This window comes from Maniola hyperantus, chromosome 5 (assembly GCF_902806685.2).
Source record: "Maniola hyperantus chromosome 5, iAphHyp1.2, whole genome shotgun sequence".
Lineage (NCBI taxonomy): Eukaryota > Metazoa > Arthropoda > Insecta > Lepidoptera > Nymphalidae > Maniola > Maniola hyperantus.
Window position 1 is genome coordinate 208262 of NC_048540.1, and position 72089 is coordinate 280350.

General features: G+C 42.7%; 2 protein-coding genes across 2 annotated transcripts; one reads left to right on the forward strand and one right to left on the reverse strand.

Annotated features, from left to right (window-relative positions):
- Window positions 1–5192: 5192 nt before the first annotated feature.
- LOC138402380 (uncharacterized) lies at window positions 5193–5540 on the reverse strand. The gene has a single exon (XM_069498666.1). It carries the CDS (start codon window positions 5538–5540, stop codon window positions 5193–5195), a length of 348 nt encoding a protein of 115 aa, XP_069354767.1.
- Window positions 5541–15822: 10282 nt separating this feature from the next.
- cnk (connector enhancer of ksr) lies at window positions 15823–36131 on the forward strand. The gene is made up of 23 exons (XM_034968816.2): window positions 15823–15988; window positions 16063–16226; window positions 16941–17116; window positions 17345–17513; window positions 17989–18174; window positions 18423–18634; window positions 19419–19580; window positions 21572–21668; window positions 21811–21894; window positions 22286–22806; window positions 25913–26114; window positions 27598–27774; window positions 28059–28329; window positions 28769–28923; window positions 29015–29209; window positions 29744–30013; window positions 30241–30453; window positions 30773–30985; window positions 31575–31714; window positions 33202–33331; window positions 33997–34064; window positions 34261–34360; window positions 35147–36131. The coding sequence occupies exons 1-23, from the start codon at window positions 15931–15933 to the stop codon at window positions 35303–35305; spliced, it is 4122 nt and encodes a 1373-aa protein (XP_034824707.2). The 5' UTR covers window positions 15823–15930; the 3' UTR covers window positions 35306–36131.
- Window positions 36132–72089: the final 35958 nt, after the last annotated feature.

Below are 72089 nucleotides of genomic sequence, written 5' to 3' on the forward strand. Positions count from 1 at the left end.
ATAAGTCTGAGGAAGGCTGCGTTCTTAGCGATTTTTTTTGCCGTTAACAGAGATTTAAAAAAACCGTGATAACCCAGTGGTTGACAAGTCCGCCTCCAATTCGGTGCAATCAAGGGCATGCACCTTTTTCTGAGTTATGTAAAATATCACTTTAACAGTGAAGGAAAACTGCATGCCTGAGTTCTCAATGAATAAAAATCTTAAAGGTGTGTACCTACTGCCAATCCATGTTAGCCCAGCGCAGCAGACTATGTCCTAAACCCTTCTCATTCTGAGAGGAGAGCTGTGCTCACTGCTCAGTACCGGGCCGGCGGCGATGTGTTGATCATGGTGATGACACAATGATATCGTGTGAAGCATTTCATAAAATAGTTTTTAGAGATTGAATTTCGGACACCCTACTCGAGACTCGTGGCCGAGCTATGCATAATGCATACCGTCCGCCGGCTGTCCGGCCGTCTGTCCGTCTGTCCGTCTGTCCGTCTGTCGCGACCGACATCCACATCGCAACTCCTCAATCATGCGTAACTGATAATATAAGTGGTCATCGTCCGTGAAGAAGAAACCATTTGCTAATAAGGTATCGCAATTTAGGCTATGTATCTACCTAATTATTTCCACGAAATACATTTGTTCAGAAGGAAATTAGGAAACTCCTAATTTCCTAAAAAAATCCTAGAAAATTTCTAATTTCAAAGTATCGTTTTAGATCGTTTTGCTCGTAAATTAGTTCAAGTTTCGTAGGTACCTATTCAGTGGGCCACAATCTCATACAAGTAAACCAATCGCGCGAGAGATATTGCGCGGGATCTATAGTGCACAAGTGTGTGCGTATCGGTTCACTCTCATAGCACGATGGGACGGATGTCCGACACGACCGGCGAGAGATCAGGCGCAGGACCGACGGCTGTACGTGCTCCCCGAGGCACGGGACTGACACACAGCCAACTTTCCAACTCCGGGCTAGTGCCGAGAATTTCTTAACAGAAAATCCAATAAGTAGATACTTTACTATTTTTCCGGGTAATCGAACCCAGCACCTCGTCACCCGCAGTCGACCTCATGTTCGGTGTTACCTCACCACTAGTCCCATGAAGCGTGTAATTGTACGATAAGTTTACCAGCTACACTAATAGCACATAGCTTTAACGTCCGGTCCTTATCTAGCACTTATCTAGGCATTCGGCCGCTAACTGTAACGTCGTAAACTAAGACTCGCCATAAAATATGATTAATTGTGGAGCACTTCCGAACTTTACGAGCATAGCTTTACGGCCTACTGCAGGGAGGCCAGGCATATAGTCCGCCACAGGTTGAGATGGCAAGCGGGGAGGGAACGCCCCGCACGCCCGCACAGTTCCCGCGCTAGCCCGATGCGAGCGAGCGCGAGTGACGTGCGCATGTGCGGGGCGTCCGCTCACCTCATGCTTCGATCGCCATCTCGAGCTGTCGCGCACTGTAGGTAGTATGTAGGCACATTCTTCGATAAGGGGCCCGGGCACCATTAATCTTGTACTTTTCGCTACAAAACTTCGGTCACGGTATGTTACGCGTCGGCACGCACTTTAACTTTTACTCCACCTACCTACTTTTGATTTCGCCTGTGTGTGTCCTGACTACTGCCAGGTCATCCAGGTCTCCTCTCCGAGCGAGGAGGGTTCGTCCATAGTCCACCATTGCCACCATGCTAACCAGGCGCAGATTGGCAGGCTTCCCAGCTAGCAGACTGACAAATCTGCCACGTCAGCGCCACATAACGTAGTCCTTTAGAGGCAAACAGGGAAGCGAATTTTCCTGCTCACATGGAAACTGGTTATAATAACCTAAAGACAAATTGGTCATTATGTTGCGCTCGGTATTCCAGTGACTAGTTAGGTAAATAGCTGCAGTCGTCGATCGGAGTTTGACGCAGAGACATCCGTTGTGGTTGTGACATGTCACACCCACTGTGCTTACTGCCTAGCAGCGGCGTGCAGGTCATAGAGGCATAAATGCACTGCTTACCCCAGTTGTAATGGCTCAATACATATTTTTCATTATGACCTGCCAGTAAATAGGTTCCTACCTAACTAATGCTTACTCTGGCTTCAAACACTGTGCACGCCACTGCTGCCTAGCTACTCACATGAGTACGCATACCAAAGTCTCTATCCGAGTAGGTATTATCTCTATAATACTAAGTAATACTTACAATAAAAGACCGGCCAAGTGCGAGTCAAACTCGCGCACCGAGGGTTCCGTAAAACTATAGTGAATAAAAATAAATACATGTTATTTTATTTTTTGTGATTTTTGTTACAAATATGATAAAAATGAGATAGGTAATATGTAAATAAATGAGAGAATAATACCGTAGTACTTACGGATACAAAAATAAAAATATTTTAATTTTATTATTAAAGCCGTACGTATTAGTTAAGTATTTGTGATCTTTTTGCCTTCATGCTTTGTTTTTTGTTGTGTTTTTTTGTTTTGTTTATGTACGTTTGTCTGGTGTTGTTCTGTTTTGTACTGTGCGCTATGGTCCCAAATAAAAGGTTATTTATTTATTTATTTATTTAATTTCACGGACAGGTTTAGACTCTACCACTGCTGAGTGCTGCTAGAGAACCTTACACTGCTGAGAGAAGCCGGCAACAAACTCAGGAAGTAGGTAGCTACTTAGGTAGTTGACATGTTTACTGGCGCCCCAAGCCAATGTCTACATAGGAGGAAGGATCTTTCTAAACGTCCATGTACATTATTTACTTACTGTCGCGTACTGTAGGTACTAGGTAGGTATATTTATATGAAGGAAGGGAAGTAAAATGAACTACATACCAGAGTAAAACGCCGCGGCTGACTTTTGTTTTTCAATTTATTTACCTAAGAAGGGATCCCGAACTCCGTCGGTGAACTGTCGTAAAGTAAGACACGCAAGATTTATTCCGAAAGGGTTCCGTACATAATTAACGGAAAGGACCCGGATTGCGGCAATTCGCCGCAGCCAGCAGCCAGCAGGGTGACCACACTTTACTGCGTACATCAGATGAATCGATATTATGTTTCTGCAAATAAGTAACTTGGAATTGCTATTTGGCAGACCATAAACAAGAACTTATCTACACAAGTAGGTAGGCACCTACTACCTACCTACATTATAGCATGGACTTTCGAAAACTCTTAGATTGGTTGCAGTCAACTTATATACATATAACTAGCTTATGCTCGCGACTTCGTCCGCATGGACTACGCACATTTGAACTCCCTATTTCACCCCGTTGAATTTCCAAAAAATCCGTTCTTAGCGGATGTCTATGTCGTAATAGCAAAAGACTGTCCACAGTCATAAGTTTCGCTAGGTAGGTACTCACAGTTGCTGTAGTATTTAGTGACTTGAGCTTACTTACATCTCACTTGGAACTTTTGTTATACACTCACTTTACTTGCTTTCAATACATAATATACATTAAAGTGTTAAATTGTTGTCACCCTAGCTAAGAAAAACAGTTGCGACTCTGTTAATTGAAAATTTTCATTAAAATAGAGGATCCTCTTCTCTTAGGAGTTCGAAGTGCTCGTAGAGTCAAGTTTCGGAATTGAGAAGGTTTATTTAATAGCTTGTGTAATAAGCTAGAATAAATCGAGGGCTTCTAGCTTCACAGATCAGAGTTCTAGCTGCTGGAATTTTTTTAATGACTTGTGATAAAGTTTGAATTTTTTTCATTTTTTCAATCGTTAATATGAGGAATTATAGAACTGAGCTGCATGCGTAGCTACAGAACTGTCTTTTTTATGCTTTGCTCGAAAATGATCTGCTACCGGAAGTTAGCAGAGCATTATTTTAACTGCGATTTATTTGGTTAAAACGCCAGAACTATCTTTAAAAAGTATCAGGAACTCTAGAACTCTTCTGCCTGCGAATAGAACTCCTTTTTATTTTTGATCTGCTGGCACATGCTCTGCTAAGTTCACGGACACCTCCTAAGCTCCTACATTGTTTATGTTTGGAGGTCCGATGTACAAACCTGCGACTCTATACCGAATGCATTGCTACTTGCAGCTCCTCGTACCTACCATGAACTAGATGATGCCCGGTAGGTACCTACTTCGTCCGCGTAAGTTCCTATTTTTGAAAAACCGGCCAAGTGCAAGTCAGACTCGCGCACCGAGGGTTCCGTACTACAATCGTATTTTTTCGACATTTTGGACAATACATTTTTGTGATAGTTCTAATAAGTTTAAGTGATTTTGTAAAGTGGTGATAATAAAAAGAATATCTACCCGGAATAAGAAGTACCCTATAGGTTTCTTGATAGACACGACAGACAGACAGACAGACAACGAAGTGATCCTATAATCCTTTTGAGGTATAGAACCCTAGAAATCCCATAGGAATATTTTGATTTTCCAGAATGAAAATGTCCTTCCTTGGGTTGCAAACTATCTCTAGGTACCTACCGTTAGGTCGATTGTTGATATAGTGTGTTGGATGAACTGTTACAAGTCCTGGACACGGCCTACCACCCTCTGACATTCGCGAGGAGTCTATGGTTTTGACTAGGCTCGTTCTACACTCGATGGTAAGGCTTGGACGATGATTAGTGTATTGGATTGACTTGTAAATTATTTAAATAAGAAACAGTGATTAAAATGTAGGAATGTTAAAGTATATCAAAGTGGTTTTCATTTTAACACTACCTACGCCAAATGGTGTCAAAATCTGTAAAACGGGAGAGCCGTGAAATACTAGAAAAGACAGACACACTCTCGTAAGTCGCATTTGTATACTTATTAGTTAGTATGGATTTGCCCAAGATGTTCATTTTATTTTACTTAACAATGTACCTAGGTAGGTACATTGTTAAGTAAAACTAGGTATCAAAAATCATTCATGTTAAGTTACTAAGTAGTCGGTGATGTTAAGGAACTACAGTTGAACAGATTACTGCCTTAGGAAGTATTTTCGAAGATAATAATTACAAGAAAAAGTTGCCGTGAAACTTCTGAAGCTTGAAAGTCTTAATTATTTTCTTACCTCGTGCAAAGTAAGTCGACAGCGCAGGGCGGGCGGCGCGTGGGGCGGGCGGTGGGTGGGGCGGGCGGCTTCTAATTATCATACGAGTGGAGTGGCAACACTCGCGGCGCAACTTGCTGAAACTTGATCTTGTGGAAAGTTCGTTAATGGAGCGCGGATTAGTGTAACACTCACTTCATATATCCGCGACGAGGCTTATGTTACATATATCCGCGACGAGGCTCATGTTACATATATCCGCGACGAGGCTTATGTTACATATATCCGCGACGAGGCTTATGTTACATATATCCGCGACGAGGCTCATGTTACATATATCCGCGACGAGGCTTATGTTACATATATCCGCGACGAGGCTCATGTTACATATATCCGCGACGAGGCTTATGTTACATATATCCGCGACGAGGCTCATGTTACATATATCCGCGACGAGGCTCATGTTACATATATCCGCGACGAGGCTCATGTTACATATATCCGCGACGAGGTTCATGTTACATATATCCGCGACGAGGCTCATGTTACATATATCCGCGGAGGCTCATGTTACAAGAAAGCCTATTTCTTAAGTCAATTAAGCTCCTATTGCTCGGCGAGTGTAAGAGCGGGATGAAATCTAAATGATCGAAGGTTGAGGTTCGAATCTCACTATCGTCGTCGTTTTACCCCAGATTTGAGTAACCACTAGCAACGTCAGACCTAACTCCCATAGGTAGTGAGAAACGTTACGTACCTTCAATAACTCTTTATTTCAATGATCTTTACCTAGGTACAGTACTTATAGCCAGGAAATATTGTAAGTAGGTACCTTTAGAAAGATATTTCAGCTTCGTAGAGCGTTGTCTCTGTTACTCATACCTATGTGACGTTTATCCGTTTGATATCAGTTTTGTAGAGGGTCTCTGTCGTTGAGACCGACAAAAAGTCACGTAAGTATGAGTGACAGAGACGACGCTCTACAAAGCCGAAATGTCATTCTAAAGGTCGATGTACATTATTTTCTGCCGCGTACTGTACTTAAGTAAGTTGGCCGAGCTGTGATAGCCTAGTGGTTAAGACGGTGCATCGTATTCCAGAGTTCGATCTCGGGCGCGCACCTCACTGTAAAGGAAAACTCCCTGAGTAAACCTGCGTTAGAGTTCTCTATATTGTTCTCAAAAGTGTGTGAAGTCTGCCAATTAGCACTTGGCCAGCGTGGTGGACTCGGTAGGTAGGAGACGAGCACGGAGCATCCACAAAATTGACAGAAAGAATAGAAGTACCTATAGCTACTCCCAAGTTGTTATGTAGATCTCTTCCAAAAGTACCTACTAGTAGATAGATAATATTGAGTATACCTACCTAGTAGCGTAGTAGCGACCCGCCCCGGTTTCGCACGGGTTGCTTATCGTAGGTAGGGATCTCTAATTTTCTTGAAATACAATATACTTAGCCTATGTTACTCAGGAATAATGTAGCTTTCTACTGGTGAAACAATTTTCCAAATCGGATCAGTAGTTCCAGAGATTATCCCTTACAAACAAACATACAAACTTTACCTCTTTATAATATTAGTATTATAGTTAGATAAACTACCTATACGGCCTATATGTTGCGGAAATAGGATAAGAAATTAAACGTATCTCAATCAATTAATCATCATTGGTGTCTGTTACTGAGATAAATCTACAGATATACTTCGAGTGGAAGCGATGCGATGTGAACAATCTCGAGGAATGCCAATCCAAGCCAAGTTCAGAAGTCATGGACCACAAAATTTATTGTAAAAACAAAATATTTATTGAATGTATTGTATCTACCTAAATAGATTATCATTATGAAGTTGGTATTTTAAATTTAAATAAATAGTTTTTTTACAAAAATAACTTAATTAATTTAATTTGCCGAGTTTAATTGGCAGACAGGTTTTGTTTTTGTACTTTGTTGGTGGCTGCTACAGGCTATAAGTTGTGCCTCCACGCTGACACATGCTCGGCGAGCAAGCTTCATACAGACACAGAGCATACCTACGCGTAGCTTGCGTTCATACATTTAAATTTGCATGATAGTAGGTTGTAGGTTGCTACATAGTTGCAGGCGGGCATCAACGAATACAGGACAAAAGCGCGAGCGAAGCGAGCGCGGAATTCTTCTATAAACAAAAAATTAGGTGAACTCTAGAACTAGTAGGTACCTACCTACCTATATTAGTCATTTCAAACATAATACCCTTTTGTCTGGGATTTCGGGTTGGTATAGAGAAAGCTTACAGCCCGGAGAAGAACATAGGGTGTTTTTTATCCCGAAAAATCAATGAGTTTCCACTTTCCACGGGATTCGTAATGTTCGGCGAGCAAGCTTCACATGCCATTCTTCTTAGTGATGCTTGACGGTGCGTCCACATGTTCCCAAATATTGAGCGAAGTTACATAAAACTTTGAGCATGTACGCATGTGTAGACATAGCTTTAGTTATACATAATTGAAATTATATTTTTATGTAAATACCTATCTACCTACATGAAGCGAGCAATACCCCGCGCTTTATACCTAAGGCTTTCCGGCTTCAGTTTTGTAAATAGGAAGGTGTTGGGAAAAGCAGATGTTTGCAAAATAAGCTACCTACCTAGCCTAGGTATGTTCATTCCATCATGTAGTCGTGTTTCCTAGTTAATACTTAGAAAATCGAGAGGGGGTTGAATTCCCAAAAATCCTGAAACACGTATTTCTTCATTTGTGCCTAAATACCATTTTTCGTCGATGTAACTTTAAAAATAACAGACTTTTATACAAACTTCCATACCCTATATACTCCCCTTAGGGGTGGATTTCGAAAAATCCTTTCTTAGTTGACACCTAGGTACTCTTTACAAAGATGAAAGAACACACCCTCCAAATTTCATGTCTCTGGTTTAGGCTGTGCGTTCATATACATATACCTACCTAGTCCTACTTAGTAGTACCTAAGTCAGTCAGTCAGTCAGGACTTTGAATTTTATATACTTATATAGATTATTAAATACACTATATTTAAAAAAAAGTCGCTATTCTAGTTCTCATGAACAAGATTTCGACAGATTAACGAATCATTAAGACAAAAGCTGAGATAAATGACGTTCTTACAAAAGTGGATGACGCGGCGTCTCCCGCGGTTTCTCCCGCACACGACACACGACACAATGGCGGCTCGCAGACAATGAGCACAAAGAAACAAACGCCATTGTCGCATTGCCGGTGTTGCCAGCGTCAAACGAAATAATTCACGAATTTCGCGACCTTTGGGGGAAACGCGGATACGAGCGGGAATTCGTTAAGGATTGTGAATTGTTATACCTACCTAATGTCATTAGGTTTGTGATTTCAATGATGAATGAGAAACTTTCAGACGAGGTAGGTTGGCAATTGGCATGTTTGTCGGGTAAGTAATTAACGCACCTACCTGCTTACCTTCTTAGCTAAAATAAACAACAATGCGGTAGATGGATAGAAATCACTTTGCAATTGTGCGTTGTGGAGTTCTACATCTCCTGAGGATGTGGTCCGGTGGCGACGTGATATACGTAGGTAGGTAGGTAGGTAGGTACGGTGAGTTTGTTCTAGTTTAGAACATTTTTGTGGTGTTGTGTGTTGCTAGTGGGGGGCGGCGGTGCATAACACACATAACACAAGACTCAAGAGGCACGTTGGGTAGACGTCTTTTTTAGCGGATTATATATAGCAAATTAAGCCTAGCTATATGCCTAGAGCTTTTTATAGTTTAGATGCGTTACCTACCTAAAGCTTTTTTACGTGCTAAGTAGGTATCGGTAGGTATAAGTACCTACCTATAGCATAGCTAGATAAGTAGATACGTCCTTTCCAAACGATATGAGTGAACGAATACCCTGTCCCGGAACTTATAGTTATTTGGCAACGAGCGTAACACACGAGTCACACGAGTAGTAAGTAGGCGCTGTAGGCCGCTCCTCTACGTCCTTGTTACCGCGAGCTGACAGGCCGTGACAACGCAATCATGATGAGTGAAATACCGACCTCCATCCAGGATCCAGAAGGTCTAAAGGTCTAAAGCGCGGGAAAAGCGCCGGATTTGTTATCTTTCATAAGTCAACTAAGGAAAACTAAAGTAGATATACACACCAACATGTAATGAGTGTAGAAGTAGGTAGGTATGCTTTGTTCGGGTTCGCGGGCGGGTCGCGGCGCGGCGCTGGCGGCCGGGAAGCTGGAACAATCGGAGCTGCGCGTGCGCAGGCGGGGCCTTTCATCTCGCCGCGGCCGCGCCACGCCCTCGCAGTGCACACACACGCACGCGACCTCTCTACACACACACCAGCTGTAAAGCCTTTCGTGATGTACCTACCTTATCTATACTACCTACTTATACCTACCGCAGTAGTTGCGGAGCTAAGGGCTCGTGTAACGAATTGTGAAGGTTTGATCTCTATGCAGCTACTTACCTAGTCAGTGGAAGTGTCTAGGCATATCTCCTGCTAGACACATTGGCACCTACGCTTAGGTAGGTATAACTAGACAGGTGCCCGTCTCTTGTATTTTTCAGACATCTAACAATTTTTCAGGTACTTACTTATCTAATAGCTATCTAATAGATATTGTAGAGGCAAGTAATTACCTAGCACCTTCATTCGCTTCTGACAGTTTTTGACTAAGAGCCAGCGCGTGCCAGACCGTCGTTATTTTATAAAAGCTGAAAGTTTCTCTGCGGTTGTCCCCAACACTGGGAGGAACGTTTGTTTGGAGTTTGGACCGTCTGCCAGACACCCTATGTCCGGTCTATATTTACACGTCCAGCATCACAACGAGCCAACCTTTCGTCTGATCACAGGCGTAGGTACCTAGTAGGTACCTTACGGAGTATTTATGGGTTTTCTTGCAGGCATCGGAAAGCGACAGGTTGCCACGTGCATGTACTGCGACGAAATTGACAATGCAGAACACACAGTATTTTACTGCGTAAAGTGGGTCAAAGAGAGGAAGGAACTTATCTCGAAAATAGGTGATATATGTGTCAAAAATTTAGTGAACAAAATGTTACAACATGAAGACACATGGATGCTTGTTGCAAGCTTTATGGAAAAAATAATAAACTCTAAAGAGGAAGAAGAAAGGCGAAGAGAAGAACAAGTTAAATAGGAATTATATTATAGACAATAATGTTACTGTGTTTAGGCTGAAAGGCGGGCACACGGCAAACAGTGCGACAGAAGGGGTTTTTAGCCGGTAAGAGTCCGGCTCTACCTTCGGGTGTCCATGAGGATTTTCCCCTTCTGTATAAAAAAAGAAAAAGGTAGTAGGTACCTATAGCATACCTACCTAGGTATATCCTAAGTCAAGTACCTACCTAAACCTACTTACCCTCTAAAGGTACTTACCTACTTATCTACCTAGACCTTAAGTCTTAGATCTGCCTATTACCTAACTGCGATATTAGATATAGGTAGTCATGTAGGTAATAGCCTTTAAACTGTAAGTAAGAATTGTTCCGCATCAACTAATCGAGACAATACCGTAGTCAGCCGCGCAATCCTAGCTGCCTCTAAGTACTTCCGTAGAACCTACTCACCTACAAAATAGTTAAATAGCTGTTAAGTACATCGTTTAAAAATAATAAAAGCGGCTTTAAATAGTTGCGTCCCATTCCACAGTTATCTGTACAACTTTACGAGCTAGTCGAAATATTGTCCCCGCGTGCCGCAACCCGACGCCGGCCGTAAAGTGCCGTAAATACGCGGCAATTAGGCCACGAGCGCATAAATATGACGGACGAGGCCGCGCGGGCCATAACTCAGTCAATTAGTGCGCGCGCGGCGCTAAATCACGCCGCCGCAGATAACGGCTGATAAGGAGGAGATACAGCCGCGTCGTGTGAATGACAGGCGACACCGGCCACATATGCCGACAAGTCGCCTGCCAAGTGCCGACACCTTGCAAAGATAGGCTGATAAGTTTTCAGTTTCAGCCTTCTCCAATTTCTGTACCGCATCCATCGCTCCTGAAAGGGTATTTTTGGGGATAATCATGATGTAGGGTCCAGCCCTGGTCGGCTCTTAGTTACAGTATGCGGCCAAAACTAATGTACATCGCCCTTTAGAGAGACATTTCGGCTTTGTAGAGCATAGTCTCTATCACTCCATACCTATATTATGACGTTTTGTCGGTCTCAACGACAGACACGGTGCTCTACAAATTTGCTATCTCCTTCTAAAGGTCGATGTACCTACAGCACTTTCGGCCGCGTCCTGTACAGTACAGGCCTGTCGAACCATCTCAACTATCCAGGGCCTGATTGTCATAAAGAGACCCCTAGCAATGCAAACCTTAGGGCTCTGAATGACGAGAGGCCATGTGCCCCCTTTTTAATTAAAGTAGAGACTTCTTCAAGTAGGTACTGTTTACCTATTTGGTAACTGTTTTTGTTTCAAATGGGGATGGCAGACTAAACCTAGGTACACACCTTTGAGAACATTATGGAGAACTCTCAGGCATACAGATTTCCTCACGATGTTTTCCTTCACCGTCAAATCCAAGCAAGAGATGTTAAGAACAATTAGCAAGAATTTTGGAATATTTAGCAAGTGTTGTTTAAAATGCACATAACTAATTCCGAAAAGTTGGAGGTCCAGGATCGAATCTCGGACCTCCGACTGAAAGGCCGGAACCACTAGGCTATATCTACGTATGCAATAAAGTGTTTAAAACAAACAAACCAACGCAACGGTTCATTTAATTAATTTTGAGGTTAGTTAGTTTCAGAGCAGAGTTTAACTTCACTTGAGGACGGCCTGCGGTGTTCCGGGCACAGGCCGGGGCCATAGACATTTGCCTACTATACCTATTTATATTATGGATAATATAGGTAAGCATGGCAAATATTTGAGTTGCCAACAGAAGTTCGAACTGAAAATTGGCATGTCTGTGGATGCGCCACGCCTTGTGAATGCGGCCCATGGATGTACCTACTATATAATAATTGTTGTCACACCATAACGTCTTTGATGCGGCCAGAACGACACAGCGCATGATTGATGTCGTCACCCTCGTGCTATATGTCACGCTTATGTCATAGCGAGTGTCAACTGTCAACGCACCCGGAGTGGGCTATGCCGGCGATGTGGGCGCGATGCTGACAATGGGCTGGACGAATGAATTAATGCAAGACAAATGGCCACTGAAATAGACGAGAGTCAGCTCTTGGTTCTGTTGTGTATGAATGATCCTACTTTGTCCGCTTGAATTGTGGTATCGCCGGCTCACTACCGAGCACGGGTCTCCTCTCTGAATGAGTGGGTTTTAGCCCTAGACTACCACGCTGGTAAACTGGTAGGTAACATTATGGAGAACTCTCAGGCATGCAGCAGGTTTGTTTCCTGACAAAGCAGATTGTACTGAGTCCTACTGAAAAGGAGCCGTAGGTATGCCAAGCTGGAGGCTGTAGCCTATCTCGTTATACAAAGTTAGTGTCATTACGTACCTACTACCTACTCATCATTATACTTTCCAGACGAGCCGTGAGACCGGAGTCAAACGTAACCTAGTCAGATATTAAAAAAACCGGCCAAGTGCGAATCAAACTTGCGCACTGAGGGTTCCGTAGTCCAATCGTATTTTATCGACATTTTGCAACGATAAATCAAAAACTACTTACTAGATCTCGTTTAAACCAATTTTTGGTGGTAGTTTGCATGGTAATGTACATCATATATTTTTTTAGTTTTATCATTCTCTTATTTTAGAAGTTAGAGGGGGCGGGGAGACACATTTTACCACTTTGGAAGTGTCTCTCGCGCAAACTATTCAGTTTAGAAAAAAATGATATTAGAAACCTCAATATCATTTTGAAAACCTATCCATAGAAACCTCACACATAATATGGGTTGATGAAAAAAAAAATTTAAGTTTCATTTCTATTTTTGTGTAAAAAAAATTAATGCGGTTCACAGAATACATCTACTTACCAAGTTCCTATAGCTCTTATAGTTTCGGAATAAAGTGGCTGTGACATACACACAGACAGACAGACAGACAGACATGACGAATCTATAAGGGTTCCTAAAAACCTATTAAGTAAAAAACAAACACAAAAGAAACACATTTAGTTTTAGACGCACAAATTAAAAACTAAAGACGTTTATAACATGACATCATCGAGACATCGAAGCTAAGTTACAGCCGTCGTTTGTCGTTTGCGGCGATCGGCCGAGATACCGATAATTTACAGTTCTGTCCCTTTATTGTACCTACCTACCTCTACCGCTACCTACCTACCTCGCTACCAGCCGCGAGTCGCGACAGGTAGCGCTGCGCCGATAGACCCGCACCCTTCTAATCATAAACACAATAAAAATACATGATTCAAACTCAAACTCTATAAAAACTTACTCACGTTGAAACAAAAATATTTTTTATTTTAGACGAGTAGATCTTTGGGTCTACGGCGCGGCGGGTGCTATAAAGGAAATTTTAAGAGATACTAGGTTCAATTCCTGGAACGATTAGTTTAGGAAAAACTTAACTTGGCAATCTGGCGAGGCAGCGGCATCTTGGTATGTACCTCTATATTTCCTAGCGAAGCAGCAGCATTTTGGACCTATAATATTTCCTGTAAATACCTAGGTAAATGCAAGTTTTTAGTGGTATGTCAATAATAAGCTAGACTTTTCAAAAATATTTATTACATGCAGATCAACTTGTGGCTCTTATAGACGACATAGCAATGACCTATTCCGAGTCTGTGGTAATGACTCTACTAGGTAGTGGTACCTACCGGTTCAGAAAGCTGATTTTACTGAAAATTGTGGCGGCGAACATTATGTAGTACTAATTACCTACCTATTTGTTCATAAGAATTTCGCTCTGATATCAATAATAAATAATCAATAGCAAGTACCTAGGTAGGTACTTATGATAAAAGTTAAATCATGACTACCTGAGTGAGTGAGTACCTATAAGTTAGGTATTCATTTACGTAGATTTTAGACAAATTAATTACCTACTAGATTTTTGGATCGCAGCGATTGAGGTTTTCGCGTGTTTATCGTCAATCACCCAAAACATTTGGCTCGTGAGAGCCGGTGGCGGAGGTGACAAATACCCGCATACCTAGATACTGATAATCTGTTCGTCTCGCGGACGATTTAGATAATCGAGTAAGAATCCGTGTCGAGTGTCGACGGCCCACGCGGACATCCATGCAGTAGTGTACCTACCCTAGCCACTAGCCAGTAGCCACATACCTGCCGCCTGCCGGCTGCTCGTGTGCCATAAAATACACATTTAATCGTAAGCACGGGAGAAGCCGTCACCTCTGTTATCGCGATACATTCTAGCGACGGGTAACGGGTTTACCGACAGACTCTCTTTACCTCCCCGAGTGCCAGCTCCCGGCTTCCTTATCAGACGATCTCCTATATTTATTGGAGCATCATATTATGTGCGGGGTAGCGCGGTAGCTTTGACGATTTAGTCGTCTCGTGAAGACGAGCGGCCCCCGACCGGCCGCGCGATAATTTCTCTTATTGTCTCGATAAATTAGCTTAATTAGGGTGTAAAAAACTAAAGGAATCTAGTGTGTGGTCGTGGGTGGGCGCTGACGTACGGACGGCAGATGATACGCGTCTAATTAGTGGTGGAAACAAGGGGCCTAATGTGTCCGCTGCGGGCTGTGGTCGATACCGTATGATGTACCTAGCTAGTAGCTATCTCGGCCATGATTCGATTTCCAGAATTCGTAATACTTAGGTAGACTGCAATCTGTGTTTTGAGCTCCTCAATCTTTTAAGTTTAAAACTAAAATGATCTTATAGCAGGCAGAGCCGTGGTAGTCTAGTGGTTAAGAGGTTCGACTCCTTATTCGAGAGATCAAAGGTCCGCGATGATCGATCGCGCGCACGCATCTCTAACTTTTCGGAGCTAGATTAGATATGAGTAGTTACCTAGGTAGGTAATGTGTTTTATGCAATTACCCACTCTATCACTTGCTAATCTTGTTATAACGGTGAAGGAAAACATCGTGAGGAAACCTGTAGCATTGCCTGCCTGAGAGTCCTCCATCATTATGGAGTTCACCCAAAGATGTGGGAAATTTGACAATCCGCTCTTGATCAGCGTGGCAGACTATGGCCTAAACTAAAAAGGCCTCGCTCTTCATCGTTAAAGAAGTATAGTCCGCGACAGATTGAGATGGCAATCGGGGTATGAGGCGGGGAGACGCCCCGCACACTCGCACGTTACCCGCGCTCGCCCGCACCGGTTTAGCGTGGGGGCTATGCGGGTGTACAGGCGTTCCTTCCCCGATTTCAACCTGTATGTATGTGGCGTACAGCGTAGGTACCTACTATAGGTAGGAAGGTAACTACATAATAGGTGAGTATAATTTTAAAATCAACTACTTTAAAACGCACATAACTCTAAAAAGTTAAAAGTTAGTGTCCGGGATCGAATCTCAGACACCCCGAATTTGTAGAAAAAATTACAAGAGTTCATTCTAATAGTCTGAGAGTTCATTATAGATTTTAGTACTCCTAGCGCCCTCTTGTATTCGTTCAAACATCAACTTACGGTATTGCAATGCACAAAAATATATGTGAGTAGGATTTTTGTCATAATCTCAATTTTTATTTTCATAATATATACTGGTTATATAAAGCCTTGAGCATATCAATTATTTCACTAATATAGTAGATAATCTATGCCCATTCACCAATCCCACTCTAAAGTTAGAACTCAGAGCCGTAAAAAATACAGTTAATAAAAAAAATTGAAGTTGTCAGTTGTGACTGTGACAGTGACAGTGGCATTTCATGACAATAAACAAAAACTGACAAAAATTGTTCGGCTTGCTGGAAAAAAAATATTTTGTTGACTAAAAAACAATGATTAGTGAAGTAATGAGAACAAGAAGTCTGAGATAGCATCATGGGCAGTTTAAATATTCCGGAGTGGTCTCCAGACCAAGTCGCCGAGTGGATGTTAGGTAGATCTGAATGTAGTGATGTCGGGATTGTATCGGCGGTGAGTCACAGGCTAAGCGGTGATGTTCTGTTCCAGGGTTGGGGCCCAAGGTGGCGCAGTACGTGCCTGAGCTACGAGACAAAGGATTGAATGGGGCGAAACTGCTGACCCTGCGGTGCGACGACCTTGAATACCTTGGAATAAACATTATAGGACACCAGGAACTGATATTGGAGGCAGTGGAACACTTGCGGAACTTCGTATGTATTACCTAACCTACCTACTTGTTATATGTAATTGCAACTTACTCATGGTTATACAACACATCTTAGATTGCATGTGCTAAGTACATTTGTTATTATATTATGACTGTTCCTTGAAGTAACATATTATACTTCTAAATAAGTAGTGTATTCTTGTAGTTAGTAGTTACATGATTACCTGTTACTGGTTTATTTACCACATTGTAGCTTGCGAATGTTGGTAACTCTTCAATAATTGAACTTAATCTATCTTAAGATGACACATACAGCAGGCGGCTACATCTAAGTGCAGAAAAGAAAGCCAGGGTAAAGAAGAATATGAATTTGCTTATATTAACACTAGCTTCGATAGCGAGCCTCGATAGCTCAACGGTTAAAGGACTGAAAACCGAAAGTTCGCCGGTTCAAATCCCACCCGTTGCACTATTGTCGTACCTACTCCTAGCACAAGATTTACACTTAATTGGATGGAAAAGGGAAATATTAGTCAGCAACTAACTTGGCTAATATTCTTTAAAAAAAAAAGCTTATGCTCGCAACTCCACGTGGACTACACAAATTTGAAACCCCTATTTCACCCCCTTAGGGGTTGAATTTTGAAAAATCCTTTCTTCTGTTAAGAAGGAGTCTCTCCATAAGTTTGCCATAACTATCCAGCAAACAATAGTTATGTTTGTGTCAACAAAGTAAGTATTAGCATGTTGGTTCCAGCACTACGAGCTGTCCAGGGAGTGCGTGCAGCAGCTGGCGGTGCGGGTGTCCACGGCGGCCGCGTCGCTGGCGCGAGCGCTGCGCTGCCATGCGGACGCGCGGCTGGAGACGCAGCTGCTGGCCGACGTGGCGCGGACTGTGCACGCCGTCAAGCCCCTTGTGTGCTGGCTAGATAGGTAGGAAAGAAATAAAAATGTTTATTTTTTAAAGCTGTGTGGTGTGCCACACATTACCCACATATTAGGTTATCCCAGTGCCTCTAATACTTGAGCAGTAAAGTCAAAAGACCGCAAGCAAAAGAAGCGCAGGGATAAACTGTGTCATGTGTGGCACAATCTGAAAAATACATGCATGATATTACAGTTTGTTTGTCAGCTCCTTAGTTACATGTTGGTGACCCACAGATGGCCGCTGTGCTCGGGCTCGCCGCTGGCGGAGCGCAAGGCGGCTCTGCTGAAGCTGTCGCTGGAGGCGGCCACGTGCGCGCAGCGGGACCGGTTCGCGGAGCAGCCCGCGCGCGCCGTGGCAGCCGCCGCGGCGGCCGTGGCGGCGGTCGCGGACTACATTATACAGGTGACTGAAATGAATATATGTACAAAGGTCATGCTTGTTTTCGTGTTGTGCATGAATCTGCAAGGCATTGTCAAAGCCTGCACCTGTACGCTGACAAATATGAAGCGATTTGCCTTCTTGTTTCTAGTTACAACCCCTGGCATATGAAACATCCTTCGAGCATTAGTTTTCCCTTTCTCTTCAAGTACTTCATACTCACCTCAGACGGCAACATCACTTGCTGACAGGTCTGATTGTAGCCAAGCAGTAGTCTTCTTCTTTCTTCGCTCTGGGCTGGTTTCCGCACTTAAACGTTTCCGTCTGTTGTGCGTAAGCAGTAGTCTATAAATTAAATTAAAAAATAAAACTCTGAAAGTGACTATAGATTTGCTCGATTTTTGATGTTCCATGCGTGCAATCAAATAAAATTAAGTGAGGCAACTAAGAAAGCTTTGTGAAATTGTGTCTTCTGAATGTTCTCTGTGTGTGTTCACAGGACGTGTCGGACCCGATGATCCTGCAGCCGGCCTCGCTGGACGCGGTGTCGCTGCGCCAAGGGACGCGGCCGCTGGGCTTCGAGGTGGTGCCGTCGTTCTGTGGGCACCACCAGCTCGCGGACATCCGGTTCGCGTCGCCGGCGCACGCGTCGGGGCTGGTGCACGAGGCGGACGAGATCGTACAGGTATGTGTACCCTGGAACCAAGTATCGGACGCGGCTGATACACGCGACTCAGGCGTGCGACAGATCTCGCAGGTCACCTCTCCTACCCTGTCTCACACACTCATCGTGGGCAACAAGGTGCGCTGTGCAGACTCCAGAGAGAGCTCTCTCACTATGTACTGTTATATTGCAACTGTATGGGAGCCGTGAGCTCGCCCGTGCCAATAGGAAGTTGATCATGTCAACACAACAGCGACTGTATGTTGCAGGCGGGCGCCAAGTGCGTGCTGGGCTGGAGCGGCGAGGCGGTGGAGCGCGCGTGCGTGCTGGCGGCGCGCGCCACGGGCGAGCTGCAGCTCAGGCTGCGGCGGCGCGGCGCCCGCGCCCTGCCCGCGCTGCCCACGCCGCCGCTCAGGGCGCCGCGCCCGCGCGCCGCCCGCCTGCGCCTGCCGCCGCTACACGCGCATCTCAGGCTGCACAGGTATACCACTTGTAATACATACTTACTAATAGGCTACTTGACAATTTTTTTAAGTTGGTCTTAAATGGTTAATATTTGTCCTATTATATCAAAAAAATTAACACTATATTTTTTTGCGCCCTAAAAACCGTAAAACTTTAATTTAAAAAAATATTTTTCTTAGACAGGTGAAAACACTGTCGGCCATGTTTGGCCGATAGATTATCTGTGCTCTGACGTCATGCATTTGTAAACAACAGTATAACCACAGGGTTATACTGTTGTTTACAAATGCATGACGTCAGAGCACAGATAATCTATCGGCCAAACATGGCCGTGGTTATACTGTTGTTTACAAATGCATGACGTCAGAGCACAGATAATCTATCGGCCAAACATGGCCGACAGTGTTTTCCAAACATGGCCGACAGTGTTTTCACCTGTCTAAGAAAAAAATTTTTTTAAATTAAAGTTTTACGGTTTTTAGGGCGCAAAAAAATATAGTGTTAATTTTTTTGATATAATAGGACAAATATTAACCATTTAAGACCAACTTAAAAAAATTGTCAAGTAGCCTATTATTATAAATGCGACAGTGTCTGCCTGTTGTCCCCCGGCGCCCATCCATTCAACATATTTAGCCCATCCCGGAGATGAACATAGGCTTATTTTATCCCGGGAAATCAAGAGTTCCTCTGGGAATATCCTCGTGGACAAAGTTGCGCGCGTCATGTTACAATTTAAAACTTAGAAAAGATCGTTTCCTAAATTACAATTAGTCAGTATTTATTGCTTATTATTTTAGATACGAGTTGGACTTCCCACGAAGTGAAACTCCACCCGAGAAGATAGTAGAAACCGAGACGACGGCGGAGGCCGCGAGGACCGAGAGCCCCGCCTCGTCGTCGGACGAGAGCGAGCCTCTGTCGCCGCCCGCCTCGCCCACGCTGCATCTCGACACTACCCGGTGAGTGATGTGACGAAACTCCACCCGAGAAGATAGTAGAAACCGAGACGACGGCGGAGGCCGCGAGGACCGAGAGCCCCGCCTCGTCGTCGGACGAGAGCGAGCCTCTGTCGCCGCCCGCCTCGCCCACGCTGCATCTCGACACTACCCGGTGAGTGATGTGACGAAACTCCACCCGAGAAGATAGTAGAAACCGAGACGACGGCGGAGGCCGCGAGGACCGAGAGCCCCGCCTCGTCGTCGGACGAGAGCGAGCCTCTGTCGCCGCCCGCCTCGCCCACGCTGCATCTCGACACTACCCGGTGAGTGATGTGACGAAACTCCACCCGAGAAGATAGTAGAAACCGAGACGACGGCGGAGGCCGCGAGGACCGAGAGCCCCGCCTCGTCGTCGGACGAGAGCGAGCCTCTGTCGCCGCCCGCCTCGCCCACGCTGCATCTCGACACTACCCGGTGAGTGATGTGACGAAACTCCACCCGAGAAGATAGTAGAAACCGAGACGACGGCGGAGGCCGCGAGGACCGAGAGCCCCGCCTCGTCGTCGGACGAGAGCGAGCCTCTGTCGCCGCCCGCCTCGCCCACGCTGCATCTCGACACTACCCGGTGAGTGATGTGACGAAACTCCACCCGAGAAGATAGTAGAAACCGAGACGACGGCGGAGGCCGCGAGGACCGAGAGCCCCGCCTCGTCGTCGGACGAGAGCGAGCCTCTGTCGCCGCCCGCCTCGCCCACGCTGCATCTCGACACTACCCGGTGAGTGATGTGACGAAACTCCACCCGAGAAGATAGTAGAAACCGAGACGACGGCGGAGGCCGCGAGGACCGAGAGCCCCGCCTCGTCGTCGGACGAGAGCGAGCCTCTGTCGCCGCCCGCCTCGCCCACGCTGCATCTCGACACTACCCGGTGAGTGATGTGACGAAACTCCACCCGAGAAGATAGTAGAAACCGAGACGACGGCGGAGGCCGCGAGGACCGAGAGCCCCGCCTCGTCGTCGGACGAGAGCGAGCCTCTGTCGCCGCCCGCCTCGCCCACGCTGCATCTCGACACTACCCGGTGAGTGATGTGACGAAACTCCACCCGAGAAGATAGTAGAAACCGAGACGACGGCGGAGGCCGCGAGGACCGAGAGCCCCGCCTCGTCGTCGGACGAGAGCGAGCCTCTGTCGCCGCCCGCCTCGCCCACGCTGCATCTCGACACTACCCGGTGAGTGATGTGACGAAACTCCACCCGAGAAGATAGTAGAAACCGAGACGACGGCGGAGGCCGCGAGGACCGAGAGCCCCGCCTCGTCGTCGGACGAGAGCGAGCCTCTGTCGCCGCCCGCCTCGCCCACGCTGCATCTCGACACTACCCGGTGAGTGATGTGACGAAACTCCACCCGAGAAGATAGTAGAAACCGAGACGACGGCGGAGGCCGCGAGGACCGAGAGCCCCGCCTCGTCGTCGGACGAGAGCGAGCCTCTGTCGCCGCCCGCCTCGCCCACGCTGCATCTCGACACTACCCGGTGAGTGATGTGACGAAACTCCACCCGAGAAGATAGTAGAAACCGAGACGACGGCGGAGGCCGCGAGGACCGAGAGCCCCGCCTCGTCGTCGGACGTGAGCGAGCCTCTGTCGCCGCCCGCCTCGCCCACGCTGCATCTCGACACTACCCGGTGAGTGATGTGACGAAACTCCACCCGAGAAGATAGTAGAAACCGAGACGACGGCGGAGGCCGCGAGGACCGAGAGCCCCGCCTCGTCGTCGGACGAGAGCGAGCCTCTGTCGCCGCCCGCCTCGCCCACGCTGCATCTCGACACTACCCGGTGAGTGATGTGACGAAACTCCACCCGAGAAGATAGTAGAAACCGAGACGACGGCGGAGGCCGCGAGGACCGAGAGCCCCGCCTCGTCGTTTTTGTTTCACTTTGTGTTGAGACGTTTCAGTTGGAGTGAAGGAAGTGGAATGAGACAGAGATGGTCACGTGTGCATGGTGTGTTACAGAATGTACCCGCCCAAGCCGGTGCGCGCGCGCGCCCGGCGCCACTCGGTGAGCGGCGGCAGTCCGCTCGCCAAGCGCGCGCCCATCACCGTGCAGCAGGTGAGCGAGGTGTTCGTCTATAGTTTGTGTACAAATTGGCATGTCGCTGATGCGACCTTGTAGTTTTTACCCAAAATCGCCGAACGCGCCTGAAGAACATTATTTCAAACAAGTTTTCACTTCAAAAACAACAACGTTTCAGTTCTGGCACGAGCTGCAGCAGCAGCGCTGGGTGCTGGGCGGCAGCCCCGAGCCCGACGACGCCGCGCTCTATCGGCGCGATAAGGTGAATGTTGCTGTTTCCTACCTACCTCATCATCAACCAATAGACGTCCACTGCAAGACATAGGTCTCTTGTAGGGACTTCCACACGCCACGGTCTTGCGCCGCCGCCATCCAGCGGCTACCTACCTACCTACGTATTATTAAATACTAGATAATGCCTGCGCCATCGTCTGCGTGGATTTAAGTTTTCCCTTATTTATATTTAGATTATAATTATTCTAAAAAAAATATTTTGCTGCCGGTATATTTTCATTTCGGCTGACGTCACGTAATGACGATGGTAATGAGACATGGTTCCAGCGCAATAGCAATTTGCGGGACTTATATCAGGGATGGCTGTAAGCGTGACGGCTTATATTCCCCTACTTAACTTTGCTGTTACACTTATCCAGGCAGTGTCGTGCAGCACGGGCCTGCAGCTGTCCCCGCGGCCGCGCACGTGCCTGGGCGTGCCGCGCGCGCCGCCCGCCCTCGCCAGCCCGACGAGCCGCGGCAAGCTCGACAAGAGCCACTCCACCCCCGCCTACGACTTCGAGCCTTGCTCGGAGCCGGGGAGCCTCGCCGCGCAGACCATTCCCGAGTCGCCCACGACGCCGATCAACGACAGCCCGACGTTACCGCACTTGGAGAAGGCGGGACAGATCTTGGACTTCAAAAAGTCCAGCTCCCAAATCGAAGAGGCCATTCTGCAGCAGCGGAGCCGGAGACAGTTGGCCGATGAGGAGAAACCTGACATTTTTAGCGATCGAGATATTAAACTGATCGATGAGGATGCCAAGCTGGAGATAGTGGAGACTGTGAATATAGTTTTGAGTGAGAGGGTCCAGGCTGCCGAGAGCGAGGGGTCGTCGTCGAAGCGCGCGGGCGAGGACACCAGCACCAGCAGCGACGACCAGCTGCCCGTCACTCTCAGGTGAGCTGCTCACACATTGGAATTATATTGTAAATTTAGTAGTACTGTGCTTAGAGAAAGTAGAAGAAATTGATGTTTGACAAAGACACTAGGTAGGTAAAATTACTAGCAGTGTTGCCATATTCAATAATTATATTGCCTTGACACTACCCTTTTTTATCTCAATAAAAAAATGGGATTGCATTTTCGACCTATAATAGAGTATTTAATGAACCGGTTCTTCTATTTCGGCCGATAACTATTAAATATTGAAAAAACCGGTTCATTAAATCGGCCATAAATCGTAAACGTTTTACAAAAAACAAAAAAACGCGAAATTTTATTTTCTACAATAATGGTTTAAATAACTTTTGCCCTAAAGCGGATAGTTTCCTAGATATGGGCCAAAAACTTTCCTTCAAGATTGCGATCGAAGCTCCACCTGGATCTGTCAGCATTTTATGATTTTATGGTCAGTAAGTGACCCTTAACCTAAAAAAAACCGGCCAAGTGCGAGTCAGGCTCGCGCAATGAGGGTTCCGTACTACAGTCGTATTTTTTCGACATTTTGCACGATAATTCAAAAACTATGACGCATAAAAATAAATAAAAATCTGTTTTAGAATGTACAGGTGAAGACCTTTCATATGATACGATGATTTTATGTGCCCAGCGCGGTGACCGATCAATTGACAAAAAACAAATGACAAAGTTTCATTTCCCAAACAAATTTTGGCAAAATTATGAATCGTTGTATGATCGTTATAAAACTTATGTTTCTACAAATAATTCATTTGATAAAACAAATTACCAGACAAATTGTTATTTCATAAAATATCATTTGACAAACAATTGATTTTTTTAATCGTGTTAATTAGTAAAACAACATATCGCACTTTTTTTTGATAAAATGAATTGTTTGATAAAATGAACTGTTTGATAAATATTTTAAGAATTCACTCAAATCTTTTATATGTCGACCGGGCCGACGGAAGAGACCGCTTACTATAATGGGGGGTCTCTTTCAACCCAGAAAAACGGAGCCCCTCCTCCGCTCCGTCGATGGGCCCCGGTCGACGAGAAGAGACCACCACTATGGTGGGGGGGTCTCTCTCATCCCCCCCCGCTCGCACCATCAAGAGCGAGCGAAGCGAGCTCGGGACTTGGGGCACTCCGACTCGGAACGGTTAGGTTAGAAGGGGATGGCGGGGTCTGTAAGACCCCGCCATCCCCTTCGTGGGTTATTTCTTTTTTTACCACCCAGAAAAAAGGAGCCCCGCGCAGCGGGGCTCCGTCGACGGGCCCCGGTCGCCGAGAAGAGACCACCACTATGGTGGGGGGTCTCTTTCCTCCCCCCCGCTCCCACCATCAAGAGCGAGCGAAGCGAGCTCGGGACTTGGGGCACTCCGACTCGGAACGGTTAGGTTAGAAGGGGATGGCGGGGTCTGTAAGACCCCGCCATCCCCTTCGTGGGTTATTTCTTTTTTTACCACCCGCGGGGCTCCGTCGACGGGCCCCGGTCGCCGAGAAGAGACCACCACTATGGTGGGGGGTCTCTTTCCTCCCCCCCGCTCCCACCATCAAGAGCGAGCGAAGCGAGCTCGGGACTTGGGGCACTCTGACTTGGAACGGTTAGGTTAGAAGGGGATGGCGGGGTCTTACAGACCCCGCCATCCCCTTCGTGGGTTATTTCTTTTTTTACCACCCAGAAAAAAGGAGCCCCATGATATTATTGATGCGTTGCATAGGGGTTTGCATATGTATGCAAAACAGACTTTTTGTATGTTTTTTGTTAATTAGTTATTTTATCAAATAATAAATTTATCATCTATTATTTTGTAAAATCGCGAATTTGAAAAACAAATTATTTGGTGAAATAATAAATTTTTAAAAATTTGGAAAGTTAAACATTTGTGAATAGAATATTTGTCAAATGATCTTTTGTAAAATGATATGTTTGCGGTATACGACGTTTGTGATTTGATTAGTTTTTCAAAAGTTTTTGGTGAACTGATAATTTGTCATACGTTTTTTGTCATTCATTAGTGAACCGCCCAGCGCCCATCCTTAAAGAAAAAACTTAAATTCTATATAAAGAAATTTGTCCTAGAAACCTCTTTTGAAAATTTTATACGTCTTTATGACAACATCTGTTGAAACGAATGCTTTAACTTATTAAAATTTATCCTATCTATTTTAAATTAAATATCTAAACTCCGTATGCATTAACACTGTTGCACCAAATATAATATAGTTTTAGTAATGTATGAATATATATAGTATAGTATAAATATAATATAATATATAATATAATATAATATAGTATGAATGAGGTCGATGAACTTTGTCAGCCCTAGCACAGACTACGGTCTATTTGGGCTGCAAACTGCCAACACCAGTCTCGGCTTTTTATCTAGTGCTTTGGTCTCAAAGTGTGGTGTAAATTGTTCACTTTTCGTTTTTGTCTAAATAAAAATAAATAAAAATAAATAAATAAATAAGTAAAAATACCCCACTTGATATAGTTATTTCACTTCGAAAGTTGAAAATACTACTTATTAGTTCATGACCCCAATTTAATTTTTTTTGTGTGATCTAACCCTAAATTCACGGGTTTCAGATTTTTCCCCAAATGTCAGCTATAAGATGTACCTACTTTCCAAATTTCATGATTCTAGGTCAACGGGAAGTACCCTGTAGGTTTCTTGACAGACAGACAGACAGACAGACAGACAACAAAGTGATCCTATAAGGGTTCCGTTTTTCCTTTTGAGGTACGGAACCCTAAAAAATTAAAATTGGATCGGAAATTTAGTGCGAGAGTTAAATGCTCTATTTACTTGCCTATTGCATTATTTTAGCAATTTGGATATACTTATCTCTATAATTTCCGGTCAACTTACTGATTAGAATACAGTAAATCACTACTTATGTAGAAACATGTTCACATTCCACGTAAGTAAAGTTCTGTTAGTCGTTTCATTTCGTTGTGTACTGACCGGCAATACCGAGCCTAATTATTTATTGTGTAGTTATTGCACCGTCAACATATTCTAAACAATATCCTACCATTTGTATATGTTTTCAGTAACCCCAAAGTACATAACATTCCCTTTTCAACTTGCAGATATATCAAACCGCGTATAACAGAGCGATTCCCTCCCCCCACTACCCCACCACCCCCGCCCCCTCGCCCGCCTCCCCGGGAGCCTGTCCCCCCTCCGCGAGAGACTGCCCCCCACAAACGGGAATCCTTCAGCCGAGAGCCGCCGTACCGGGAAGCGTTGCCCGCGAAAGAGTGTTACCCTCACGGCGACGTGCCGGTGCCGGTGAGTGTTGCAAATCGTCCTGGGTTCCCGCTGCGATCCATGTGCAGGTGAAGCAGGTGTATCTTCATGGTGTTAGTAGTGGCATGCATAGGGCTGGAAGCTAGGGCATGCATAGGGCTGGAAGCTAGGGCAAGCATGGTTAAAGTCGAATCAAAAATTCAGTGAACTAAACTGACGTTTACAGTGTTAACAGTTTCTAATGAAAAAAAAATAGTGTTGTGATTAAAAAATCGATTATCCATCACTCACTTATTACATCGATTAAAAAATCGATTATCCATCACTCACTTATTACATCGATTAAAAAATCGATTATCCATCACTCACTTATTACATCGATTAAACACACATATTTTGTTATTTACTGAAACTTCCCAATTGTGTTTATTATTATCGATATAAAAATATTTTAAATAGATAGCAATGATGTTTAGTTTGCTTAGATGCTTAGTAATGATCTCCTTTTTGTCGGATTGTACTGAGAGATCATTTGTACGATACTGTTCAGTCCGGAAATAAAGCATTTGCCGACGCGAAGATTTTTAAACTAAACGATGTCGATAATTGGTATTTCGGCCGAGGTTTGTATAATACTTTTTTCCCATTTGCGAAGAAACAATAAACAAATTATTAATCAAGAAAAAACATTGCAGTTTGTACAGTAAGACAACGATTGCTCAACATACGCACACTAACACACACAACACACAAGTTGTGTGTGTAAACACACACAACTTTTGAAACAACGAACACTTAGTATGCGTGTTTCTATGAAATATTGACATGTGACGTCACAATGATTTGACGTCCGTATTGCTGGCGTGCATACAAAAAGAGAGAGAGAAATTGACTTCTTTAGGGTTCTGTACTCGAAGGGTGCCAACGGGACCCTATTACTAAGACTCCATCCGTCTGTCTGTCAGTGGGCTATATCTTGTGAATCGTAATAGGTACAGAGTTGAAAGTTTTCTAAAATTTGTATTTCTATTGCTACTATAACAGCAAATAATTTGTGTGTCAGACGAAAGGATACATGCCTCTTTGTTGTTCATTAATTTCAATATATTTTGCATAATTGCATTTAATTTACTTATATTGCAATGTTATAGTTATTATTATTATTACCTATTAACACTTAAATATAATATCTTTATAGAATTAATATTTCATAGTACAATCGAACTGGAACGTCACAATCGAATCACAATCGAATGGAGCATCACTATTAAAATAAATATGACAACATTATTTTACAAAAAAGTGACATTAGGACCTGTCAGTTTAGTTCAGTGAATTATTGATTCCACTATAGTTAGGTGTGAGTTTAATACCCATAGCCTATTTGATATTTTATTTGCATTCGTTATATGTTCAGTGGCAACTCTCTGGTGACATGAAGCTGAGACACAGTTGGCGTCGCGCGTCGGCTGCGTCTCAGCATACGCTTAGCCAATCTCAACTAACACAATCTCACTTACAACAGGTGTCCCGTGAGCTGTGGGAGCCCCTCCCCCGCGACCGGCTGCCGTCCCCCCGCAGCGTGCTGCAGAGCACCTGGGAGCCCATCTCCTCGGTGCCGCTGTACCCCGTGCTGAGGATGCGCAGCAACGAGGCGCGGGACTTGTCCCCTCTAAAGCCGCACAGGCCGGATGTTATGCAGGTCTGTTTGTCACTTGCACCCTTGCGACGCTCCGCTCCACTCCGCTTAACATAGTGTACAGGAGTGGAAGTTGCGGTGCGATCTGGAGCCACTCCCCCTCTTCCTCCCCAACTCAGCCTCCTTTGTGCTGCGGCGCAAGCAGAGGCCCTTTGCTGGACGGGTTGGAAACTGGTCCGGCATACTCTGACTAATCTCGTGAGTTAAGCCGTAAGAGATTTATCACTCACAAATCACAATAGTTCAAACGCTAAAATGGGAGACTTGATGTTTCAAATTATTTTCAGATGTCAATATCCCCTCGCAACATCAGCAAAAACGACATAATGCTGATATGCGCGGAACCCAGGCAGATGCCGGCCATCAACGGCGAGCCCGAGCCGCCCACCAACGACAAAGCCAAGCGGGACGACATCGTCATAGGCGCGGCCAGCGACCAGCACGCGCAGGACATGTCGCCCAAGTCCGCCGCGTTCTCCCCCACCGCCAGCGGCATGAGGGGCATCTTCCCCTCTTCCAAGTCGCGCAGCTTGAAGAAGAAGAACTCCATGCTGGCTAGTAAGTAGACGTCATGATGAAGAAGGAACTCGCCGCGCCGCCATCAACGCCATCAACGCCACCAACCTAAAGCTAAACTAAGGCAGAATTTGTGGTCTTTGTCGCGTTATGGTTGGAGCAGGATTCCCTCCTACAGGAGGCCTTCGATGGCTGCCGTGTTGGAAGAGCAACACATCTGCTGCTGGCCTTACTATACATATGCGTTCATTGTTATTTAGTTGACTCTTGTTCAGAGTAAATCACAAACCAGACAGGCGAAATTAAGAGACACAATCAACTGTAAGAGTTTTGTTTCGTTAGCGGTTCGTAACCGAAACGTTAAGCAAATACGTATCGCGCCTGTGGATTGGATGTCGAGCACACACGGATGCCAACAGTTCACAGTTCTCGCTGGTGTGCGGTATAATGGCCCAACCTCACCTGGCTAATGTGTTCGCAGAGCGGCGCGCGGTGCCGGCGCGCTCGCTGGCGGCGCGCGGCGCGGCGGGGCGCGTGTGGCAGCGCGTGCGCGCGCGCAGTGCCGCCGCGCCGCGCTGGGCCGCCCGCCATCTGCTGCTGGCCTACAACACGCTGTACGCGTACCGCTCGCCCGAGGTACGTACTCGCTACCATCGATATAGAATGTATAACTACAAGATCGTTCATGTGGCCACGTTTGTTACATTCATCGCGTTTGTGTGGGCAGTGCAACCGAGCGGACTGCATGATCTACCTGGAGGGCTTCACCGTGTGTGCGGCGGGCGAGGTGAAGTCGCGCACGCACGCCTTCAAGGTGTACCACACCGGCACGGCGTTCTACTTCGCGTGCGACACGCGCGAGGCCATGCTGGCGTGGATACAGCTCATACACCGAGCTACACTGCTGCCCTCTGTGTCCTCGGTGAGTAGAGACATACTTATGTAAATGAGGAACAGAAAAGGTCCTAAGCTGGAACCTTGTGGTACCCCTATTTTTACAACTGATCCGGGAGACCGGTTTTCCATTCAAGTCTACCTTTTGTATTCTATTTATTAAGTAAGATCTCATCAACTCCAATGCTACACCCCTAATTCCGTAATGCTGTAATTTGCTGACTAACGTTTCCTGTTAAACACAGTCGAAAGCCTCTGATAAATCACTGAAAACGCCGAGCGCATTACGTGACATCTCCCCGGCTTCGAATATATTTTGGATTGATGTTTAGGAGATGAAAGAATGTCGAAAATCAATTGACACGCCTAGTTAGCCGCCGAGAGTGAAAGAGAAAGTCCAGCCCGCGGCTCTCGGGTCGTCCCGCGCCTGCTCGTGGAGACCCCAGCGTGTATCGGGTCTTGCTGTCATGCGCCCCGTCTATCGCATCTTTACATTCCCGACTTTTTAAAACCACACGTCATTCGCTCAGGCTTCATATATTTACTGCACACTTACTTTCAGATGGAACTATCGAAACAATTCTCGGAAACGGATTACTCGGAAACAGAATCAGACACCGAGAGCTCGGAGAAGAGAAGCGAGAAAGAGCGGGAGCGGGAGAAGGAGAGGGAGAAAGACAAGTCGAAGTTCGGTTCGCTGAAGAAGCTGACGCACCGCGCGAGCCGCAGCGAGTCGTCGGAGAACGTGAGCCAGGCCGCCACCAGCCTCGACAGGAAGTATCTGCGGTTCTTCTCCCGCGCGCGCCCCAAAGACGACACTAAAAGTACCAAGGTGTTTACTTATTCTTAAATTTATAGACTAGCACTTGCCTGCAATCACACCTGCTGGCAAGTGATGATGCAGCCTAGGATGGAGCGTGCTTGCCTAGAGGACGCCTATTCACTTTTGACTTGAAGGTACCCACGGAAAGGAGTTTGCTGCGTTACTTTGGACCGGGAAATTACTGTGGACTTACGTAGTATTTCCAGCGATGACCAGAAGCCCTTGGCTTGTTCCAGAGCAAGCTATCGGGCGTCCCCGTGCCGACGGAGCACTACCGCAGCTACCGGCGCGTGATCCCGCCCGAGCCGGCGCAGACCGCGCGCCCGGCGCCGCTGCCGACGCCGCCGGCGGCGCTGCTCAAGCCCAAGCCCATCAACTACATACACGCGTCCAACCCCAACCTGCTGGACTTCGAGAAGAGCGACTTTGTCACCAAGCCCGCTATACAGGTGATCGTTGTTCGCATTCTTTCTCTTCAGGAGACTAAAACCTTGTTTGGGTCTCCTTCCTTAAGAGATATAATGCGTCCAAAACATGCCTAATACACTTGGTTAGGGTCCAATCGAGGACAGTTCCACGAGAAGAAAAAGCGGATGTAATTTTTCAGTGCGTTGCCTTAATTTCAATATTTTTTAAATCTGTTATCTGACGATATGTTATTTAGTGGTGTTGTTATTTATCAAAGAAGACCCTATCAATGTTGCTTCCACAAATTACAGATAGATTGTTAACTTCACCCGTGAGTTCGTTCATTGTCGTTTCCGTCAGGTGCCGAAGCCCAAAGTCCACAAGCCGGACAACTTCATCGGCTTCGTGACGCTGGAAGAGTTCATGCTGAAGAAGCAAGAGGAGGAGAGACAGCAAGTGTACACCAACCGCGTGCTCATGGGGATAGAGCGAGACCACAAGGAGGACCAGAAGGCCGCCAAGGAGCTCCAGAAGCGGCTCGACAAGATCGTGCCGGATGTCATTTATGGAGAGGTATATATTCATTGAAACTCATCACCACCATTCCTTCAGCCTGCGGTTGTCAACTTGACCTTTCTCAAATGGTTATCGGTACGCGGTCTGCGATCCAAAACAAATCTGCCAAAGTGGGCAGTGTTGACGAAAACAATTACTGTCTTACTGACTTTAAACTCTAGATACTTATTCTCACTGAGTGAGCTAAAACGAGTTCAGCACACAGGTTTTAAGCACCAAGGGCGTCCTTTTTGAGCTAGTGAGGGAAAACAACATTCCAGCACCCGGCAGAAAATACTGTACATAGACGTTTGGAAAGCGGTAACGGTTTCGTAGAGCGTTGTCTCTGTCGTTGAGACCGGCAAAACGTCACATAGGTATGAGTGACAGAGACAACTAAAGGTCGATGTATAATATTTTCTGCCGGCTACTGTGTTACCTACATACGACAGAAAGCGCCTGCCTTGTTTTTGTCAGCAATAATTTTTTAGTGGCATTTCAAAATAAGTTTGTGTTATGGTGTCTTGGGCTGGTAACCAAGTAACGGGTGGGCCGAACTCATCGGGCGCGGCTTGATACATTATAGAGACTCTGAATGTGTATGCAGGTATCGGCGGGGGACCTGCCCTTGCCGGTGCTGGAGCTGCAGGCGCGGGGGCTGCCCCCCGCGCCCACGCCCTCGCCCCGCTCCAGCCCCTCCGTCAGCCGCGAGGGCGGGAAACCTATCTCAGTTAAAGGCAAGGATGGGTACGTTCAGATACTTGAATTTTATCTTTTAGAAATAGGCTCATTTTGTTGGGTATGGCGAGACTCCAAAATTAGGTGGTCTGCCATCTTGGACTTGTAGTTATTTTAGATTTTTTAACTTTTAATATGAAAGAGCACAGGAACGAGGAATATCTCTTTCTGGAATATCTCTTTAAATTATCAAATCTTTTGTCCGCGACTTCGTCTGTGGTACAAATGTCATTTCAGCTTATGTTACTTCTAAATAAACTAGCTAGCTAGGATTAGTGAAAGAATTATTGAAACTGGTTAATCGAATACAAATAAACAAATCTTACCTCTTTATACACATTATTGTATTGGTTTTTTTTTTTTTTTTTTTTTTTTTTTTTTTTTTAATACAATAAAACTTAAAGCTAGCCTTATCTAATTACTATATAAATCATGACCGCGTGGAATGGTGCCAAGAATACTGGCTGCATTTCCGCGCTGGACAGCCAGGCTGATCCGTTGCGCAAAAAATGAGCCAGCCCTTCTGTCACGTACGTATTGGTTAAAAATATATTTTCGCATTGTCGATGAAAACTCATAGGCGTCCATTAGAAAGAAAGAAATAAAGAAAGAAAAGACGTTTATTTATACAATTGTGCCACACATCACAACTTAAAGCTAAGAGCTGGTTATTCCGGCGCTTCTTCCACCTGAGATGATAGAATTTGCTGTCAATTTTGCCCCTTTTGCTCACATTGCCCCAGCCCTTGCTGTGACGGACGGGTAAGTCTCGCGAAAGTGGGAAAATCATTTGTGGGAATGAGATAATGATAGATAGATAATGATAATATTTTATAATAAAATTCCACAAACAATTTTTGACTTGCCTTTACATTTGTATTGTAAAATGATCCGCAACCGCCGAGTTTCTTGCTGGTTCTTCTCGGTAGGAACGGCATTCCGGACCAGTGGTAAATTAAACTAGATGACGATTCAAAAGCACTTGTAAAAGTTTACTTGAATAAAAACATATTGTATTGTATTGTAACCTGCTGTAATGCTGACTAGTGTTTGCTTTGGCAGCTTTGTGGATAATTCTCTGGCTCAACACCATACGATCTTGTGGAATGCACCACCTCCCATGGCCCCACCACCCTTGCGGAGGGAACGCCCCGCACACCCGCACATCCTCGTGCTAACCCGGGGGGTGATTACCTAAAACGTTGCATAGCGACAGCAACGCGACAGTTCATTTGCTGTCTCTCTTCTTCTTCTTATTTTGCTAGAGAGAGACAGCAATAGACACACTATTGCTGTCTCTCTCTAGCCGCTGTTACGTGTGACGTTTGACAGCAATGATCGCGAGATTTACGCCTGTCGCGAGATGCGTAATCACCCCGGCGAGCGCGGGTGACGTGCGGGTGACGTGCGGGTGACGTGCGGGTGTGCGTACCACCGCATACCCCGGTCCCCGATGGCGATCTCCACATGTCGCGGGCTATAAATAACATTTGTAGATATGAGAAAATCGTGTACCCGGAGGAGCGGCAGGACGAGGAGAGAGAGGAGAAAGAGGAGAGAGAGCAGAGAGAACAGAGAGACAACCGCGTGGAGGCATGGCGCGCGTCGCTCAGGCGAGCCGACAAGGTAACATACACATGTACACTGTCTCATTATTGAATTGACAGTTAGGTAATGTTGTGTACCATTAGGGCGATTGTCTAAAACCTTTGACCTTTAAAGACATTGTAGCTGTCAAACAACGGCGGTAGGGCCACATGTGTACTATGGCACGATCGCAATCATCTCTGATTGGTTAACGTTCGCTAACTATTGGCCACAATGCATTGTTGCAACAAGAATCGCACAAATTCAGCCAATCAGAACAATTGAGGTTGTAAATGATTTATGCAGGTTTTAGACAATCGTCCTACTGTTTTGGAAACTCGTATTTGTAATGTCACAAGTTCTGTACGAATTCATTACCGTGATCAGCTGTTTGCAGGATTTTATTAAAAAAAAAATTATCTTCCACGGGTACCACGCTAGTATATTTATAAGAGTACATGTACACACGGGTCCTAACCTCAGCTCGCTGGCATGTTATGGACCTTGTCTATCACTGTAGTTTTTGATACTACAATTATTTTGAAAATCTAAAAAAAGTAATCACTGTTATTTTATAGTTTTAAGTTTTCAGTTCGCTCCGCACTTCTCACTGACATTACCTGTACAACATTGAACAAGAACTGGAGGCTGCGTTCTTACTTTGTGTTATGGTTTTGTGTTGCAAAGTGTTTGTTTGTTTGAAGGTACACTCGGGGTCGCCGCACACGCCGCACACGCCACACACGCCGCCCACGCACCCTTCCAGCGACAGGTAACATCCTTGTTGTACTGGTACATACTTGGTAATACACTGTGGTGTGGTAGTCCCTACAAGAGACCTATGTTCAGCAGTGGACGTCTATCGGTTGATGATGATGATGATGATCGGAAATAATTTATTTTGACATAGGCAAATACCAATAATACAAAGCGCACATAAAGATTTGTTATGTATCAATTTGTGTCAGCTGGGGCAGCAGCAGCGGCGGCGCCAGCTCGGCGGGCGTGTCGCGCCTGCGCCTCATGTTCGGCGGCGCGCGGCGCGACGTGGCGCGGCAGCTCAGCGAGGTACACCGTACACACAAATCACAATGAAATTTATTTATTTACTTTACGCAGGCCAGCATGTGCCACTTATGAAATGTCAAGACTTTACCTACTACTAATGTGCCACTTACGAAATGTCAAGACTTTACCTACTACTACATGTGCCACTTACGAAATGTCAAGACTTTACCTACTACTACATGTGCCACTAATGAAATGTCAAGACTTTACCTACTACTACATGTGCCACTAATGAAATGTCAAGACTTTACCTACTACTACATGTGCCACTAATGAAATGTCAAGACTTTACCTACTACTACATGTGCCACTTATGAAATGTCAAGACTTTACCTACTACTACATGTGCCACTTATGAAATGTCAAGACTTTACCTACTACTACATGTGCCACTTATGAAATGTCAAGACTTTACCTACTACTACATGTGCCACTTATGAAATGTCAAGACTTTACCTACTACTACAACTACAAGTTTGAGGAGTTGCTAACAGCTTTGATAGTTCTAATAAATTTTAGTAATTTAGTGCAATAGTAAAAAATATACCCTGCTTAATTTGTGGTGGGCTCTTCTCAGACCTGGGCGCGTCGCGTTCTCTTGAACACTCGGGCGGACTCTTGACGTGGCAACTGGCAGTTGACCCATAAAGTTAAAATGGCGTGTGAGGAGTCATTTTTTACGGATTATACTCATTTTGACAGCTTCCATAAAACACGATTCTTGTACATTTAATTCAATGACTCTCGTCAAACAACAACTAAATTCGAACGATAATTTATTTGCAGGAGCACAGTCGCTCGGAGCAGTACCCGCACCTGCAGTGCCCGCCCACCTTCCAGCCGGAGACGTACTCGCTGTCGCGCCCGCCCCGCGACCCGCCGCCGCGCCCCGCCCGCCCCCGCGCCGCGCACCCGCCGCACCCGCCGCACACCCCCCCGCACTGACCCGCGCTGCGCCGCCGAGCGCGGGGCCTCAGCTGACTGCAGCGGTACTTGTACATACATTTGTGCACTTGTGAATACAACTCCCTTCGGTAGTGTTCCCTGTCCCTAGGTTACTAGATACTACATGGGGCGCCTAGATTTCAACATGCGGTTGTCCAAGGGGCGGATCAACAAATTCCTGAAAGGCCGCCAACGCATTGGCGGTTCCCCTGGTGCTGCAAATGTTCATGGGCGCGGCGGCGAGAATCACTTAACAGCGGGTGACCTGTCCATTATTTGCATTCATTTCCTATTGCCTTGTTATCTTTAATGTCTAAGTGTAGATACTGTTTCCATAGTTTATACTCTATCATAATGTATTTATCAGTCCATTTTTACAAGTTAAATGTTAATACTCCCCAAAACTAAACTTTTTGATCGATGCTAAAGTCGTCTCATTGTAAATATCCATTAATTAATACATTTTACGATAAATACCTTACATTGTACCAATTTACTGATGTCTAAATAATATCCAGTTTAACTAATCTAAGAATAATAACGTGTTATCAGATAATGTAACCCAAATATCATATTAGTATTAGAAGTGTTGTCGCTGTGTGCCTATATTGAGGCGAAACTTACTAAAATTGATACGCACAAATAATCGACATGTTTTCCAGTTATCGACTTGAAGTGTGCTGTATAACCATGTGGTACTTGATGAAGTGTGCTGTATAACCATGTGGTGCTTGATGAAGTGTGCTGTATAACCATGTGGTACTTGATGAAGTGTGCTGTATAACCATGTGGTGCTTGATGAAGTGTGCTGTATAACCATGTGGTACTTGATGAAGTGTGCTGTATAACCATGTGGTGCTTGATGAAGTGTGCTGTATAACCATGTGGTACTTGATGAAGTGTGCTGTATAACCATGTGGTGCTTGATGAAGTGTGCTGTATAACCATGTGGTACTTGATGAAGTGTGCTGTATAACCATGTGGTGCTTGATGAAGTGTGCTGTATAACCATGTGGTACTTGATGAAGTGTGCTGTATAACCATGTGGTGCTTGATGAAGTGTGCTGTATAACCATGTGGTGCTTGATGAAGTGTGCTGTATAACCATGTGGTACTTGATGAAGTGTGCTGTATAACCATGTGGTACTTGATGAAGTGTGCTGTATAACCATGTGGTACTTGATGAAGTGTGCTGTATAACCATGTGGTACTTGATGAAGTGTGCTGTATAACCATGTGGTACTTGATGAAGTGTGCTGTATAACCATGTGGTACTTGATGAAGTGTGCTGTATAACCATGTGGTACTTGATGAAGTGTGCTGTATAACCATGTGGTACTTGATGAAGTGTGCTGTATAACCATGTGGTACTTGATGAAGTGTGCTGTATAACCATGTGGTACTTGATGAAGTGTGCTGTATAACCATGTGGTACTTGATGAAGTGTGCTGTATAACCATGTGGTACTTGATGAAGTGTGCTGTATAACCATGTGGTACTTGATGAAGTGTGCTGTATAACCATGTGGTACTTGATGAAGTGTGCTGTATAACCAAGTGGTACTTGATGAAGTGTGCTGTATAACCAAGTGGTACTTGATGAAGTGTGCTGTATAACCATGTGGTACTTGATGAAGTGTGCTGTATAACCAAGTGGTACTTGATGAAGTGTGCTGTATAACCAAGTGGTACTTGATGAAGTGTGCTGTATAACCAAGTGGTACTTGATGAAGTGTGCTGTATAACCAAGTGGTACTTGATGAAGTGCGAGAATGGTGCTAAAAGCAAGTGTGTAGTTGTTGTAGTTTATACTGCGAGTCGTCGTTTTCGATATAAACTCGAACTGTGAAAGTTTGTTAAAGATGGTAGCGAAAGAAAGTTTTGGTATAACGCATAACATGACGTGACGCTGATGAGCAGTGATTCGTCAATTTGTGACAACTATCATCCTTAGAGCGGTTACGCACTCATCCGATCCGAGTCCGTGAAAATACGGTTATAAAAAACTCGAATCGAACTCGCATATTGCTTATGCACTAATCCGATCTCGAATCCAAATCTAAGCTGATTAGCTTAGATTTGGATTCGAGATCGGTTCCATCAGTTGACATATTTGACATATCTACGTTATACATCCGATTTGAATCCGTGGCACATCCGAGATATTCTCACGGATGACGGAGTGAACTCGAATGACGGCAGTCTATAGAAATGTTTCTATGACTACTACGGAACGCATTTTCACGGATTCGGATCGGCTGCAGTGCGTGATCGCCCTTAGGTGTCGTGGCGTGTTGAAAGCGAACAGAGTCCATTACGTAGTTGGACGTACAAGTGAACTGACAAGTCTGATGCAAGGTTGTAATGTCATCCGTTTGACAATTATTGTTCATCTCGAACAGTACGCGGTATGTACATCGGCCTTTACAGTGACGTTTCGGCTTCGTAGAGCGTTGTCTCAGTCACTCATACCTATGTGACGTTTTGTCGCTACCTCGCTCTAAAGGTCGATGTACATTACTTTCTGCCGCGTACTGCACGTTGGTACGTGATCTAGACTTTTATTTTATGTGGTAACTTGTTACCTACCAGGCGCACTGCGCAGATTATTGCAAACGGATGGCGACAGAGTAATATTTCAGTCTTCACTTAACACTGATAGCACATTCCACAGCCGAATGTAACGTACAGACAGTGCCAGGTCGAGATGGCAGTCCCGCATAGCTCCCACGATAACCCGGTGCGGGTGACGTGCGGGTGTGCATCGGGCGTCCCCCGCCTCCTGTCGTGGACTATACCTACGCAACGAAGTTTTGTATTTGCACGAATGCCAGTACCCGTAGTACAAGATTTTACGTCTCACCAAACCAAACCAAACTCGAGAGTCGAAATACTTCCGCGTTACAGTAAACTGGATCTTAAATGCCTTGTTTTAAAGCTCAAGTTTGTCTACACTTCTACAGCCAGCGCTCCAAGCGGAAACATTGCGAAATTAAAATCAGTGGCATTGAATATTTGACTTCAATTCAAGGCTGTTTAGGTCCATTTTACTGTAACGCGGAAGTATTTCGACTCTCGAATTTGGTTTGGTTTGGTGAGACGTCAAATCTTGTACAGAGTACATATAGAATTACATACAAAAGGCCGCCCAGTCACCAGTGTGTTGGCTTTCAGAATTAATCGAGTTTTCAGTTGCCGGCCGAAACAGAAATCACGAGTGTAAAAGAACATCATGATATCAGCATATTGTGCCAAAAACGTTTTTTTGAAAATTTACAAGATAATCGCTTATAGCGAAATAGAGTTCAGGAATAGGTGATTTTAAATATAAATTAATCTTAATAAATATATACTACTATTGAAGTTTACGACATATTATAATATGTATGAAATTGTGATAAAATGTTATATTGTAAAACGCGTAAAATTTAACTCCTCTAGAAGGAGATAGCGGATTTGTAGAGCATTGTCTCTGTCGGTGACGGACAAAACGTCATATAGGTACGAGTGACAGAGACAACGCTCTACAAGGAAATGTCATTCTAAAGGTCGATGTACATTACATTCCGCCGCGTACTGTAATGTACAGATAGCCGTATGTTTTGTAGAAAATACTCGTCGATATGCTTCGAGCCTATGAATTAACTGTCTCAAGAATTCTTAAAAGGAGTGTCCTTCGAGCGTACCCTATACCTATAAATGAAGTTTGATTTTTATTTGAATCCAAGCAACCACACTTAATTAAATTTTGGAGACATGTTCTACAAATGAATATCTATGTGTGTGGTTTATCAGATTTGCGTAAAAATACTATTGAGTTTCAAAGTTACACGGGAATATTTTCAGTCTTCTAATAATCGAACTTAGCTTGTACGTGACGCGCGCTCGACGGACGCTCCTCTTAATTATTTCTTTAATCAAAATTAAAATGTTATATGTAAAAATCGCTAAAATATAAAAATATATGTTATATATAAAACTTGTTATATATTGTATGTCGAGTAGATAGACAATTTTTGTGAGTGGAACATGGTGCGAGGAAAGGCAGACGTCCAGTATTGTACAAGAAGCTACACTTAGGACTTTCATTATTTTATTCCGCCGAAATATATACTTATATACGATATATATTTTATGTTAATTGAATAAAAAATATTAATTAATTCTTTTACATAATAATGTAATTTTAATTCAATGACAATATGGCGCTTGACGATATTTATCACCTCACTCAAGATACACAGCCGCGGATTGCATTGTCACTTACCATCGGGTGAGATCGTGTTATCGAATAAAAAAGTTATATTGTTCATATCGTTATGTTTTCGGAAGAGAAGTGTTTCAAAAGGTAGGATAACTCGTCGATTCACTTTGAGCTTGTGACATTTTCGTCATTTACCAATATTGTCGACGCTCAGAGTCTGTCGTTTGGGGCGCCTTACCGTGCATTTACATATTCGCGTCGCCGCCCGCCCTCGCCCCTCGCCACTCGCCGTACGTCGCGCCGTAAGGGCGCCTGTGAATTTGAAGCTGAGCGAAGTGGAGATGTGTTTATCAGACTGGTTAAATCACACAGATATGACTTAATAAAATTAACACGTCATTTATCAATAATTTAATTATAATAAATCCAATAAATATGCAAAAGTAGTATCTGGTGCGCTCCGCTTCTGTGGATAGACATCCTTATCTCCATTGCGCGGTTGCGAGATGAGACTGTGTGAGGTGTGATTGAACACATTACCAACGTTGGTAGACTTTGAAAATTGACGTACAATAGCAACAATAAAATTGACCTGAATCAAAATTCACGCAAAATTCACTACCACATATTTTACGAACTGGAGCATTAAATTAATATAGTTTTAATTTGACGGTAAAGTATTTCGACGCTCCAATTCTATCAATGTTGAGATGTTCAATCTCACAAAGGCTGCAGGCAGCTCCCAACTCGGCTTCGCACTCGGCTCTCTCATGCGAATATGTAAATGCACCTTTATATTTTAACGAACTATTCCTTTTTATTGTTTAGATAGTAAATATTTATAATGTTAGTTTTAAACAAGCTTTGAGAGGCATATTGGTCATATTTAGACCCATTACACACGATCGACTAGTCGCCCGGCAACTCAGTCGATGGCGACCGTTATAATCTGTGACTTATACGGAAGTCGTCTAGTGTTTGCGCACGAAGTTGCGGCGACTGCGTGCGCACACACACGACAACTTCCATATAAATTACAAATTATCACGGTTGCCGCCGACCGAGTCGCCGGGCGATTAGTTGACGGCGACCGTTAGAATCTGTGATTTGTATGGAAGTTGCTGAGTCTATACGCACGGAGTCGCCGCAATTCCATGCGCATAGACACGGCGACTTCCGTATAAACTGCAGATTGTTGAGTTGCTCGTCGACTGAGTTGCCGGGCGACTAGCGACCGTGCGTAATGGGTGTTAGGGGCCAAGGTGTATGTAATGCTAGAATGTCGAGGTGTTGTACCCGAGGATGTTGGACGTGATACTCAGCTTTATCGTAGCTAGAAACACTTTTATGTAGAAAATGGCGCTGATTCTGTTGTCTTTCTCTCAACTAAATTTTGAGTATCTGCATCTTTTTCTTTTGAATAGTAAACTAAAAGAAAACTAAATAGTACACGCTACAAAAAACAATAGACTCGCAACTGACAGCTAATGCCATGAGGATTGACAGCTCTAAATTAAATTTAAAACTGTCAAACTGTATCTGTCCTTTTCATATTCCATTAGTAAGAAAAGGATACGAATACTCTAAAAAATGTTGTGCTCAGAATCAGTAAATACTAATAGTTAGCCGGCAGGAAATTTAGAAAGAGGTTTCGGTTTGGTAGGGCGTTGTCTCTGTCACCTATGCGTCATTTTGTCGGTCTCAACGATAGAGACAATGCTCTACGATACCACTATCTCTTTCTAAAGGTCGATGTACAATATTTCCTGTCGGGTACTTTACCAATTATCTAAACATAAATGTTATTTTAATATATTTATACTTGTTTTATTTACTGAGTAATTTTTATACACATTACAAAACTATGTTTATTTGCTCAAATGTGTAATAAATATACGTAAATCAACTTTTAGATAATAAAAGTAGGTAGGTAGTTGATTATTATCAAGAAAACGTGCAAAAGAGCGAATCTTAAGTGTTCAATTCGTTGTCTCTTTTACGCGTTTCATTTTTACTTAAAGAAAGAGATACATATACTTTGCGCGGTATATTATGAAAATAGAATAATAGTAATATAGTCGCAATAAATTTTGATGTTTATATATTTTTGTAATTGTAGTGGAGTATGGCGACTTTCCACTGCTACCTGTGTAACCTATAACCTGTAAAAATGCTTATATTGAGATGTGTAACTGTATGATGTATCCTAACTCGTAAGAGAAACTGTCAAATATTTATCACGTTGAAATATATCAAAATGTTCAATTATTTACTTAAATAAATCGTTTTGATTTATACATAGTGTTTTATTTAAATCATCTTATAAATCATTTAGCTGTTGCCCGCGACTTTACGTTTTTCAAAATCCCGCGGGAACTCTTTTATTTTCCGGGATAAAAAGTAGTCCAGGGTATAATCTATCTCCATTCCTAATTTTAGCCAAATCCGTCCAGATGTTTTTGCGTGAAGGAGTAACAAACAAACACACACACACACACACAAACTTTCGCCTTTATAATACTAGTCGGATAGGAAGCGGTGATAGCCAGTGGGGGGTTCTAGTGGAGTGGTAAGACTTCAGCCTCCTATTCGAGGTGTCAAAATTGGTTAAACGGATGGGCCGTGAAAAGCTAGCAATGTAGCAAACAGATTCATACGACATGTTGGTACAGTCAGCAACAAAGCATTTCAGCGGCATTCTGTGAAAAATTCAGGTCTCCTATTACAGTTTATGAGCACGCTGGCAGACGGACAGACGGACAGCGGTGTCTTAGTAATGGGGTCTCGTCGGCACCCTTCGAGTACGGAACCCTAAAAATTGTTCGTTCAATAGGCTACTTGACTCATATCTAATTTCGTCCAATAAATGATTATTTACTATAGTATTTTGCTTAAGACAACGAAATATATCAATAACAATTATTAAAAACGCAGGATGGATATATAAATCCAATTTAAAAAAATACAATTTTTATTTTTATTTGAAACGCAGAAAACGCTGTCAGCCATGATGTGACGTCATTAAATATGTAAACAAAGAAATGTCATTCCTATGTCACGCGGGGACTAACGTAGTATCCATATATATAAAATTTAGAGTCCTGACTAACTTATATATCAACGCACAGCCTAAACATCTAAACAGCTGGTCCTAGATACATGAAATTTGGTGAGTGTGTTCTTTGTAGGTAAAGAGAAGGTGTCCACTAGGAAAGGATTTTTTGAAATTCCACCCCTGAGTGGGTCAAATGGAGGTTTGAAATTTATGAAGTCCACGCGGGCGAAGTCACGAGCATAAGCTAGTTTTTATATATTTCTAAAAACTCATAGTAAACGTAAAAAAAATATCGTTTTCTCTTTATAAATTGAATAAGTTATTAAGTAAGACTTACAACAAAGTGATCTTTGCAAAAATAAATTTGGGTTGAAGTCGTTAGTCATATAGGATCCCTTTAAGCAAGTCTTTGCGTGTTACGTATATTTATTTCACTGGGCACTCTAATCCACAACTTTCCTGTGGTCTTTATCGATGCGTTTTTTACATTCTCGGATGATACAATAACGATAATTACTATATTTTTCATGTAAACTAGTATAGAAGTCATGTTTATTAAACTTTGGGAGGTCATGCTGTTGTTTACAAATGCATGACGTCAGAGCACAGATAATCTATCGGCCAAACATGGCCGACAGTGTTTTCACCTGTCTAAGAAAAATATTTTTTTAAATTAAAGTTTTACGGTTTTGAGGGCGCAAAAAAATATAGTGTTAATTTTTTTGATATAATAGGACAAATATTAACCATTTAAGACCAACTTAAAAAAAGTGTCAAGTAGCCTATTAAAGAACACTGCGAGGATGAGCTAAAGAACGGAAGAATTCAAATTAATAGTATTAGCTCGATAAGTAGGTATAATTGAATAAGCTTCTATTTCCAAGGGAAGTGGCAATAAAAATGCCCCTCATAGGAAACGTCGCCTGGACAGAGAGTGCCTCTCGGCTCCCGGCCGGCTAATTAGTTTCATTACAAGACTAAGTCAAAGGACGAAATGTAATCATTTTATTGTAACTATAGGATATATTTTTTTATATGAGAAAGATGCACCCACCAATAAATGTATAGGTACCTATAGCTAACTATCAATGAAATGAACCGAATCATGCAGTGGCATGTAGTTCTTTGACAATTCAAACTATACGTGCCTCGTGTCAGAGATAATTTATTACTTGTAATCACTAGTAAGTACTTCCAACTTCTTTGCTTGTAATAAATTATCTCTGCTCGTGTCTAGTAAAAGTTTGTCACAGTGTTGGATAAAATTACCCATTTTGAACGTACCTACTAAACTAATAGAGATATTTTTTCATCTATCTATATATATAAAAGGAAAAGGTGACTGACTGACTGACTGAATGACTGACTGACTGACTGACTGACTGACTGATCTATCAACGCACAGCTCAAACTACTGGACGGATCGGGCTGAAATTTGGCATGCAGATAGCTATTATGACGTAGGCATCCGCTAAGAAAGGATTTTTGAAAATTCAACTCCTAAGGGGGTGAAATAGGGTTTTGAAATTTTGTAGTCCACGCGGACGAAGTCGCGAGCATAAGCTAGTGAAAATATAAAACTTAAAGCTAGTCTTATCCAATTACTAGGTCTACAATACATGCCCGCTTGGAATGGTGCCAAGATTACTGGCTGCATTTCCGCGCTGGACAGCCAGGCTGCTCCGTTGCGCAAAAAATGAGCCAGCCTTTCTGTCACCAGATGAGGCTATTAATAGTGGTAAAATGTCTCGTAAACTTTTTAGCATCAACACTCCATGGCCCCAGGAACTTCTGGGGGGGGCTTTCTCCACGGCAAACGGAACAAAAATGTAACTTTCGATAAGAGAGGCATACTTTAATTAAGAAATTAGCACTAGCGTCTACATTGGGGAGGTCCTATACATAATAATTATGTACCTGTATAGGGCTCCAGAATCCAGATCGCATCTCGTTAGCGCGTGAGACTGCATCTATCTCCGTTTGCTCTGAGCATCCGCTTGTTTAGTTCATCCCTCGAGGTCGCTGTGTACACATTTGTGTGTGTAGGCATTAGTTTGAATGCTTGAACAAATGAACAGTCGATTGGTTTTGTACTTGTCCCTAATTGCAAGCACTCAGCAATCTGCTTTGTATATTGCCCATAGGATATTATGTAGTAGGTAAGATGTTACATTGCTTCAAAATAATAGGTAGGTATTATTATTCTAACAATTGTCGTTTTGAAAACAAATTGAGTGTTTTTGCCGGCTCTTCTCTCAGGCATGCAGTTCCTCTTGCGACGTTTTCCTTCACCGTTAAAGCAAGTGATACCCAAGCATTTAATTTCTTAGGCACATAACTCCGAGTGACACCGAAGCGTTGGAGGTGCGTGCCCGGGATTGCACCCCGGACCCGCTATGAGGCGCTCGACGTCTTTAACCACTATGCTTTCTCCTCTTTTTGTCATTTCGTATGTCAACTACGTAGCTTATGCTCGCGACTTCGTCCGCGTGGACTACACAGATTTCAAACCCCTATTTCACCCCCTCAGGGGTTGAATTTTCCTAAACGAATTCCTACGTTATAATTTACTATAGGTATTCATGCCAAATTTCAGCTCGATCTGTCCAGTAGTTTGAGCTGTGCGTTGATAGATCAGTCAGTCACCTGTTCCTTTTTGTACTATATTTAGATATCTAAACGTGAAAACGTGAAAACTCATCAGTTAACATTAAAACATTAAGTGGCGTCTAAGTGTTCGGCCGAATCTATTTGCTTGCGCTCAGGACTCGCTAATCTCCACTATCAGTGGGCTACAGTTGTTATCACACCGCACGTCCACGTCAGAGGGCGGCAGGTGTTGATTGAGTCCTGTAGGCTTAGCATGAGATTTTACAACTTACCAGCATCGATAGAATACGATATTTGACAACTAGTCAAATCAGTAACTTTTTATCAAACGTCAAAACGCGCGCTTAGTATGCGAGATTCTATGAAATACCGGTGTGTGACGTCACAATCATATGACGTGCTTTTTTTAGTTTAATCGATATTTTAAAATGGTTATTAAACTTAAAACCAACAAAGGGCATGGATTTTACGTATTTTGGAAAACCCTCTATTAAATAATCACTGAGAAATAATTTATTTTTGATGTAGTCAAATACCCAATTCGAAAGTCGAGACAAATAACGTCATGGACCTAAATAATCCATACAAAACGACTTCTCACGCGCCATTTTACTCTTACCATGATCAACTCTATGGATCAATTGTCATGTCAAAAGTATGGAACCACCTTTAAATTAAATTAAGGACTAAAATTATACTTTTGACATGATATTTGAACATAAAGTTAAAATGGCGCGTAAAAAGTCATTTCGCAACGTTTGCGCTTGGAGCACTAACAGTAGGTAAATGGAAAAACTTGAGCATTGAAACAAGATAAATAACGACCATTTTACTTTAACGCTAAAATGTTTCGATTTTCGAATACTATCAGCGTTAGTGAGGTAAAATCTTATACTAAGCATAAACCTATGTAGGTATCGCTCACTGTTTACCTATGCCCGATACGTATCTATTGAGTCGCACTAAGCCGGCAAACTGTACACATTCGCTAAGTAACTATACTGCAAGGTGTAGGTTGCATACGTAATTCTGTTAACGCATCAAGAGTGAATAGTTTGCCTACCTACCTACCTAGTCCCTACCTACCTGGTACCTTCTCCATTACAATTAAAGCACTAAAGAACTGCTTGTACACTTAAGTGCCGTGACAAAATAGTGTTTCATTTTACTTTAAAGAAAAAAAAGGCTTTAGAATGGTTAAAACAGTAGATAGGTTGTACCTTTTATTGGTGTGCTTTTTCTATTGATACTTATGTATGTATGTAAGGTCGCCAACTTATCGGTGTGAAAGTGTGCTCGGGAACTTTTCGACCTCGTCCCCCCTTCACGGTTTACCACCGAACCGCAAGACGTCGGGCGAGTTTCCAACCTTATGTCGTCGACATTGCATCTACACGCGTGAAATGTTTTGCGTCATCATTCCTCATACGCATGGCTAAGGTGTGGAATACTCTGCCACGATCTGTGTTTCCTAATAATTACAATCCGGGTGTCTTTAAAACAAGAGTGAATATGCATCTTCTAGGTAAACGCGTCCCATCTTAGGCCTCATCATCACTTTCCAGCAAGTGTGATTGTGGTATAATGAATTTTAAAAAAATGTAAGTGTTACTTAGGCTACTGTTATCCCGGAACATTGAAGACCTTCCGCGGGATTTTTGAAGAACCGAAAAGTGGCGGGCGTCACCTATAATAATGTACGTAGGTAAAAGTTAACTGACTGAAATATTATCAAGATAGAACCTTGACATCTTGCATGACTAGATTTTATCTAGATACTAGAAGAATTTTCAGAAATTCCACCGAGCGCAGCTTTAAAATTTAGCTTTTACCGTTGTTGAAATAAATAAACTCTGCAGTCGGCATTAAGCGTGTCTCGTCAATATGCCGGGCGGCGTTTTATTGACGCCCTGTCGAGGTGAGGCCGTATATCCCCGTCGGCTTTACCGCACACCGCCCGCCCACCGCCCGCCCACCGCCGGGCGCCGCATGCTGCGGTCGGACTCGGCACGCAAAGAGGAATGCCGGCACGTAAATCTTTGTGCAAACAATCATTGTGATCCCCGTTCGATATCGCTACATTTAGCAGTAATAGTTCAAGTTTAACGTTTAAGAACCTTCAGTTATCATCATCATCATCATCATCATCATGATCAACCCATCGCCGGTCCACTACGTCATCAACACCGAATCCGAGCCAATCAACTCATTTGACATTATTTTTTAATCAATTGAATGTTTTCTTTTCTACAAAAAAAAATACAGAGCCTCAATAGCTCAACGGTAAAAGGAGCGGACTGAAATCTGAATGGTTGGCGGTTCAAACCCCACCCGTTGCACTATTGTCGTACCTACTCCTAGCACAAGCTTAATGCTTAGTTGCATGTGAAAGGGGAATATTAGTCATCATGATGAACTTTGCTAATATTATTCTTTAAAAAAACCAAATGATGGCTAGATCATATAGCGATGTTTACTGAGTTCGTGAATCACCCCGCACTTCTCTCAGAATTAGAAGGGTTTGGTCCGCCACGCTGGCCAAGTGCGGATTGGCAGACTTCACACACCTTTGAGAACATTATGGAGAACTCTCAAGTATGCAGATTTCCTCACGATGTCCTCCTTCACCGTTAAACATAGCTCCGAATAGTAAGAGATGCATACCCAGGATCGAGCTTCCGACTTCCCGAATAGGAGGCCTACGTATTAATCACTAGGCTATCACATCACTGCTATGAAAATGAAATTGTTCCTATAAACGGGTTTAGCGCACATTCTATAATAAGACCATAACGAACGTGCGAATTGGATCAAAAATCATTTTTATCAGATGTCTCGCTCGCACTTATGGAACTGGAACCTCATGTTGTGTGTAACAGTAAAAAAGGATTTCTCCATAGTCGATAACAGGTTATAAAAAGCGCCCATACTGTTTACTTGCGTCTACTACCTTCGTCCGAAGGACATCACTTTATCAATAACGTCTTCGGCATTCTCACAAGTCACAACCACTCACAACTCTATGATCGTGATGATTTATGGCCTTAGTGTAGCACGTCGATGGTGTAAAGGCAGCCTAAAGGATCAGTAGTAACTAGTAGCGCCGCCGGCAGCTGTGTGATGTGCCGCCGCAGCCGACACAAGCCGGCCATATCTCAGCGGATGTAGCGGACGGCCGGGATCGATGAGACCATTCAACCTAGTCTCTGAAAAGCGCCTATAACATTTTTCCTAAGCTTAAAATGTTAACAATATTAGAATATGTAGAGCTCTCTACCTTCTCGTAACCAAGTGTCAGTGTAGGTACTTACTTACCTATAAAATAGTTTAGCTATGTGCAACAACACGCTTCGTTAAGTCGAGGCTCGCACTGAAATACCAAGCTGAAATATAATGTATATTGTATATATACTTTATTTATTTTTATTTAGACAAAACGAAAAGTGAACAATTTACACCACACTTTTAGACCAAAGCACTAGATAAAAGCCGAGACTGGTGTTGGCAGTTTGCAGCCCAAATAGACTTAATACATGACTGTATTGTTACAATTTTTTTATTCAAATACAAGTTAGCTCTTGACTGCAATCTCACCTGGTGGTAAGTGATGATGCAATCTTAGATGGATGCGGGCTAACTTGGAAGCGGTATGGCTGTATTTATTAAAGCCAATACCCCTTTACAGTACAGCCACACAGCCTCCGCGCTAACCCGGTGCGGGCGAGCGCGGGTGACGTGCGGGTGTGCGGTGCGACCCCCCGCCTCATACCCCGGTTGCCATCTCAACCTGTCGCGGACTATACTTAGAAAAGAAGGCAAAGAAGTTCAAACAAATGCAAATTAGCAAGCGCAGTAATATTCGACGTACAATAAATTCTGTCGAGCCCCGCTGAGCACGCCAACTTGCCCCGCTGAGCACGCCAACTTGCCCCGCTGAGCACGCCAACTTGCCCCGCTGAGCACGCCAACTTGCCCGGCCGAGCACGCCAACAACGCCAACTTGCGCCACGATGGAAATTACCTCCACAAAGTGTTTCTAGTTTTTAATTGCCGTCTCCGCATAGTTGCGCTACATTTATCTTTGCCCGCTAAATAATCCCAACTCATACTTGTATTTCAGGGATATACCTACCTAGGTATATAGACGTCTGGCGACCTCGCACCGGAAGACGGAACGTTGGAAGACCTCCACTAGGTGGACGGACGACATCAAACGAGTCGCAGGGAGCCGCTGGATTCAGGCGGCGCAAGACTGTGGCGTGTGGAAGTCCCTACAAGAGACCTATGTCCAGCTGTGGACGTCTATCGGTTGATGATGATTATGATTATATCGACGTCAGAGTACATCAATCAATACAACGTCCACGGCTGGACATAGTCTCCTATTTACACGCGCCGCGCTCTTGTGCCGTTGTATCCGGCGGTTGCCTACGATTCGTAGCGCGTAGCACATCTCGTAGCTACTAGCTACAGCACCTCATGATCATCATCATTATCAACCGATAAACGTCCACAGCTGCACATAGGTCTCTTGAAGGGTCTTCCAACACTACGCTTGAGGTGAGATCACCATTCCAGCACCGTATACCAACCTTGGCTTATTCCTAGGGACAATAATAATAAAGCGCTGCCGTGCCGTGACCGTGAGTTAAATTGATTTGATAATATCGGTTATACCAACTGTCTGGTGTGCTATATCGTAAACTTACTAAACAAAAGATAAACAAATTCTGTATGCCTTAGCGTGTCCGCCCGAAAGTACTTCGTCTTAAAATATGTGCAGATAAGATGTTCCATACGTTCGGTAATTACGCCGGGGGAGCAGTGGGGTAATGGGTAATGGGTAATGGGGGTAAACAAATAATTCACAAAGGGTAACGACGGAGCGCCGCGAGCGGACAACTTTTTGGTATGATGTTGTACGAGACCTCTTCCAAAGTTACGCGCCGCGAGCGACCATGTACTCCACACACTTCGTATGTGTGCGCGACAGGTCGAGACGGCAATCAGGGAGGGAACACCCCGCACACCCGCACAGCCCCCGCGCTAACCCAGTGCGAGCGAGCGCGGGCGCCGTGCGGGTGTGCGGGGCGTCCCCCCGCCTAATACCCCAATTGCCATCTCAACGTGTCGCGGACTATAGGTACTCGTACTTCGCAACTGTTGTGATATCTAATTATAAAATTTCAGCAACAACTTCTAATATCAAACTTGTACGTGTGTATAAAGTTGTAGGTACGAGTTAGCGCTTCGACTAGATGGATTTAGCGGCTAATTAACTTAATTAGGCAAAATTAAGAGTTCCCAGAATGTTACTGCCAAATTACTAAATTAATTTTTAAAGCATAGATAATAGTAAGTAATAGGTACGTTATAATTTATAAGTGGATCAGCATTTGGCTGCAACAGGTTGATATTGTAGCACCTTGAAACATTTTACCATAAATAACATTATTTGTTTGATATTTGTATCTATTACTTACCATGTTGGATTTGACTTCAACTTAGTTATAATGCGTTCGGTAAACACGCTATTCAAGTTTTTCTTTTTTATTATTTTTATCAAGTTTTACAAAACTTTTTATGAAGACATTTTACACGAAGAACCAAACAAGTATAATAGTTGGAAGTTGGCGAGAAACCGTAAAATAATCCTCATTGCAAATGAGCAAAGTTTTTCTATTTCCTGAGTTGAGGCGACCCTCGCGCCCTCCGCCCTCCGCCCTCCGCCCCGCGGCAATCGCACGCACCTTGAATTAGTATAAACAATCCCTGTAACACTTGACAAACATTAACAAATTCTAATGTTTCAAACTTTCGCCACAAAAAAATATTCTGGGCGCTCGACAAAAGCGAAGGTTCTTGGTGTAAGAAACAAAATCTACTACTGTCTTGTTCATATAATATGGGCACCAATATGCGCTGCCTGCCAGCGATTGCATTGGTGCGTTTTTCGTTTCACTTTCTTGTAGGTAGGCTTATCTCCAACACAGATGAACTGACTACGTTAAGAAGTTTACAATTTGACCAATGTGAATTTCAAGTTAAAACAGTTACTGGACTTTTAATAATAATACCTTTCTGGCTTTAGTTTGCTTACTGGATCATAGCGATTGTTTTTTTAATGTAAATAATTTTGCAGCTATGTTTTATACAAAAATATACTTACTGCGTTCTTTACTGCAAGCGAATTGCAATGTTGGGATTGAAAATATATTTTATTTTGTTGATAATAATAATTGAAGACGTATTCGAAAAAATAATTTGGAAATAATCGACGCCCATATTATTCCTATGTGCTTACATTGAAGTACATGAGATGTGGACATCTCAAGAAAGGAGGTACAGTATATTGTGATAGATACATAGTATTTGAGAACATTTGACCTAATTCAACACTACTGTCATCGATCTCGCGCCGCCGCCGGTCCGGCAGCAGTATCCAGTGAGATATGGCCGGCTTCCTCCGCAAGCACGGCCGTCTAGTTGCGGTGGGAGTCAAACAACTGCCCGCTTTACTGAAACCTGCTACCTACTTGCTATCTATGTATTGTACCTAGTACCTACGCCATTTGACTGCAGTAACCTTACATACATATTGCCTTTTTAGTTCTTGATGCTTCTTGTCGAGACTCTCTTTACTAGTAAGTATCTGTGTCAAATCATCATCATCATCAACCCATCACTGGCCCATTACTGAGCACAGGTCTCCTCTCAAAACAAAAAGGGTTTAGGCCATAGTTTGCCAAGCTGGCCCAGTCCAGATGGGCAGATTTAACACACCTTTGAAAACATTATGGAGATATGCCCATGCAAATAGTTTGAGCATTGTAAATGTCACTCAAATTGCATATAAATGTAAATTGCATAGATTAAACTTTTGAATTTGATACAAAAAACAGCGTCAATTTATCGTCTTTACTTGTAGTTTGGAGGATAATAATAAACATACACGTTACATCAAATGCCTTAAATATTGTCTCTATTCCATCACGGATAAGAACATGGTTTAAGTTAACTTTTTATTATGTTATTTGTTTTTTATACCTTATATATATATTTATAGGAGATGTGTTTTATGATAAACGCGCCACATCTCGATCATCTCCTCAAATCCACCATAAAATGAAAACACAGCGAGCGCGGCCATCACTCGCGAGGCGTTCCTCGAATGATACGTTTTTTATCATGTCTCAGAAATCAGATATGAGTAGCAATCACGTGAGTGCTGCTGCGAAGCGAATCTTGTGGCGGTCGCACATTAGACAGGCGCAGGGACCACACGAGCCGCACGCAATGCATTTCAACATACCCACTGACAAATACAAATGACTTCAAAACCTTTTTACGAGACGAACAAGGTGTTTATGAATTTATAATGCTCACGGGTGGTGTCTTGCCGAGGCCCTGCAATTGCATGTTTTCATTCAAATGATGCACGGGTTCTGGTGTGTTGCGTGCGCGCTTCCAGGACGGGAAAAGGTCTGGTCTCAACTTAGGCATATTCAGAATATGCCCTTTTGATACTCGGAAGGAGCAGAGTTCATAAATTATTGTATGAAATTGTAAGAAGTAATTATTAATGTTGACAGTGCCGCATCTCCGAGCGCTAACTTGACATAATATTATGGCACAGCAAAGCCCGGCACTTCGCGTGCTTAGTGTAAATAAAGCTTCAACCGGATAGCTCTAGCGAGTCCATTGCTGTTGACTAGTATGCAGATGTCATTCGCATCTTGTTTCGTGCGTGCGGCTCGTGCGCTGCTGTCGGCTCGCTTCATCTAGTGGGCGATCAATTAAAGTATGTTTTATGTACCTACGTACTTATATACTTGTACTGTATATCGTACCCATATACTTTCTTTAAGATTACTGAAAAAGCGGTTGAAATGCGTGTGATACCGGGGCATCTTGGTATGTGTGTTTTATTTATTTATTCTTATATCGGGGGCTGTATGAGTGTAGTTTACGCACGAGGTTGTAAAGTATGTGTGTTTACTCGCCTTTACCTTTTATGGCATACGGTACCTTAAGGCAGCCTGAATAATCTAGTCTTAAACTGAGTAGGCACCTTTGAGATTGTTTGGTACGTAGTTACGAGCTAGTCTAAGCCAAACAGACTTTCATCAGTCGTTAGCTTAGTTCGAGGAACTGTCAAAATCTATCCAAACGTTACATATTTATCTCGGAATCTTGATATCGCGAGAAAATAATCTACTCCAGCAAAAACACAAAAATATTTCTATTTGTGTCCGTTATAGACTTTACAACCATCCACCCGATGTGCCCCGAACTAGTTTCATTAGAAAGACAATAAGAAAAGGATTTTTTAAAAGTTTTGTAGCGTAGTAGTACACGCGGGTATTCGCTTGTGAATAAATAAGGGCTAACAAAGAAGAATAAGAAACTATTATATTATAAGGGCCCACTTTACTGTAGACCAGACGGTTCAAGTACGTGCGCTTAGAAAAGTAAATTTCCATGTATAGAGTAGTTGAACATGAACAGTCATGTTCCGGAGGCTCCGTCTCACGAGCTACGCGAAGCAAACACGTTTTATTCAATTCAGTTTAGCATAAACTGTTTACCGACGGCGATAGACGATAGTATGTCTTGTGAGGCCCTGCCCTCCCCCCTCCCCCCTCCCCCCTCCCCCATCACTCTCTCAAACTTGAAACTCGATATTTTGTATTATAAACGATGTTATCTTTTTAGTTTCTGGATCGTTTAACTTATTACTACGTCTATCTAACTTGAGTATGATCCATTAGGATCTTCCATACATAATATGTACCTAATTTTTAGGGATCATTTCTAAAACAGATTTTTATTTATTTTTATTCATAATAGTTTTTGATTTATCGTGCAAAATGTCGAAAAAATACCCAAGTACGGACGCCTCGGTGCGCGAGTCTGACTCGCACTTGGCACCCATGCACCTCGCAGCCTCCTTGGCACCGTGTCGCTAACAGCTACTTTGAGAACGGGTTAAAAAGCCGGCCGGTCGGCCACAGGAACTCCGACTAATCACGGGACTACGGGAGTTCAGCCGACAGACATTTACATTTAGTATAATAATTAGATGATGCCCGTGACTTCGTCAGCGGGGATAACTGGTTTTTCGGAAAAAAGCAGCGTATGACCAGAGATAATTTATTACAAGTAATAAATTATGCTATGACCAACCCCGGAACGTAAGCCAACTCCGTACTCATCAAAATCTGTTAAGCGGATGGTCCGTAGAAAGCAAGCAGACAGACAGACCGACACACTTTTAACGACTCATTTATAATATTAAGTTTGGATAGTATGGATGAATAATGTCACTCACGGTAGTTTACCCGTTAAAATTCCTGTGAGCTTGTGAAGTTGTGAACCGGACAAGTTTGTGTACATTATTATAGCCGGGAATATGGAACGGGCATCAAATATACATAAAAGCCGCAAATAATGTTATCTGTGGCAACACCGCCGCCATACAGGGTGATCGCTACGGTTATCGGCTCACGCTTGGCACCCACACAAAGGAAGAGCCGGATCGAGCTGATATCCGACGCCGAATTATATACACATGTCGATACTGTATACATGGTGCTTCATATTATATCGACGACCAATCGTTGATATTTCCCAGTCCAGGAGACCTGAAATAAAAAGAAAATTTTCTGAAAAACTATACAAGTCCCGCAAATTGCTATTGCGCTGGAACCATGTCTCATTAACATCGAAATGACGTCATTTTGACGTAATTTGACGTAACCTGTCTACGGCTCGGGGTTTTGGTCTGCGCTCCTCATAAATGTCCCTGTGGCAGTGATGTCGACAAGCTAGGACATCACGGACTGTCATGCCAAAAAAGTGCAGGCCGCTTCTCGAGACATGCAGCACTTAACGATATCATACCGCGCCGGTCCCTTGCCACCGTCAACGTGCCAAGTCTACTTGAGCCGACTGGTATTGCAAGAGACGATGGCAAGAGACCGGACGGTATGAGTTTGATTCCATGGAAGGTGGGCCGGGTGCTGGTATGGGATGCAACCTGTTCAGACACGCTGGCCCCTTCCCATCTACATGGAACCAACAACAGAGCTGGTGCGGCATGTGAAGCGGCTGAAAAAGCCAAAACATGCAAATACAGGGGTCTAGGCTCCGAATATGAATTTGTCCCATTCGGTGTCGAGACCCTTGGTCCGTGGGGTCCTAGCGCTATAAGACTTTTTAAGGAAATAGCAAAAAGGTTAGTCGACGTCACAGGAGACCGAAGAGCTGGCAGCTACCTCGGACAAAGAATTAGCCGAGCTATTCAAAGGGGGAACGCTGCCAGTATCTTCGGAACCTCGCCTAAAGGGACGCCTTTTAATAATATATTTTAGTTATAATATTATATTTTTTAAGGTTTTAGTTTTAGTTTAAATTATTAATTAATTAACTTTTAATTTGAATAACAATAAATAATTTGACGTATATTTAAGTAAAAAATACCATCAGCTCGAAACTTCAGTCAAGTGCTGACGTCACTAAAATGGCGGCCACGCGCATTAGTAATTTTCGGGACTTATACAATTGAATATGATGATGATATAAAAATTTATATAAAATAATAATTATTTATTACTAGACGATGCCCGCGACTTTGATTTACGTCGATCCTGTGGGGTGGGAACTCTTTGATTTTCCCGGATAAAAAGTAGTCTATGCCCGTCTTCAGGGTACAAGCTAGGTAGGTATCTATCTCTTTGTCAAAAGAAATTTTCCATTTGTACTTACTTAATAATATTAGTATGGATTATGTATTCTGAAAGGTGACGCAGCGTCATACATAATGTACATTTTTATGAGTTTCTAAGAATCTAATACTTAAACCAATTGTGATTAAAATATTGAGATATATAGAGCTTTTTTTGAGAGAACTATTTCGTTTTTTTTTAAATAGGGAAGAATATATTTTTCGACGAAGCAATTTAGGAATCTATTAATATTTCGACCTGTCATTTTTTGAAGTTAGTAGTTTAGACTTCATGAAGAATTATATTGATGAGTTTAGAGATTGTGTGCAACAGAATTAGGCACAATAAAATCCATTTTTTTATCGATTTTCGTGGCAAAAGTTTAAAGTTAGGCGAAATTAATCGAAATGTCGTCAAATTCCCAAAGTCAAAAGTCACTCGACTCGCTTCATCGATTCGCCAAGTTGATTATAATCTGTCGATTAACTTCCACAACGGGTGGTAATGAAATATTCTCACTGAAACTTTCGGTTGAAGCACATCAATTATCGCGGGAGGGGGAGAGCGGGGGAGGGGGTAATGGGAGAGTAAATTTAGTAATTGAAATGGCGTGATTGAATCGTTCTATATGCATCAAACAACATTTATTAGTGTACCTACTACCGTGGGAGTTGGTAGGTAAATGCTTGAAACTTGGAACTAGCTTCAGATGAGTTTACATATTAATTTACAGTTGCTTGCTTCAGACTACGTACCTACATATTTTCAAATTCCTGAAAGGCCGGCAACGCATTGGTTAGGTACTCTAGGTCTCTACTGCAAATGTTCATAGGCGGCGGCGGCGGCCCCTCCTGCTCGTATGCTCGCCATTTTTATTAAGAAAATATATTTCTTTTGTTAGACTAATTATTTTAACATCTATTATACACTCTTTAAAGCCGTGACAGCCTTTTTAGGGTTCCGTACCTCAAAAGGAAAAACGGAACCCTTATAGAATCACATTGTTGTCTGTCAAGAAACCTACAGGGTACTTCGCGTTGATCTAGAATCATGAAAGGCAGGTAGGTAGGTTTTATAGCAGACATAAGGGGAAAATCTGTAACCGTGGATTTGTGGTTACATCATACAAAAAAATTTGAATTGTGATCATGAACTAATAATTAGTATTTTAAATTTTCAAAATACGATAACTACATATATCAAGTGGGGTATCATATTATGAAAGGGCTTCACTTGTGCATTCTAAAACAGATTTTTATTTATTTTTATGCATCATAGTTTTTGAATTATCGTGCAAAATGTCGAAGACTGCAGTACGGAACCCTCATTGCGTGAGCCTGACTCGCACTTGGCCGGTTTTTTAATCTGCCCAGGATCAAACCACCGACCTCCAACTACGAGGGCTGGCTAGGCCACTGGGCTATTACCGCTATAAGCAAATAAGTATGTAGGCTCGTCAGCACCAGAAGTATGTTATTATGATCGAGATTGAAGACTAAACCACTAAAAGTAACCTTAAGTAATGGTTAACCAGATACGTCAGGATTACAACCTTTAGATTAACCGAGCCTTCGTGGGCATACTAACATCATTCTTGCACACTACGAGAGATATCACAGACTACCCTCAAATATTAACCTACCGTCAATAATGAGTCATGATAACAACGTCTCTTATGAGACTAGGCAATGCTAACTAACACCAGCTAAGCCCCTACCTAGCGACCGGCTCCAACCATCCCCATACCGGCCCCAGACCAACCAGCTAACCTAGCACACCACACTTAGTTCAATTAACCTCAACTACAACAATCACGTTTGTCTAATACAAATTGGAACGATACAAGAAGGACTTACCAGATAAACAGCTATTCAACACACACTATACCATAATTCACACAATCACGTCACTTTCCACAACCTAGTACTGAACCTTTAACAACTGAAACCACATTAGGTCACAACAACAATGATAATAATAAAACCTACAGTACGATACACATAGTATCCACTGAGAAGTGCCCTCGGCAAGAGCCACACGAATAATGTCCCGTGACACACTGCGCATCCGCTTTTAAAATCTTACAATGACGGTGGGGCGATGACGTGCTGTTCAATGAGCAAAGTGTTTACAATTAAATGGCGGCGCGCCTACAAGTAATTAAATATTCTCACTCAAACTTTAGCTTACAGCACATCGATTACTGAAGGGCGGGAGTAGGCGCTGGGGGCTGGGGGTGAAAGGTTAAGGGAAGCAGGGGTCCCCTGCCGGTGTAAGTTCTGTAATCGCGTTAATTGAGAGCCGCGATTGAGTCGTTCGAGGACCGATTAAGTACTCTGTTTCGGAAACCGCCACGCGTTTACAAATAATTTGCACTTGAGTTTGTTTACGCTCCTTATATTGTGCTGTGGTTATATTTAATATTGTGGCTGATTCCGTTGTACACAATCTCTAAACTAAACTAAAATGACACGTCTAAATCTATTGCTATCCCTTTCATAATGTTGCTTGAGGAAAAGGATAGCACTAGATTTAGACCTGTTAATTTAGTTTAGTTTAGAGACAGCGTACAAGAGAATCGACCCCATTGATAAGGTAAATTTAAAAATCAGTCAAGAGTGGGTTCCGTTCCATCATATAAGAAACTAGCTGAAGCCCGCGACTTCGTCCGCGTGGAATTAGGTTTTTAAAAATCTCGTGGGAACCCTTTGATTTTCCGGGATAAAAAGTAGCCTATGTCACTCTCCAGGTCTTTATCTATACCCATGCAAAAAATCACGTCAATCCGTTGCACCGTTGCGACGTGATTGAAGGACAAACAAACAAACCAACAAACAAACACACTTTAAATTTGCACGGCAGCCATTTTCAAATTTTTATTATTTGCTCTTGTAGCGGAAATAGAAACACATATTCTGTGAAAATTTCAACGCTTTGACTATTACGGTTCACGAGCCTACTGACAGACGGACGGACAGACAAACGGACAGCGGAGGCTCAGCAATATGGTTCCGTTGGCACACTTCTGGTACGGAACCCTACATCCACGCCGACGAAGTCGCGTGCATCATTCTGTTTGGTATAAGCTCAGCTCGCTTCCCGGACACGGATATCGGCTACTTTTTATCCCGGAAAATCAAAGAATTCCCAGTGGATTTTTAAGAAACCGTTTTTTTACTGAAAATATTACAATAAAACTTAAAGCTAGCCTTATCTAACTACTATACAAGTCACGTCCGCGTGGAATGGTGCCAAGATTACTGGCTGCATTTCCGCGCTGGACAGCCAAGCTGGTCCGTTCTCTCTTCTGTCACCAGATTTCAAAAGCACTTGTAAAAGTTTACTTCAATATAAATATATACTATTCTATTCTATTCTAGATGAGGCTATTAATCGCGGTGAAATGTCTCGTATTTTTTAGCACTAAGACTCCAGGATGAAGTCGCGGGCATCATCTAGTAATTATTTATATGTACTTACTATACTAAGGTAGGTAAATCTGTGCCTTAGAGCTCTCGCCCACGGCGACTTTTTGTAGCGATGCTGTCGCGCGTTTACTAAACGCACGCCAGCATCACTACTAACGCGTGTTAGTCGCATTTGCAACGTGCTACTGCATCGCGACTGTATCGATGCAAACGCGCGACTTTGTCGGATGACATCGGGGGAAGAACGGAGGAAGGGTGGCGCGTGAATAGAGAACCGAGCATCAGTGCAACATTTTTTCTCGTTTGCATCGACACAGAAGCGTGACAATATCGCGTTTGCATCGCGACTGAATCTGAGACCGTGGGCGAGGGCACACAGCCAGCGACCGCTTCGCGACTGTATCGATGCGGACGCGCGACAGCATCGCTACTGTATCGCTACAAAAAGTCGCCGTGGGCGAGGGCTCTTAAAGTCGAAAACGACACTAAAAGTATTATGAAAAACATTTTGCAATACTTATGCAAACATTTGTTGTATGAAACAGGTTACAATGAAATTGTCCTTACGGCTTAGCTGCTTAACACCCAAGCTGTTACGTAAATACGTGTTAAGCTGCTTAAGCTGTACGACTCAGGCGAGCTTAGCGCATTAGCTGTTTGTGGTTAATACTAATAGCATATAAATAAACTGCTTGTATTTCCGATCAATGTTAAACAAATCAAAATCCATATTTTATCATATTAATAATTATAAATGCGATAGTGTGTCTGTCTGTCTGTTTGTCTGCTAGCTTTTCACGCTCTAACAGTTTAACTGATTTATTTAATGTTACAGTAGATAAGTAGGTATCACAAAACTCATATTAAAAATGCAAAAGTGTGTTTTTTATTGGTTTATCTAATTGATCAATTCAAGCACGTCGCAAAGGATCGACGGGATTTTTTGCTTGGGTATAGTTAAAGACTAGAGTTTGACATATAGGCTACTTTATATCCCGGAAACAATGAGTTTGAAAAAAAAATAACGCGGACAAAGTCACGGGCATCAGCTAGTAATAATATTATAATAACGCAACAATACAAAAGCCAATAAAATAAAAGGGACAACAAGCAGTTTCGTTAAAAGTTAGAGTTTAATTTGTTAATCTTAGCTATTTACGTTTCCGGCGGGCGGGCGGCGCGGCGGGGCGGGCGGCAGGGCAGCGGGGCGGGCGGCAGCGGTGCGCAGTTTTACGGCGAGCTAACTTGACTTAACTTAAAACTTAATTTGCCTCGAGCCCGGCTTCCACACTTCCGGCTAACAATAATTTACTGTATTTAAGGTAATGTGCTTTTTTTCATTGTCAAGTAAACTTGTGACTTTAAAATAGCTACAACTGCGCTAACAATTAATAACAATAGTAGACCATCTGCTCGTTTTGTACACCACACTACTCGTAGCTTTTATTAGATTCACCGAAACCGAAATCCAACTACTGGCACCGATTCTAAGCACAACCTAATTTTAGAGTATTCGCACCCTCTTCTTACTATTGTAATATGAAAAGGACAGAAGCAGTTTGACATTTCTTAATTTAATTTTTAGATGGTAAAACCCGTGATTTTAGCACGCACTCGCGAACCTACTGTTTAAATTTGTATTGTGCACTAAAATTTAGAGTCTTTAAATGTGAAAGTCATGTTCCGTTCCTTTTTTAGCATTAGTTAAAAGAAAAGGATGCAGATACTCTAAATTTAGTTTAGAGAGAGACTAAAGAATCGGGGCCAATGTCGACGATTTAAAAAATATGTCTAACCGCCGTACTCAGAGTCGCTAATCGTTACTTAAGATTGAGTTAAAACGAGACAGATTTATGTGAGAGATATAATAGCTCTGCCTCGTTTAACTCAATCTTAAGTAACGATTAAGCGACTCTGAGTACAGCGGTCAGATTTAACAGTGATTTTATATTTTTTATCTTAACTTTATATACTTACTAACAATAAAAATAAAAGTCCTGACTCAGTAACTGACTCCTCAATATGCGTTTTAAGCAATTAAATGTCACTTGCTTTAATGGTGAAGGAAAACATCATGAGGAAGCCTGCATGCCTGAGAGTTCTCCATAACGTAATCAAAGGTGTGTGAAGCCAATCATTACTCGGTCAGCGTGGCAGACTATGGTCTAATCCTTTCCATTCTGAGAAGAGACACGTGCTCAGTGGTGGGCCAGTGATGGGTTGACCATGATGATTTATAATGATTGTGCATATTTTTTTCTATGATTGAGCATTTTCAAATATACCCTAGATTTTCCATGCATAGGTACGAGTATTTACGGGTCTAGGTCTCAAAGTGGAAGGTGCTTACACGGTTTGCAACACACTTCGAGTAGTATTTCATGCTCTGCAACTTTGAGAATTTATAAAAGTTGTAAACTTTTAGAGGCAAAACTAGCTCGTACAGTGTACACTACTGCTACTGTAGACCTGGAGAGTGGAGACATTACGGCTGACACACATTCCATGATTCAGTGAAGCCACCAGCACTGGAATGTACGAATGAGTTCTTTTAACGGAGAAGTTCGATGATGTTGTTTATATCATACTAGCTTACGCCCGCGACTTCGTCCGCGTGGACTACACAAATTTCGAACCCCTATTTCACCCTCTTAGATGTTGAATTTTCAAAAATCCTTTCTTAGCGGATATCTGTTATAGCTATAGAGGTACGCTACGTTATAGCATGCCAAATTTTAGCCCGATCCGTCCAGTAGTTTGAGCTGTGCGTTTATAGATAAGTCAGTCAGTTACTAAGTCACCTTTTCGTTTTCTATAATATTTAGATTTAACGCAATAGGATTACAATAAAGATCATAAATCAGTTTAAAAAATGTTGGAGCTCCGCGTGAAATGAAAATACTTTAAAACTCCGTAACTTTTCCATTTTTTACACAAATAAAGGGCATTTCAGCTCAAATGACGGTGGATCGTGCTGAAAAGCATGCAGATAGCTATTATAACGTAATCCTCTCTTAGCGGGGTATATCCGCTAAGAAAGGATTTTTGAAAATTCAACCTCTAATGGGGTAAAATAGCGAAGTTTGTGTAGTCCACGCGGTGTAGGGCAGGCAGCCACGTGGCCCGCGGCCGTGGCCCACGGCCCACTTGAACTATAGCAAAGTGTCGAGCGTCCACGCTGCATTCGGAATTAGCTTCCAAAGTGTTTTTAAAATGAGTTTTCTCTACAAGATAAACACAACACGATTAGCGAGGGATAATTTACACGGAGTTTTTAAACTGTTGCCTTGTTGCCTTTGTTTCCTCGTGTTTTTCAAAGTATACCTATCCTCATCATCATCATCATCATCATCATCATCATCATCATCAACCGATAGACGTCCACTGCTGGACATAGGTCTCTTGTAGGGACTTCCACAGGCCACGGTCTTGCGCCGTACAGCTCCCTGCGACTCGTCTGATGGCACGAGGTCCTTATTCCATCACCTTGGGACCTCAACGTCTATCAGTTATTTTGAACTATGTGTGTGTATATATATAGAAAGAAAGAAAAAAAGAAAATGCATTTATTTGTTGTTGGTGTCATAGATAAAAACAAAGTACAAGTGTAACATTTTCATCTGTGACACCACCCCAAATGGGTGTACACTGTACAGCTCAGCTTATGCTGTGTGTGCTATGTGTGTATCAACAGTAAACTCGGACTTCTACAGTTCTATACATCGATGGTCGCATACTATTGTCGCATTAGGCTGGGCCCATAGATAAACTGGGCTCTAATCGGACGAAAGTAAAATAATTTAGTTTGTCACTTTTTATAACTTTGTTTCGTGGGAACGTGCGAAAGATAGTTTGTAGTAATTGTAGTTCAAATAATCGACAGTATGTTAAAAAAAATTAGTATATATATATAAAACTAAAACGTAACTGACTGATCTATCAACGCATAGCTCAAACTACTGGACGGATCGGGCTGAAATTTGGCAGGCAGATAGCTATTATGACATAGACATCCGCTTAGAAAGGATTTCTGAAAATTCAACTGTAGTCCACGCGGACGAAGTCGCGAGCATAAGAAATAAAATGAGGAAAAAAGATTATGTACTTTAATAGTAGTTTAATGTAAGTCAGTAATCCGCTCAGGCGCTTTGGGCAGGGCTGTGAGCCGCAGCAGGTTCCATGTGCGAATGTTTGCACAAAGGTGGAATTTGTGACCAACACCCAACATGACTGATATTAACAAAATTTAATCAAAATTTTGTAAACGAATTCCTTCTCTAGCTACATAGTACCAACTATCAACACGAAAATATAAAGTAAGTAGATAAGTAAGTGTAGGTTTTCATCACAGATTAAAATTAAATTGCTGAAATAAAGGTCACTAGTTAGATCTCCTATAGAAATAAGTACTTTCCTGTCCGATTCTTGTTTTTCTTTTAATTGTTACAAAGTTTTGATACAAATAAAAAAGGCCCTTTCTTTGTCTGAGAGACCTAAATATTATAGCAATAACTATTTAGTACTAAGTAGGTAGGTAGGTACTACCTATTTTTCAAACACGCTGTGTATAGGCCAATTGTTTTGTAGGTACAATTGTTTGGGCTGGGCGTCGATTAGTCAGCCAGTGAATCAGAACTTATCTTTTTCTAAAACTTAATCTTAGATAAGTATCTATTAAGATAGATTAATTGCATTTTAATAGTTTTTAATTTTATCAAATATGGTACTATTCCATGTCTGACAATGATGTCTGTCTGTTGGAATACACGACAGGAAACATGGTTTGTAATGCGTCCTCCACGCTGTGTGCTCCAGCTTCCACATGTAATACAGTGCGAGGCGCTCTGCTGCCGTCATCAGATTAAGGCCTCCCTTTGATCCCGTTGCGCCGCGGCTGGTTTAATATTCAAATGTTTGGACTCTTGCGGCATGCGGCTCACTTTGTACCTCTGTACCGTACGCGTGACATAACCAAATTTTTATTAATTTTTTTTACACACGTTGTCATATATATTTTTAATAATGGAACGTAGCTTTGAAAACCTATTTTTGTCGCACAGGCATGTGGATATTGGAGTTCCGGATGTGAATATAATGTTTATTTACTTACTTATGTATAATCACTTGCCCAGATATATACGAGACGAGAGAACTTCCTTTATTTAAGAGAAAATTAAAAAACGACTATCTGAAAAGACATATTACTCGATTGATGTTTAAGTTTTAATTTTTTGCGACTAAGTAGTATTTAATGTGACTAATTTTATTAAAATTTTGTACACGTTGTATAGGTAGGTATATCATAACATATTGTATGCTAATAGGCAGAATTGGGCTGTACCTTTTTGTTTTTGTAACACCTCCACTGTTTACCCAGATTCTGGGCTGGTGGAGGCTGATGGATTGGATTGGATGGATTGATTAAATTTAGCATCCTAAAACTTATTATAGTTGGAACTGTTGCTGATGCTGGAATGGCGACCTTGCCATGGAAAACGCAGTACCTACGTACGTAGGTGTAATAGACCACGTCAGATGAGTCACATAGAGCCGCTGGATTTAGGCGGCGCGGCGCAAGACCGTGGCGTGTGGAAGTCCCTACAAGAGACCGAGGTCCAGCAGTGGACGTCTATCGGTTGATGACGATGATGATACTCAAACCATGTAGTGGCTACCACGTTCTTGATAAACTCTAAAAGACCGTTATAATAAATTATTATTATTATCGATCCATCGCTGGCTCACTACTAAGTTCTCCTTTCAGAAAGAGAAGGGTTCGGCCACGCCTGCCAAGTGCAGATTGGCACACTTTTGAGAACATTATGAAAATTTCTCAAGCATACAGATTTCCGCACGATGTTATCCTCCACCGATAATGCAAGTGACACTACGCACTTAACTCCAAAAAGTTACAGGTGCATACCCGGGATCGAACCCTCGAACTCCCGAATAGGAGGCGGACGTTTTGACCACTGGGCTATCACAGTTCTCTATCTATCTGAAATTACAAAATACTAATTAACTCTGAGAACCTAGTTACCCACTACCTGTTTCTGTGAATCGTCAGAATCGAAGAATGCTTTTGCATAAGTTATTCAGGATTTTTTCTAACGACATAATTGCATTGAATTTATCATGAAATACCAATACCTATAAGTCCCGTAAATTGCTAATGCGCGTGGCCACCATTTTAGTGACGTCACCACTAGACTGAAGTTTCGAGCTGATGGTATACATTTTATTTCGGCTGACGTCAAAATGACATCATTTCGAAGTTAATGAGACATGGTTCCAGCGCAATAGCAATTTGCGGGACTTATACCAACCTACACAAAAATACTTCATTCATGTAAAAATTATTTATTAATCTTTTGAATATGAAACGGAAATGATTAAATATTGAAAAGTAATCATTCGCGAGAGGTACTATTATATTATTCTGTGGCGAGAGTGCCGCCTTGTGAATTCCACGAAGGCAAACCGATGAATTTTAAAAGCGATGCCATCAATAAGTTACGTCGCTTTCGGGCGGGACTTTTTAAACTTGCAGCATTACCGCGACATCGGGCAAAGGCACTAAGTGCGGATAAATTAGATGCGGATTAGTGCGGATAATTTAGAGCCTCAATAGGCTAGCTCAGCTGGTAAAGGAGTGGACTGAAACCGGAAGGTCGACTGTTCAAACCCCGCCCGTTGCACTATTGTCGTACCTACTCCTAGCACAAGCTTGATGCTATTTTTGTTGGTGTCTCTAATTTTTTGAAAATAAAATATAGTCATTCAAGAATATTGCAGTTTTCTACAGGTGAAAGACTTACAAACTTTAACTCTTTATAATATAAGTAACCTCTTTATAATAGTAGTGACCAAAACCCTTCTCACATCTGAGTGGGTTGGGTTCACATGGGTTGATCATGATGACCCCCTCAAGCAGGAGGTTGACGTGTTAACCACTAGGCTCTCACCGCTTCCTTATCCATACTAATATTATAAATGCGAAAGTGTGTCTGTCCGTCTGTCTGCTAGCTTTTCACGGCCCAACCGTTAAACCGATTTTGATGAAATTTGGTACAGAGTTAGCTTATATCCCGTGGAAGGACATAGGCTACTTTTCATCCCGGAAAATTGATGAGTTCCCGCGGGATTTTTAAAAACCTAAATCCACGCGTACGAAGTCGCGGGCATCAGCTAGTATAAAATAAGTTAATTAAGCATAGCGAGTTGTTGTTCGCGTATACTTTCCCACGTGGGAGTTAGCGCTGAGTTCACGTTAAATCGGAACGTACCTACCCTCATACTCGTAATATGTGGGTAGGTGAATATTTACTGCTAATGCAGAGTGGGAACTTTGCTTCCCCGTCGTCTTCCAAGTCGGTGCTTGCAATAAAAATGCTCCTTGAGTTAACTAGAAGGTTTATTTTATTTATTTTTATTTTATTTTATTTTTCATGTACCAAAATTGTAGGTAGTTACATAGAAGTAATAAATTAAGTTACATTGGAAATGCTTATCTCTAAATAGAGATTTCTTCCAGCTTCCCATTTTACTATTTAGAGGAAACGTACAAAATTATCTAAGGCATGCACGTTTCCTCACGACGATGTCGAGCCATGATAGCCGCCTCCTAATTGGAGGTCGGGGGTTCGATTCCGAGTAAGCACCTCTAATTTTGCTAGCTATGCGCATTTTAAGCAATTAACGTCACTTGCTGAACACTGAAAACCGGGGAAAAAAATCGTGAGGAAACCTGCATGCCTGGGAGTTCTCCATAATGTTCTCAGAGGTGTGTGAATTCTGTCAATTTGCACTTGGCCAGTGTGGTGGACTGTGGCCAAGTCCTTTTCATTCTGAGAGGCCCGTGACCCGTGACCCGTGTTCAGTAGTGATTCAGCGGTAGGTTGATTATGAGGTACAGAATAATAATTGCGTTTGAACAATATTGGTAACTTCTTGATTTTTAAATTTTGTCGAAGGGTTTTCTTGATTTTACAGGTAAAAACATTGTACATAATTTTCATTGCTAATTCCAGAAACAGTAAGATTCTTCTTAATAAAGTAACATTCTTCTCAATGCTCCAACTTTTGCTCCCGTAACACTTTTGAAAAACAAAAACACTGTAAATAATGAACATAATATTTGTTGCACCAGAAGAACCGCCAATGCGTTGTCGGCAGGAATTTGTTGATCGGCCTCTTGAATAACCATATTAAGTAATATCAAAGTTTGTACGAAGGAAGTTGTAATTTTGCATTATTTAAGAAATCTAACAATTTATTTACTTGTTACCCTGTACGTCGGTATGATTCAACAATTAGCATCTCAGTCGGAAGGTAGTGGCTAAGCGCTGCACATTTCCATACCAATGAATAGTCATTAAGATGCCGGCGCTTGCAGCAGCGCTCGAGTCTGCAGCTGTATCAACCAACACTTCCATGAATCCTAGATGTAAAGTAGGTACCGCCTCGGCTACTCTATAAACATCCTACCTTGTACGAGTACCGCTACCCTTTTGCGTCTCAGTTTTCTGGAAGAGAACGCTTTGCAGCATTGATCCTATATACCCTTATTATAAATGCGAAAGTGTGTTCGTTTGTTGGTTTATTAATTTGTTAGTTATTGGGCTCTTGGTTTGTACTACAGTCACGTCGTAACGGATCAACGGGTCTACGAAATTATTTATATGGGTGTAATTATTAATTAATTAGTCCTGAAGAAGTAACATAGGCTACTTTTCATCTCGAAAAAATCAAAGCTTTCTCACGGGGTTTTTAAAAACTAAATCTATTTTAGCGTTTAAACTATCGTGAGTGATTTCCATTATACATGTTTCACACCCGGCTTTGCTCACGTGTTTAGACGACGTTCTACTAAATCTACGCGAACGGAGTCATAAGCTCCATCTAGTTAGAATTTTTTCGCATATAAGCTAGCTACGCTCTGCAAAGATTCGGAAAGGGAGATCGTTTTCATCGTATTTGGATAAATAGGTAAACACATTGTGACCATTTCCGATTTCCTAAACGTAAGAAGTGTGCGTAATTTCAGTGTTCTTGGCGCAGTTCCCCTGTCCGGCTAATAGATGGCGCACAATTAAACGGTAAATTGTTCCCCCCCCCCTCCTCACCCCCGCGCCGTCCCGCCGGTATTTATGCCGTCGTTAAGTCAGCGCGGTGGATTTACCGTTGGACGGAAGCTCGCCGGCAGACAGAAGATATCGGACTACGTAGATTACGTACAGTAACTAGCTAGAGTCGAGAGTCGAGACCTATACTGGATACTGCCTAAGCGATCTGTTGACTTTACAGATTGATTTGAGTAAAGCATAACGTATTGTTTTAATATAACAGATTTGTTCTTGCCTGTAATCACATGAACAGTAATAAGTTACGTAAGTTTTAATAGGTATAGCAAAACGGGGGAGAACTCTTGCCGAAAATATGCCTATTCACTTTAACCTCGAGGTGGTTTGATTTGATACCGGGTGCAGTAGCTAGCTTAAATTATGATAGATGATTAGATTATGTAAAATATATGTTTTTAGACAGTCGCTCTTTCAGACTGTACGGGAGCAGTGTGCAGGCTCGACCATACCAAAGGGAGATCTCCCACCGAGCGGTTGGTTGTGCTCGGTAGCGCCAGCTGGGACGACGGTTGTATCTTGAAACTTCTATATATAGTCTAGATTGCGGAAAACTCCGTTAGTGCGAGTATAATGTCGGTGGTACATTTGTTCGGGACTACGTCATGAAATGTTATCGATTGAATAGCGCCATCTAGTTGCGATTGTGGCAACCGCCACAAGACTAATTTATTACAAAATTTATGCATGTGAAGCTGATTGATACAACATATCAATATACCTACCGCAGCTAAAATATTATTGGAGCTAGAAACTTTGCATGTACCTAGGTTTTCTTTTCTCTTCCACTAAGAAAAGATTTTCAGAATTCAATCAAGCAAAGCCGAGCCGAGCCGGGCATCTGTTAATATTATTTAAAATTATTATGGTATAACATATTAATTATTATGGTATAACATATTAATTATTAATGTATTTTCAATAACTACCACTATGTTTGGTTATTACAACCACTATGGGTTTATCCCTCTTATGCTTGAATCGTTGAATTCCAGTTGAATCCCCATTTACCGATTAGCTAATTCAATGGCATTGCAGCATGAAATACTTTCAATGACTAGCATTTAAATATTAATCGGTCGAACGTATGTTTAATTAAAGTATTTCATGAATCAACAAAATAATCCACCTTATTGCATTGAAATAAAGCTGGAATTAACTTATCACATTTTGATTTTGTAGTTGTTGCTATTATAGGGTTACTACCTACCTTATATTTTAAAGAAATATTCACCGTCCATTGAAATAAAAAGTTTGTGAAATAGACAAAGGGTTACATCCCGAGCGTCTTTTGCTATATTGATGAAAAAGCATGAAAACCACGAAAAAGCCTCGTCGTACTAATTGTGCTAGAGCCGCTAAATTATTTTATGGTATCATCTCGCTGTTGACAAGTCTTTGGTAGAACCAACCTTCAATAAAGTTTTGTATCAAGTACCGCTATTAACTGAATAAATAATATATTTTCTTTCAGTTTCGAAAACATTTAACAGCGCTCACCTTTGCTCCAAAAAGAGAGAGAGAGAGGGAAAGAGAGAGAGAGAGGGGGGAGAGAGAGAAGGAGGTAGAGAGAGAGAGAGTGAAAGAGAGAGAAGGGGGGGGGGGGGGGAGGTAGAGAGAGAGAGTTATACCATTATATGTATGTGTATGATATTATGGGTCATGAAGTATAGATTTCTTTGAGCGTGTATATAGTGCGATACAATTTAGTGTACTATCAAAAATATCTACTACGTTTCGAAAAATCTCTAGTTGGAGTGGCAGCCCTATCAAGAAGGCGCGGCGCGGCGCCGCATGACGCGCCATTATTTCAAAGCACGTAATGAATGAACGCAGCGCGCATCAAAAACGTTTTCAATTAATTCGCGACGCTTATTGAAGGCAATGCATTTCAGGCTTCAGCATCGCGTCGCGGCAAAGGGCCTCTCCATATCGACGCGGAATCGGCGCATCATCTACACGCATATCGGCGATTAACGTGGATTGGCCGTCCTTGTAATATAGCTATAATAAAATAACCAAAAAAAATGTTTAAGTTGTGAAGATTCAATTGTAAAGAAACATACCGGTTACATTGTTATTGTTGATGTGAATCAGGTAGCCACGACACTGACTACCTAGTGTGGGTACCATCAGACAATGTTAAAATTGACAGAACTGTTTTGTTAAATAAATATTTTTCATTTTCATTTTTCGTTTTTTTAATAATGTTGATCAAAAACATTACATACCTACAAGACTAAAATTCAAAGTATTGTTTAATTTTCAAAAAGTCTGGCCAAGTGCGAGTCACACCCGCGCACCGAGAGTTCCGTACTAGTGGTATTTTTTCGAAATTTTGCACGATAAATCAAAAACTGTTATGCATAAAAATATATAAAAGTCTGTTTTAGAATGTACAGCTAACGCCCTTTCATATTATGATACCCTACTTGATATACTTATCTTTCTTTGAAATTGAAAATACTAATTATATTATTAGTTCACGAACACATCTTAATTTTTTTTGTGATGTAACCACAAATTCACGGTTTTCGGATTTTTCCCTTTACATGTGCTATAAAACCTACCTATACGTAGAATCATAAAATTTGGCAGGTGCCAAATTTTATGATTCTACGTCAACGGGAAGTAGGTTTTCTTGACAGACCACGACAGACAACAAAGTGATCTTATAAGGGTTCCGTTTTTCCTTCGTTTTTCCTTTTGAGGTACGAAAGCCTAAAAAATGTTGCAGTGTTCAGGGATAGGTGCATCTAAAATAGCACGATAATTAAAACTTCGCTCGCATGTATTCAAATCCAAGTAAATACTATAACAATTTTGTTTCTAAGTTCAGATGATATAATTATGTAGAACAAACAAAAGTAAGCCACGCGAGTTTGCCATATCGCGAAAGTAGCATCGTGGCGCGTGGGCTTAGTGTTGTAGACATCTATCGCTGAAACGATACTAATATTATCTGTCTAGTGTCTAGTGTCTGTCTGTTACCTTTTCACGGCCTATTCGTTTAACCGATTTTGACGATATTTAGTAGCTTGCATCATCTCATCTTATCAGAGGACATAGGCTACTTTTAAAAGAGTTCCTATGAGCTTTTCAAAAACCTAAATCTACGCATATGATATTATGAATTAACTGATACATAATATTATGTTACTCTTGTTTTCTTTTTTCAACATACTACGTTTCCTGTGATTTTAATTTTAAAAATGCTTAAGTTTATTTTATGATGTTTTTGGGACAAGTCGTTGGTTTATTTTGTTAATGTACCTAAAGCCAGTGTCACTCGAGGTGATGTAAGGATTCTAACGATATGCCAAACCTACATACAAATCTGTGCAGACATTTAGAAGTTATCCATACTAATATTATAAATGCGAATGACACTGTCTGCTAGCCTTTCAGGCCCAACCATTTAACCGATTTTGACGAAATTTGGTACAGCGATAGCTTATATCCCGGGGAACGACATAGGCTTCTTTTTACTTTATTTTTTATTCCAGAAAATCAAAGAGTTCCCACGGGATTTTCAAAAATCTAAACCCACGCAGACGAAGTCGCGGGCATCAGCTTGTAGTGGAATAAGAAACTCAAGGTAACCCTGAAAACATTACCCTC

Coding starts and splice junctions, on each gene's coding strand:
- cnk (XM_034968816.2), top strand. CDS start 15,931: ATGGGCAGTTTAAATATTCCGGAGTGGTCTCCAGACCAAGTCGCCGAG. Junction 29,210..29,743: donor TGCTGCCCTCTGTGTCCTCG/GTGAGTAGAGAC, acceptor ACTTACTTTCAG/ATGGAACTATCGAAACAATT. Junction 30,014..30,240: donor ACGACACTAAAAGTACCAAG/GTGTTTACTTAT, acceptor GGCTTGTTCCAG/AGCAAGCTATCGGGCGTCCC.
- LOC138402380 (XM_069498666.1), bottom strand. CDS start 5,540: ATGAGCCTCGTCGCGGATATATGTAACATGAACCTCGTCGCGGATATA.